Source organism: Furipterus horrens, unplaced genomic scaffold (genome assembly GCF_987537825.1).
Source record: "Furipterus horrens unplaced genomic scaffold, mFurHor1.1.pri manual_scaffold_3, whole genome shotgun sequence".
NCBI classification, from domain to species: Eukaryota; Metazoa; Chordata; class Mammalia; order Chiroptera; family Furipteridae; genus Furipterus; species Furipterus horrens.
The window spans coordinates 98,754,142-98,826,230 of NW_028327173.1; positions in this window are offsets into that span (position 1 = coordinate 98,754,142).

Here is a 72,089-nt window from a genome sequence, read left to right on the forward strand (position 1 = left end):
AGGTGATGTTGGCTAATAATATTATATAGGATTCAAGTGTATATTTTTATGTTATATGATTTGTATATTGCATTGTGTACCCATCACCCAAAGTCAAATCATCTTCCATCACCATATATTTGACCCCATTTACCTCTACTATCCCCTTCCCTCTGGTAACCACCATACTAATGTCTGTATCTGAGTTTTATTTGTTTGTTTTTCTTGTTTGTTCATTTGTTGGATTCAGTTTTATATTGCACATATGAGTGAAATCTTATGGTTCTTAACTTTTTATGTCTGATTTATTTTACAATAAATTAATGGGAATATATCAAACTGAAAAGCTCCTGCCCAGCAAAAGAAACCACCAATAAAACAAAAAGGCAATCAATTGAATGGGAGAACAACAGCTCCAACAAGGGGTTAGTATCTAAAATATATAAAAAATTCATACAAGTCAATACCAAAAAAACCCAAACAACCCAATTTTAAAAAGGGAAGAGGTCTTGAACAGACTATTCTCCCAAGAAAACATACAAATGGCCAACAGATATAAGAAAAGATGCTCAACCTCACTAGCTATTAGGGAAACCAAATCAAAACTACAATGAGATACCACTTCACACTTGGTAGAATGACTGGTATTAACAAGGTAAGTAATAACAAGTGTTGGAGAGGTTGTGGAGAAAAAGGAAACTTCATTCACTGTTGATGGGAATGAAACTGGTATAATCACTATAGAAAATGGTATGGAGGCTCCTCAAAAAATTAAGAACAGAGTTACCATATGACCCAGCAAGCCCTCTTCTGGGTATTTATCTGAAAAATTTGAAAACATTTATTCACAAAGATATAAGATATATGCACCCCTGTGTTCATTGCAGCCTTATTCACAGTGGCCAAGACATGGGAACAGATGAACAGTCCTTTGATAGATGATTGGATTAAGAAGATGTATATATATATATTACACACACAATGGAATACTTTTCAGCCACGTGAAAAGATGAAATACTGCCATTTGCAACAACATGGATCAACCTGAGAATAATGTTTCAGCTTTTAGTTCTTTTCAATCACCAGAAATTAAAGTTCTCATCAGCAATGAGTCAAATGAATTTATAGAGCTTTTAAAAAACTACATTGTTTTGTAAATAAAAGGTACTTGACTTAATGTGTTAAGTTTAGGATCAAGGAAAAAACTACTTAAATGACCTTAGATAAATTTGAGTTTATTTTATGGACAAAATTTATCTAACAAATCAGGACACCTACAGAAATCTCAGCTTCAACAGTTTATAGAATTTAGGTAATGAGGGACCCAACAAATGCATTTTATCTGTAAGTCTTTACTTAATAATTTCAACAGATTTCCAGGTTCAGAACCAACTGAGAGAGAGATACAGGCATAAAATGACTATTTTCATATCAACAAAAACTGGACAAGAGAATATTGCTTGCATGAGGAAACAATGGAATTGCTGTACCATAATCATTAATTTTAAGGCATTCACTTTTGCAATTATAAATATGAATTTATATTTAACTGACTATTACAATTTCAACCAATAAAGCACATAAAGATATTGTTTTACTGCAAGTTACAGCTTTGAATGGCACTTTTATCTGAAAGTGAACATTCAGATATTAACAATAAATATGAATACCTCATTTGTGATACAGACGTTGTCAAGCCTAATAGGTATGATGATCACCTACATCATTAAGTCACACAGAAGTTTGGGAATACCAGAGATAATACTATATGGGCATTTTCTATTTGGTCTTCTAAAGCCTGAGACTCGAGCCCAGCCTCAAGGCAAATTTTGATGTCCACTTTCAACCTCAGTGCCTCCCTAAGCAAAGAAAGATAGAATGATAGATCATAGATTGATGGGGAGACCAATAGATAGACACTTTAGTAATACAGAGACTCTAACTGATCTAGGAGCCTCTTCCTTCAGAACCCTAACATTTGGTCATTTCATCATATATCATAATACAAGGCATGCAGGTCAAAAAATATATTAAATTTATTTCAAGACAAGAAAAAGCCAAAGGAGTTCATCATTGCCATACTAGTATTACACGAAATGTCAAAGGGACTAGCTTAAGAAAGAGGGAAAAAAATAAAAAATATGAATAAGAAAATATTGCAAAAAAATCTCAAAAAGGCAAACATGTAATAAAAGCAGTGAATCAAACAACACTAAAGCTAGTACAAAAAGTAAAGAGGCAAAAGTAGAGAGATCATGTGTAATCACAACAGTAAATTAAGGGATACACACAATGCACAGATGCAAAGGAGGTAAAAAATAATAACAAAAAACATAAACATGGAAGAGGTGAGTAAAAAAATGCAGTGATTCTAGAATGTGTTTGAATTTAAGCCACAATCAAATTAAAATACACTGCTATAAACAAACTTGTAGCTTGGTATATATGAATCATATAGTAACCACAAACCAAAAATTTCAAGATATATACAATAAATAGAGAAGAGATCCAAACACAACACTACAAAAAGTCATCAATATACAAAGAAAAGAGCAAGAGAATAAGAAATGAACAGGGAACAATTACAAAAACAATCAGAAAACAATTAATACAATGGCAATAACTACATACTTATCTGTTGTGTTGGTTGTGGTTTCGGATGCTGAAATAAATCCGGCAGGCAGGATTATTGGCCAGTAACAAACGGAGGACTGTGGCTCGCTCAGACCATCAGCGGAGAGCGGGAAGCTTCATCCTCTTTTTATTAGGATTTCAAAAGTTACTAAAAATAGAACGGGGTGTGAGCTTTACAGCCAACAACAGGAGAATTTTACAAGTGATAGTATCATTGATATGTCTAGCACCTATCAGGGAAGCAAGGCAGACACTCTAATCTTCTAAGCCAGCTCCATTTCAAGACTTCATTAACAAGGAAGCAGATGGAGTACACAACAGAACCTGTTTTACCCAGGATTCCACGACTCAGTGGCCTCGACAGCCTAAAGCCGAAGGCGGAGACGAGAGTTGCTCATCGTCTCCTGAGTCATGGGATGCCACCTGGGTGGTGGGGCATGAGAATGCCCCTACCCAGAGATCTGTCTTCCTGCAACACTTATCAATAATCACTTTAAATGTAAATGGATTAAATGCTCCAATCAAAAGATGAATGGTTAACGAAGATGTGGTACATATATGCAATGGAATATTACTCAATTATAGAAAAGAATAAAGTCTTACTATTTGCAACAACATAGGTGGACCTAGAGAGTACTGAACTAGGTGAAATAGGATAGAGAGGAAATGATAAATACCATGATTTTACTTATATCTGGAATCTAAACAACAAAATAAATGAACAAGCAAGACAGAAGCAAACAAATAGAGACAAGGAATAAACTGATAGTTGCCAGATGGGAAGAGAGTTGAAGGGCTGCGTAAAAAATGTGAAGGGATTAAGAAATACAAATTGTCAGTTAAAAAATATTCAGGGGGTGGAAAGTACAGCTCAGGGAATATAGTCAATAACATTGTAATAATTATACATAGTGTCAGGTGGGTGCAAGACTTAATGGGAAATCACTTTGTAAGTTATATAAATGTCTAACCACTATTCTGTACACCTGAAACTAATATAATATTGAATGTCAATTTTAACTGAAAACTAAAAATGTTTTTAAAAAGAAAAATATAAAATGTATCAAGTTCTTGTGCACTGATATTGAACAGTTCTGGTAAAATAATTGTAAAAGCAAGGCAATTAAATAAACTAAAATTAGGAATTTTATAGTCAGCTATGGATTTCAATGATTCTTACTTCCTTTAATTGTAAAAAAAAATGTTATGTATAAGTGCACATCTGGGTTTGGTTATAAGATTTTTAGTCTTCCCCACTTGGAAGTACTTCACAACGATCTTTTTCAAAATATTACTTACATTCTTTGCTTGAAATTCTTGGCATACATTCCTGGAGGAAAAAATTTAACTCTTCTGCTTTATATGCTAAGAAGTAGCATAGTACATTGAGAGTGCTGTTCAGTAGTCTAGAGAACTGAATAAATGTGAACTGAAAATATCTTAATTCTCTGCATTTCAATGCTAGGTTTTGTCCAAGTTGCTACAAGTTTGGAGGAGGGAAGGATATAAATATATATAATTGTTTTGACCTAATTTACTTCAATTAACATTGGTAGGTGTTTTGAAATTTCTCCCCTATAATCAAATATGTTGTGCATTTTTATTCATTTCATTCATTAAATATCACAACCCCTTCTCTATTAAGAGGCTTGAATCTTAACCCTAATCCCCTGTATCCTCTATCAAGATCTGATCAAAGACAGGTTCCTCACACCAACCAGAGACTAAAACAAGAGCTCCCTTTCTCAAAAAAGGTCAATGTAGAATGAAGGAACACTTGGCAAGTTGTGTCCAATAGGCCAGCATGTGTTGTATACATGTTCATAATTCACAGACTTAAACTCCATGACAGGCTCCAAGAGGGTTTTATATTTAATGTTCATATTAACAATTCTAAGATATTCTGCATATGTTGTAACCAAAATTATATAATGATTGTCTTCCAAAACAACAGTGATATATCTTCAAACAAAACATTCCATGTGGAATTGCTTAAAGTAGTCATGAAATTTCTCTAACGGACACTTCCTTTATTTTAATATTTCAAGCTTATTTAGGGCATCATGGAGTTAATAGTGTGATTTGACTGGGAAAGTTGTAGAATATTTAGGAGAAATAACACAATACAATTTTATAGCCTCAGAATGTATAGAAAAAGACTCACAAATTAGACCAGTCCTTACTCTAAAATTTAAGGCCAAAGAGGTATTGATGAATTGCATTTTTCTAGAGACCTCAACAATGACTCACTAGGGAGAAAGGGCACACTGAAAACTGAGTAGGACTTGGAAGAATGTGATTATTGTTCTGCTTTGGGAATTGACACAAGTAAATTCTAAAGAAATTTAGTCTGTAAATAATAAATATTTTTTGTCTTATTTTTTCTTGGAAATTTGTTGTATTGAAATCATATAGTATTTTATGACACATTTTTAGAGAAACATTAGTTGATTTATTAATGAAAATAACATCAAACTATGATACTATTCACTCATTCATTGCAAAGACATGTTGCTTTATGACATAAACAAGTATAGGAAGAAAATTTGCTCCTTATTCAGATTCTGATCCTGGTTGTAAAAGGTAATATTGTGCAGTCACTTTGCAGTCTTAAAAGGAGTGATTATACTGATACACCCAATCATTTATTGTCTTCCTATTAAAGAATAACATCCCTGCTGATTGCCATGTAACTTGCAATGCAATGAATATTTTTTTCACCCTTGATGGTTAGGGATGGTCAATGGAACAGGGATTATGCCATATCCAATGTGATCTTTGTAAACCATTTCATGATTCAACTCTGCCTTTTTTTCCTTCTCTAATAAGAATAACATGTTCCAGATGGTAGCTGTTTCTCAAACTTATAATAAAATGAAAACCTAAGGACAACATAATGTGAGCGAGAGATAAACCTTTATTGTTTTAAGCCTCTGAAATGTGGACATTGTTATTAACTTCGGCATAAACTGAAAAGGTTGAATACACAAGGCAATAATGCTAAAGATGAGAAGCCCACACAGTAAGGATGGTAGTTCAGAAAAACAGCAGTGTGGGGCCCTAACGACATTGCTGAATTACTATTTCTTACCCTGAACTATCTACCCATATAACTTTCAATATATGAGACAATTAAATGTCATTAGTGTTCAAATCTTTGTTAGTGGAGCTTATCTTAATTGAGCCAAGAACTTTTCTAACTGATAAAATGTTCATTCTTTCCTCCTTCACTGCTGTCACAATGGAAAAAAGTATTGCCTTCTACTACATGTGCAACCACTTCCTTTTTACATTCTCAGAGCCCTTTCTCCATTTATTGCCAGGTCTCTTGGTACTGGATCTTTCCATTTTCACTTGAGTATTACAGGTACCACCTCTTTCTATACTGACCTGTCAACATCTGTTCAGTCATCAGTCTGCATATGGCTCCTGACCTCTAACGATCTCTAGTTGGCTAGACTTAACTCTGTTAATACTTAACATACTTTATCCTAATTGTCTGTTTTCTTGACTGTTTTTAACATTATATATAGGTTTTTAATGATTTTCTCATGATTATAAAATACATGTTAAAAAAATTTGGAATATTTGGGAAAGTATATATTTTGTATTTGTAATACCTACCAAATTATAAAAAATAGGAACTCAATAAATATTTATTGAAAAATGCATGAATGTACAAATCAATAAACAAATAAAGAAAATAAATATTTATTTCTAGTAGAGTGTTGAGTAATGAAGACTGGGTTGGAATTATAGTTTGTGGTCTAATTATAGGAAACCTTATAATTTATGTTAAGGTGTTTTTTCTTCCCTTTGTAGGTAATGGAATACTAAAAAAACATTTTGAGCAAGAAAATTTATGTTTAGGCCTGCATTTTAAGAAGAATGTTGGTGATATAAATGATATGGGTTGGGAAAGGATAGACTGCATATTGTAATTATATTAGGCCTATGAAATTTCAGGCCTAGACATTAATTACCCAAATTAAAGAAGCAATAGTAGAGATAAAAAGCTATGATATAATGTGTATCTAAGAAATAATATTGATATAAATTTAGAAATTGTCTAGCTCTGCAAAAGGAGAGCAAAGAATTGAAGATGATACAATAGTTTTTAGCTTTGCTGGTGGTAAGACTGACCTCAGGACAAGAGAGAGAAATTGTTCTTAATGATAATAAAATCAGCTGTGAATGCACTGAAGTTGAAGTTGAAAAACTGCAATACATCAATATTTAGGCTCAGAAAAATATTGGGGGTAGACATGGAGATCTGTGAGTTGCCTGCAGAGATGAAGTGAGTCTTCTCCATGGGGAATTTGGATTACAAAAGAAAGGGTCTAGTCAAAGACATAGTCTAGTTTGTATTTCAGAACAGGTTTGAAAGAGGTACCAATGAAATGGAGAAAAAAAAAAGAAAATATGATACCACAGAGTCCAAGGGCAGAGAGCTCAGGAAGAAAGCATGGCACCTTCAAATGCTTCAGAGAAAGAAAAACATGGACACTGAACAAAATAACTCTCTGACATACATTTTGAAAATTGAATTTCACCATATCAAGAATCAGGTAAATTAATAAGATAAAAGAATAAAACTTAGAAAGATGATATAAAGATAATAAGATATTTGTGAAGAGAAGAACTCAGTTTCTAGTGATGATATTTTCATTGACTACATAACCTTACAGAAGCCATCAAGCCCCTCCAGGGCCTCTGATTTTCATCTGTAAAGTGAAGTAATTAACTTTAATAATAATTTAACAATCAAATCTACTTCTTAGAGTTTACACACATTCTACAAACTAAAATTGTAAATAAATTTGCTCTCATGATTTTAAAATACAATATGCAACTATCTGCTCTGACTCATTCATAACTTCATTCTGTAGAACTAAAGAAGTCATTAAGTATTAGTCACTAATTTTTTAACAGTCCCAGATATCAAGCAATGCCCTAATCAAAGCTCAGAAAAGCTTACAAAGTTCAAATAACATGAGATACATATGTCATTTTAAAAATTGTTAGACGCATGTGAATGTCCCCTTAAAATCTCCTCCCTGGATCACAAAAGTATTTTTGCAATGAAGTCTGTGATGTGATATTTATTTACTATACTTAGGTATAATTTCTTGCAACAAGTAGCAGTAATGTATCCAAAAGGCTCAATAATAGTACTTAAATATTTCCATTTAAAAACTTTGGCTTTTTGCAAAAACTTAAGTCATTTCACTCATAGCTATTTCATTTCTCTAAGGTGTTTTGTGCTCTGATGGTAGAAATATACTCTTCTTGGGATGCTGAATGTTTTCCTTTTTTCCTAGAAAACTTCTTTTTTTACTATTTTTGCTCATTATTATCCTAGTTCTGCTCCAGCTTAATGGCAGTACTAGACTTGAGATGTAGATCTTCACTTTTTCTCTCATGTGGTTTCATCCATATATTTCCTTTATTCTCTAAATTTTATTTTGTGCATGAATAATCTAAGAGTATAAAATATCAGTTAACATCTATTATTTTTAAGCTATAGTTCTGTTCAGCCATTGTCTCATGACTCCCTATAGTTTATGTATACAAGGCTCATTCTTTGGGGTCAGGATGACAGAGTACATATTGTAATTTCCCTCCACCTCTGTGAACAGATAAAAATGCATGGTGGAACATAAAATATTTAGAGCCAATTTCTAAAGCATGAAATAAAGTGTTAAAGCAAACAAGAACACATAGCAAGAAGTGGGATTTGAAGCCACAGTGTCCCTAGGAATCATTAGAATTAGGATTTTTACATTTGCTCAAGTTAAAAAATCTCAAAAATAGGAGGTCCCAATCCTAGACAAAAGTCAGAATCTGGCTGTCTGCAAAATTCTCAATTCCCATAATGTGCTCACTGTCTGTGAACACAAATCTGAATATCTCTGTCTACTACCTGTGCTACTATATCTTTATCCATTGCATTGGTGGGCAGCTGGTTTCTGACTGATAAGTTAATGATATGAAATTACAGTGTAAAATTCCCAGATTCTAGTACCTAAACAAAAATTTACCTATAACTTAAATGCCCATCAACCAATGGATACAGAAAATGTTGTAGATGTATATGATGGAAGGTTATTCAGCCATTAAAAAATATTCTGTCATGTTCAACAACATGGATAAACCTTAAGGACATTATGCTAAATGAAATAAACCAGTTACAGAAGAATAAACTCTGTATGGTTCTACTTGTATAAAGAATCTAAAATAGTTAAACTCATAGAAGCAGCAAGTAGAGTGGTGATTTCCAATGGCTGAAGGAGGGGGAATGGAGAGTTGCTGTTCAACAAGTATAGACTTTCAGTTATACAAGATAAACAAATTCTAGAAATTGGTCATACACTTTTGTGCTTATAGCTAACAATACTATCATGTACACTTAAATTTTTATTAAGAGGGTAGATCTCATGTTATGTGTTCTTACCACAACAAAAAATTCACCCACAGAATTACTTAATCCTATAAATTTCAAAATCTGGCAACCAATGGAAGAAGCACACAATTCTGGAATTAAACTGCAAAGCTCAGAATTTAATTGTAACCTTATCTCTTTTCTCTCTCCTCAAAAAGTAGTCATAAGGTGAATCAAAAATTTTTAGAATGTTCAGTGCCACCTTAGAATCAGAAGACAAGTAAATCATGGGAGGAGTACTTGCCCTTTCCCCTTCTGAGCAAATACTGAAAATAATTTATACCTCCAGGAGCTAGAATTTAAAAATAAAAATAAAAAAACCAGCCTGAAGTTATTAGAAGAAAGAAAATAACAAAAATTGCAGCAGAAATAAAATAGAAAAACAATACAATTGGTTTTTGAAAAGATTTTTTAAAAATCTAAAAGTACTCTGTTAGCCTAAACAAATAAAATAAAGAAAGGACTCCCCACTGGATGCTGCAGCTCAGTGGATTGAGCATCAGCCTGTGAACCAAGTGTCACTTGTTTGATTCTCAGTCAGGGCACATGACTAGGCTGCGTCAGGTTCCCAGTTTGGGGTGCGAGTGAGAGGCAACCACATAGTGATGTTTCTCTCCCTCTCTCTAAAAATAAATATATAAATAAACAAACAAACAAATAAATAAATTATTTTTTTAAAAGAAAGGACTCAAATAAATAGAATCAGAAATGACAGAATTGACATTATAACTAATGTCACTGACATTTTTTTTAAAGATCATAAGAGACTCCTGTGAACAACATATAAACCAACAAGCTGGATAACTTAGAAAAAAATGAATAAATTTTTAGAAATATACAATCTACCAAGACTAAATTACGAAGAAATAAAAGTTCTAAACAGACCTATAACTAGTATAGAGATTGAATAAATAAACAAAAACCTTCCAACAGAAAAAAGCCCAGAACTAGATGCCTTCTCAGGTGAAATCTATCAAATACTTTCAAAAAGAATTAATGCCATTCTTCTCAAACTATCCAAAATATTGAAGAGGAGTGAATACTTCCATATTCATTTTATGATGCCAGCATAACTGATACTTAAATCAGCCAAAAACATTATAAGAAAAGAAAACTACAAGCCAATATTCCTAATGAACATTTATTTAAAAAACTTAGAATACTAGTAAAATGTGCTGAATTTAAGGGGACATTAAAAGGATCATACATCATGATCAAATGGGATCTATTTGTGGAGTGCAAAAATGGTTCAACATAAAAAAATCAATTAATGGGCTAAGGATTTGAATAGACACTTCTTCAAAGAAAATATACAGATGGCCAATAGATAGGTGAAAGGATGCCCAACATCACTAATAATCATAGAAATGCAAATTAAATCCACAATGAGATATCACCTCACGCTTTTCAGAATGGCTACCACTGATAAATCGACAAACAGCAAGTGTTGGTGAGAATGTAGAGAAAAGGGAACACTAGTGAATTATTAGTGGGAATGCAGACTGGTGGAGCCACTGTGGAAAGCAGTATGGAGTTTCCTCAAAAAATTGAAAATAGAATTGCCTTATGACCCAGCAATTCCACCTCTGGGAATGCATCCAAAAAACCCAAAACACTAATTAGAAAAAATATATGCACCCTTATGTTCATTGCCGTGTTATTTACATTTGCCAAGATATGGAAGCAGTCCCCATGTCCATCAGTAGATGAGTGGATAAAACAACTCTGGGATATTTACCCAATGGAGTACTACTCCACTGTAAAAAGAAGAAAATTTTACCCTTTGCGACAGTATGGATGGACCTGGAGAACATTATGCTAAGTGAAAGAAGCTACTCAGAGAAAGAAAAATACCATATGATTTAACTCATATGTGGAATATAATGAACAAACTGAACTAACAAGGAAAATGGGGACAGACTCATAGATGAAGAGGAGGATGACAGCTAGTGGTGGGGGAGGTTAGAGGTGAAGGGATAGAGCAAAAAAGAAAAAGGACTCAGGGACATGGACAACAGTGTGGTGATTGCTGGGGGACAGGGAGGGTAAGCGGACTAAAAGGTAATGTAAAAAAATAAAATAAAGATTAAATTAAAATGTTTTTAAAACAAAGTGAATTAAATTTTTAAAAGAGGGAGAAATAAATGTCTAGGACTTCAGAAGCCCTTCCTTTCACTCAGCCACAATTCCTTCTGGTTTCCACAGTCAAATATTATGAGAATTCCTTTTTTTTTTTTTTTTTTTTTTTTTTTTTTTTTTTTGTCACTGGAGCTCTGGACTGGGGAGCATGGTGTGGGGCTGGAACACCTTAATTTTCAGGGGGCTCCTCTATAACCAAGATATCCCTCCCATTTCTTAACCACCACATGATGGGTATGGCCTCATATATGCCCCTTCTAACAACTGTGATATGGCTTCTTTATATCTTTAGTTATAGGAATTCTGTTTAGCTAGTCTTCAGGTGGTTCATTCACGATGACGGTTGTTCTGTAATTTCATTGTAATCTTGATGTGGTCTTGGAAGAAAGTGAGCACAGCATTAACCTACTTCACCATCTTGACAAGAAGTCCCTAGTGTTAACTTTAAAAGCTACTACAAATATTTATGTTAAAGATAATTACAGAATTAAATTACCTCTACTTCTCAAAGGTACTCTTAATGCTGATTTTGAAATATCAGTTGTTTATTCTCTTTGTTCTCTCTGAGCAAAGATTCTATCTGTGCCAATTGGGATGTATAAATGTATAGTAGTAGAAAATTGAAACTCCAACATGTAGATGCTCACACTGAAACTTAAATATCATAGATAAACTTAAATTTCAAAATGCTTAGACTAATGCCTTGATCACTTTGTTTTCCCTAAGTTAATTTTCAACATTAGGTTCTACGTTTTGAGTATCTTTGCATATTTTAGAATCAAGAAAATGTGCCCTATGTAGGGGAACTCACTTTAGGTGCAACATGGCTCCAGCAGCAAAGGTATCTGAGAAATGTTGGACTCTGTTTATCTCCCTGTAGCCTCAAGCTTGGCTGAGCACCCAGAAAGCCAAAATGATACCCAAAGATAAACATTATGCCTCCAAGAAGGAGCTTAATGAACGTATAGTGTGATAACTGCCTGATGTTATCTGTTAACTTAGGAATGCATTGCTCTTTATGGTGGTCTATGTGACTACCCACAATTTGTTTTTATTGTTAACCCCCTATAAAAACGAATCCTGTCCTGGGAAGGACATGGATATTTTCTTGGTCAGCCAGCACTGGGAGCAGCTGCTTCAGCAGTGTATGTAAGCTTCTCCTATTAAAGCTCTTATGAACTTAAATAAGATTACATGTCAGTTTTTCAGAATCAGTCCTGATGTTAGATTTTGGGGGCTTCCCCCAACACCTCATAACTCACACTAGATGGGCTTCAAGAAAGAAGAAGTGTTTATGCATATCTGCCCACATATACGCATGTGCACAGTGTGCTTGCTATTCATTTATTGACATTGATTAATTCACTCTGTGACTTAGGCTCCATTCACTTTTTTAAAGCTGAAAGGCAGAAGAGGAGAGGATGCAATCACCATTTTTAACTGCTTTATAGAAATAAGATAATTGTTACATTAAGAGCTAAGACTTTTTATATAAGTATTTAACTAAAATTATCTTTACTAATTATCTTGTTAATCATACATTGTTTTAACATTTTTTTGCTGTCTCTGCATCATTCTAATATAATTCAAAGTCTCTTTGCTATATAAATTTTAAGCAAAGAGAGGATATAACTTAAATCTAAGCAATGTTCTTTGTTTTTAACCATTAACTTCTTAATACATGCTTTATAATTATGAAAAAAAGAAACTTCATAAATCAATTGTTCCTAATAAAACTATACTAAAGTTGCATGCAGCACAATGCATTTGTTTTTATAATACTGAAGTCAGACAATATATTTAACATGCCAGTAGGATAAGCCTTATAAATATTATATTATAATCTAAGTAAATAGAAGACCAATACTCAGATAAACATAGTTTTATATCTGGCTAGGGAGCAAAGATCCTTGGCAGTAACCTTCTTCTCCATTCTAAGATGATATTGTCTGGCTCTGAGATGGTGAGCTACTTCAGTAAGAGAGTTAGATGGCCTATGCACTGGGTGAGCAGCCTTGGACAACTAAAGAGGCACACCTGTGTTATAAGAGAAACCAAGGTATAAAAACATGAAAGCAGTTCATTACTCTAATGCAGTGTAGCGGCTACTTGTTTCAGAAAATATAGGATCATATCCTCAATGCAGAATGAGTTTCATGAAAGCAATGTTATTGTGTGAGAGATTGGCCAAATGGCCTCAAAGTATTTTGCCAGTTCTAAGATTCTAAGATTCTCCCTATAAATGTGAGATGCTCTACACATGCAGAGAGTTGAAATGTTTAACACCAAAGAAATAAACCTCCAGAGAGATGAGCATAATAGCCATTGCTGTCAGATTGTATCAACAAAAGACAAACAAACCAACACATATGTGAATACATGATCAAGGAAAGCTGATTCCTCAAGGCTTTGCAGTTTTTCTGTTTTGATACTTTGGAGTTTCAACTTTCTTTGTGCATATTTGGATACTGGTGGTAGGAAATAAAACAATGGAAGAAAAGGATTTGGGGAGCTGAGTTAAAACTGGCAACATAAAAAATGTCAAAGGAAACATCATCTGATTTACCATCACATCTCAAGCATCCTGTAAGGGCTAGAATTACTGTGACATTGTACAATATTTGGGAAAGCTGGAGAGATTATTGTTTGTTTCAATGTCTTTATTTTTTCTAAAGAGCAAAAGGAAACAAATAGGCTACTATATTCCAATTACTTACTGGTTGTATAAAGATTCAGTGAAATGAGAGAAAACAAGAGTGAACCACAAAAGATATTCATGAAAGAAATAGAGTATAAAGTCATCAACTTGCAATTTTTTGTGATTCAAAACATATTTCTCTGAAAACATTTCTATGTCTAAAAAAACACGTATCACTTCTCTAAATTTAAATATGCTAAGTTAAAAAGTCAAGTTAGACCATATACTTATTAAACATATACATGAATCTGACTGCCTGCTAAATCATTTATTACATATAAAATTCCAACTTTGGAAATTCTTATAAATTTAATTACTTTTAATAAGGAACTAATTTTATTAAAACTTTAAAGTATGAGTAATTTTTATTCAGACATCCAAACCCATATAACTCAACAAATGGTTCAAACATATGCTTCCAAAGCAGACTTAGCAATGTTAGACAATAAAATCATTTCTCCATCTTCACTCAGATAGTATGCAAATGTTGTATAGAGATTACTGGAAATTAACAGAAAGGTTTCTAAGTTTTCATTAAATCACAAATAAGCAAATACTTTGAGTAGATACTATGTGATTTGGAGAGCTAAAATGGCATCTGAGGGATAAAGCCAAGTTAATCATTTTATGAATAGAAAGTGAATCCAGAAAGGTGAGGCAAATGACCTAACAACACCCAGATACCCAATGAGTTCATGGTTAAATCAGGCTCAGAAATTGGAGTATTGCACTTATCTTTCCATGAAGTTTCTCCTGCAAACTTGTTCTTTCTCAGGACTCCTTACAAACTATTTTGGGTTCACTTGAAATAACATAAATCAATACATATTGACTTGAAATGAAATACCTGACAGAAACTTAAATATTCAAGGCATATTATAGGAGATCCAAGATGGTGGAGGATTAAGTGAGTGCTACACTAACCTCCTCCCAAAAGCAACCTAGAATTATAGCTAAATCTTAGAGATATCATCCAGAATAACCAACTGAACAATAGCTGGAGAGTCTTATAACCACAAACAGACAGAAGCAACCGCTTCACCACAAAATGACTGGTAGAGAGTGCGGAGGAAATGTTAAGAGGGCTGGCTGGGCTCCCATCAGTGACAGCTAAAGTGCTGGAGGGAAATCTCAGCAGCTGGGGGGTGGGGATTCCCTCTGAGATGTGTGTGTTCTTACCCCCCAAACCAGACTCCCCAGTCTATAGCACCAGAGCCAGAAAGGACCCCAGATAACATCCATCTGTGAAAATTGGTAGGGTTTGTTGTTGTATGTGATGACCGAGGACATAGAGCCAATTCCCGCAGGCAGAATGTAGTGATGGACGCGGGGCTGCTGCACACTCAGGCAAGTCAGCCACGAGCAGAGCAAGCACCATCCTTTTATTGGAAATCTGAGGATTACTAAAAATAGAATAGGTTGGGTAATGTTTACAGGAAGAGAATCCTGGAAACTACAGGATACACACCATATTGCTTAAAGAGAAAATAGGATACCAGGGTTCAAACATTAACTAGCTTAGATACAAAACTATTAATCCTCAAATATAAGCTTCAAAGAAGATGATAAGACAAGGGAGCAATGGAGTACTCAGCAAGGTCTCTTTTTTCTCAGGATACCATAGCTCAGTGGCCTGGAACAGCTTGGAGCTGCCGGCGTCAGCAAGTCCAGCTTGCTTATCTGAGTCACAGGACACCTGGATGGAGGGACATTGGAAATGCCCCTACCCAGAGACTTGATTTGCTCCAACAGGGTTTCTGTCTACCAGAGAGAGATGGCCAGAGACATAAAAAGCTTCTTAAAGGGCCAACACATAAATTTCGTTTGTAGCCACTTACCCTGGGCTCTGGCAAAGAGGGGGGAGCAGAGTTTAGAGACACTTGAGGAGAGTCTAGGGGAGGAGGTTTTGGGGAGAGAGCTGAAAGAGCAGTCACCAGAATCACTGTGCTGAGTCATTCTCCATACTACAGGAGCCATCTTACTCAGGCAGAGCAGGCCACTCCAAGTGGCATCAGCCTGAGGGAAGCAATAGCCCCACCCCCAGGGATCACTCTCCCCAGTGGTGTTTAAACATGGTTGCTAATTACAGATTGACTACATTAACAACTGAAGGAGACAGCCACAAACAGGATATCTCTGGGAGTCTTGAACAGACTACCTAAGGCCAGACTGGGGCACTATGTGACAGCATCAGGGGTGGAACCAGAAAGAAAAAATGGTGGTAAATACTGGATTCTATGACATGATTTCCACCATGGTCTTCTTAGCGATTTGTGTTATTTTCTCTCCTGCATAGCTTTTAAACGTTCATTTCTTGTCCTTCAAGTTTGTGCCTGTTAGGTCACTAGTTTTTATATTATAGCTTATTTCAAATCTAATATTTGGTTCCTCACTTCTATCACTACATTTTATCTTCTTTCCTCTTCTTATTTTTGTTTTGAATTATATTTTCTCTCTTGCTACAACTTGTTTCCATATTGCACTCTTACTACTTCTTCCCCCTCGAGCCTCTCAAAACCACATTTCTTGTATTAGCCATCGCACATTCTTTTTTCCACTCTTAAAATATTCTTAATACCATTATTCTCTTTCTGCTTTCATCAATCTTTAATCATTGGTTATGGATAGGGTCATTGTTGTTGCATTTCTTCAATTTTATTTCTAGATCTTTACTATTTTTTGTATTTCAAATCTCAAATTTTATCATTCCCCTCTCCTGCTCCATTGTGCCTTCCTCCTGTTCTTTCTTTTTTATCATAAATTTAAATTTTTCCCTGTCTTACCTGTACAACAGTATAAAAGACGAGGTGGGTGGAGGGACACTTAGCCAGCCAGAGGAAAGGACCCACTAAAGAATGACCCAACAACAACCAAAACCCAATTACAACAAGAGAGCTCACATAAATGGCATAGAGAATACCAGGGGCATCAAGTTCAGGAGATCAGGAGACTGTTCCAATGTATCGCTTGGGTTTACTACCACAGAGGGTTACACCACAAAGACAAGGATTCAAAACGGAACAATCTAAGAAGCAGAAACAAACAAGAAGATTCACCTTAAATGGAAAGATGAAGAAACAACCCCCAATCAAAAAGAATGGAGGAATCCCCAGAAAGAGTGCTAAATGAAATTGAGGCAAGCAATCTATCAGACACTGAGTTTAAAATAATGGTTAAAACAATGCTCAAGGAGCTCAGTGAGAACTACAAGGAAATCTATGGGAGCTACAAGAACATACTGGGAAATGCATCAGCATGAAAAGGACATAGAAACTACCAATAGGAGGCAGGATGAAATGAAGAATACAATATCTGAAATGAAGAAAATGAAGAATTCAATATCTGAAATGAAGAATACACTAGAAGGAAATTAAAAAAGGCTAAATGAAGAAAAGGATCAAATTGGTGAGCAAGATGACGAGGTAGAAAAAAATTTTCAGATAGAGCAACAAAATGAAAAAAGATTCAAAAAGCATAAAGAGGACTTAAGGGACATGCAGGACAACATTAAATGTAATAAAATCCATACAATAAGGATACCAAAAGAATAAGAGGAGCAAGGGAGAGAACACCTGTTTAAAAAAGTTATGACAGACTTCCAGCCAAGATGGAGGCATAGACAGACACACTGTGTCTCCCTTCACAACTAAGAGGAATACAACTACCTTAAAAGTAAAGACAACCAAAAGTTCCAGAAAATCGAGCTGTGTGGAAGTCCAACAAACAAAGATATAAAGAAGAAATACTCATCCAGACAGGTAGGAGGGGCGGAGCTGGGGTGGAGAGGACACAATGTGGTGGCAGCAGCATGTGCAGAAGTGGCAGGCCAGCAGAAAGCACAGTCAAACATTTTTAAAGGTTTGGGGAGAAACCTAGGGAGTGTTCTCAGCCACAGACAAGGCCACGCAGCTCAAGGCCCCAGCACTGGGGAAAATAGAGCCTCACTGCTTCTGACTGTGCAAACCAGTGGGGGTTGAGGTGGAGGAAGAAGCTGCCAGTCTCTCAGCAGAGCCCACTTGTATAAAGAGCCCCCACAATCCTAGAATGTCCTCAGACCCACTCACTCTGGGAACAATGGCCCAGGCAACAGATAAAGAGGTGCCAGTCCCATATGGAGGTGGGAGAAGTGCCTGGAAGAGGGACAAGTGCTGAGCAAGTGGCACTGTTCCCTCTCAGACCCCTCCCCGATACACAGCATCACAGCATGGTGAAACAGGTCGCCCTGTACTGACAAATACCTAAGACTCCACCCTTTAAAACATAACAGAAGTGACAGCTTACCTAAGACACAGAGACCAACAAACACAGGCGCCTGGCAAGATGATAAGACAGAGAAGTATGGCCCAAAAGAGGGAAGAGCTCAAGGTTCCAGTGGGAGAACTAAGCGATGAAGAGATAGCCAACCTAACAGACAAGGAGATAGCTAACCTAACATACACAAAGTTCAAAACACTGATGATAAAGGTGCTCACAGACTTGACAGATATGCTTGAGTACAGTAAATGCATAAGGGAAGAAGTGAAACAAAGGAAAATTCACACAAAATCAATAGTGAAGGGAAGAAAACTGGGGTTCAGATCAATGATTTGGAACATAAGGAAGAAAAAAGCAGTCAATCAGTACAGAATGAGGAAAACAAGAATTGAAAAAAGCGAGGAGAGGCTTAGGAACCTCTGGGACAACTTTAAATGTGCCAGCATCCAAATCAGGGCTGACAGAAGGAGAAGAGGAAGAGCAAGAAATTGAAAGTTTCTGTGAAAAAAATATGAATAAAAACTTCCCAAATTTGGTGAAGGAAATACATACAAGTCCAGGATGCACAGAGAGTCCCAAACAAGCTAGACCAAAAGAGAACCACACCAAGACACATCATAATTAAAATGCCAAAGTTTCAAGATAAAGAGAATCTTAAAAGAGACAAGAGAAAACAAGAGTTACCTACAAAGGGGTGTCTATAAGACTACCAACTGATTTCTCAAAAGAAACTTTGCAGGCAATAAGGGACTGGCAAGAAGTATTCAATGTGATGCAAAGCAAAGACATACAATCAAGACTACTCTATCCAACAAAGCTATCATTTAGAATGGAAGGGCAGATGAAGTGCTTCCCAGACAAGGTAAAGTTAAAAGAGTTCATCATCACCAAGCCATTCTTGTATGAAAAGTTGAAGGGATTTATTTAAGAAAAAGCTCAAACCTATGAACATTAAAATGACAACAAACTCATAACTATCAACAAGTGAATCTAAAATATAAAAATAAAATCCAACTAAGCAAACCAGAACAGGAACAGAATCATAGGTATGGGGATCATTTGGAGGGTTATCGCTGGGAGGAATGTGGGGGGGATGGGGAAATGGTGCAGGGATTAAGAAGCATAATTGGTTGGTACAAAATAGACAGGGGGAATTTAAGAATAATATAGGAAAGGCTGAAGTCAAACAACTTATATGCATGACCCATGGACATGAACTAAGGGGGGTGGGATTGCTGGAGGGAATGGGTGTACTAGGAAGAGAGAAGCAAAGGGAAAAGAAATTGGGACTATTATAACAATGTAATCAATAAAATATACTTAACAAAGGTAAAACAATGACCCTTCTGCCTTAGTAACCTATTGCTGTGTAAAAAATTACCCCAAAACATGTGGCTTAGAATGACACCATTTGGTACGTCAGTCCCTGTGAGTCAGGAGTCCAATATAGCTTAGCTAGGTCCTCTGCCTGGGGTCTCTCAAAGGCTGCAATCTAGGTGTTAGCCCAGGTCACAGGCACCTGCTATTCTTTGAGAGACCTCACGCTCACACTCATGCTGTTGCTTTCAAGATCTGGTTCACTCTGGACTGTTGGCCTAAGGCTACTCTCAGTTCTCGTCTACGTGGACCTCTCCCGCATGGCAGTTTGCTTCATCAAAGAGTTTGCTGGCAAGACAGAAATCACCATCTTTTGTAATCTAATCGGGGAAGTGCTATCACATGACTTTGGCCATATTCTATGTGTTATAAGTAAATCACAGGTCCCACCAGCTCAATGGGAATGGTCACTTCAGTCCAGGGAAACTAGTCTATGACTGAGGAATGAATGGAATGGGTTCAGTCAGAGATTGTGGCTATCAGGAGGTGGGGATCATTGTGAGTCATCTCACAGTGGCCTACTCAGCCTTCTTTTCAATATCTAAGAACTTTGGAAACTAATGAATAGTTCTGATGTTAAGTTCCTGTTTAGATGTATCATATAATCCATGGCTACATGATTATATTATGCTGTAGTTACATTAGTCTATCTTTTAGAGTTACTTTGGCTATAATATTTGACTTCTAAGGTTTAGATGCCATTTAAAGGCTGAGGTAGATAGTTTTTAAGTGGTTTATTTTACTTTTTTTCTTCTTAGCAATTTTTTAGAGTATGCAACTGAATGAGAAGCACTTGGAATATCTGTTCGTATTTGCTGTAACTCTTGAAAAATTAAAAATGCTTCAATTCACATGAAGAGCATAGGATAAATATAGAGTAGGGAAACAGATCTATAATATAACAGAAATTGCCATCTACACTGGGATTATTGAGAATACTTTTTAAAAATCTTTGGTAGAAATCAAAGGGGAAACAGTTTTCATGAAATGTGTACATCTGATCATTATTAACAGAAAAGTTAACTCTCGCCATACTCCCTACTCAGAAGACACAAAGTTGAAGTGTCTGCATGTTGGCACCTTTTGTTTTTCTCCCAAATGAAACAAGCTCAGCGCCGCCACCACCTCACTATCCCCTCGGTTTCTCTGCAGCAGCCATAACATCCTCTCCATACAGGTATGAAGCCTGAGGAGACACCTTATGAAAGGCACCTGGGAGTAACGGAGGATTATCCAGACACAAGGAAATGAAGCCCTTTGGAATGAAAAGAAGAGCAAATTTTCAATGCACCATCCTCCCTCAAGTATAATATATACACTATTGAAGTCCTCTCTGCCAGCTTCCTTTGGTCCTCTGCTTTTTTCTTGGAGCTGTTCAAGATTTGCGAAATCCCTGTTTGGTGCTGATCTCTGTTTGTCGGCTTCTGTTAAAAAACAAAAATAAAACAAAAAACAAAAATCCCTGAACTACAGATATTATTGGAATGCCCAGTCCAGGAACCGGTGACTCTGGGCAAACCACTGCACCTGAGCATACCTCCTCCTTTGGAGAATGGACTAAATGATCTCCAAGGTATTTTCTAACATTACAGCTGTATTTGTTTCCTAGGGCCGCCATGACAAAGGGCCGCACACTGGGTGGCTTGAAACAACAGAAGTTGATGGTCTCAGTTCTGGAGGCTGGAAGTCTGAACTCACAGTGTCTGCAGTGCTCCTAGCCCTCTGAAACGGGTTCGGGGAACCCATCTTTGCCTCTCTCGTCTCTGGTGGTGGCTGGCAGTCCTTGGTGGGCCTTGGCTTGTAGGTGCATCCCTGTGACCTCTGCTTTCATTTTCACATGGTTGTCTTCCCTCTATGTCCCTCTCTTCTTATAAGGACACCAGTCAGATTGGATTAAGGGTCCATTCTACTCCGGTATGACTTCATCTTAACGAATTTCATCTGCAACAAATAAGATCACATTGGAGGGTTAGAACTTCGACATAAAATTTGATGGACAGGTGCGGGGGGGAGGGGTAGCATGCGGTTCAACCCATCACAATAACTATGGCTTTTCCTCCTTAGAAATTACTCAGAATTCCATGAAAGTTAAAAAAGCCTTTGTGACTGGGAAAGTCATTTATGAGGATTGTATGAATAAAGGCAATTTTCCTCTCAGCTATTAATAAAACTGTGATATGGCCAGCAAAATAATAAAAAAAATTTTTTTAATTAAATATACTTAAAAAAATTTTAAAAATTATGACAGAAAACTTCTCTAATTTAATGAGAGAAAAAAATCATGCAAGTCCAGGAAGCACAGGGATTTCAGTCAAGATGACTCCTAAGAGACCCACTCGAAAACACATCATAATTAAAATGGGAAAATTTAAGGACAAAGAGAGAATTTTAAAGGCAGCAAGGGAGAAACAGCTAGTAACATACAAGGGAGCTTCCATAAAGCTATTATCTGATTACTTAACAGAAACACTACAAGCAAGAAGGGAATAGAAAAAATATTCCAAACAATGTAAAGCAAAAGCCTGCAACCAAGGTTACTCTACCCAGAAAGGCTTTCATTTAAGATGGAAGGTGAAATAAGGAATTTCCCATTTGAAAAGTAGGCTAAAAGAGTACATTTCTACCAAACCAGCATAACAATAGATGCTAAAGGGACTGACTAAAGAAGACGAAGAAAAAGAGAGAGAGACAGATACAAAGAGAAAAAATAGCAATGAATAACAACCTATCAATAATAACCTTAAATGTCAATAGATTAAATGCTCCAATCAAAAAATGTAAAGTAGCTGAATGAATAAGAAAACATGCCCTGCATACATGCAGTCTACAAGAGACCCACCTCAGAAAAAAAAAAGATCTACAAAGACTGAAAATGAAGGGATACAAAAAAATATTCCAAGCAAATGGATATTAAAAAACATCTGGGGTAGCAACACTTATCTCAGACAAAATGGATTTTAAAACAAAGATCATAAAAAGAGACAAAGAAGGACACTATATAATACTTAAGGGATTAATTCTTCAGAAGATATAAACCTTGTAAAGATATATGCACCAATCATAGGAACAGACAAATATACAAGGAAATTCTTGGAGGACTACATGAAAGATATCAACAGCAACACACTGATAGTAGGAGATTTTAACACACCACTGTCAACAATGGACAGATCTTCCAAGCAAAGAATCAGCAAGGATATTGAGGCAATGAACAACACTCTAGATCAAATGGACTTAGTTGATATATATAGAACTTTTCACCCCAAAGAAGCAAAATATACATTTTTTCAAATGGACATGGAATATTTTCAAAGATAGACTACATGATAGGACACAAAATAAGTCTCAGCATATTCAAGAAAATTGAAATCATATCAAGCATGGGCTCAGATCACAATACATTGAAACTGGAAACCAACCTCAAGGAAAAAACTCAAAAACATTCAAATTTATGGAGACTGAACAATCGTCGTCGGCAGCCGTCTGTCTCGAGAGACGATGGTGTAGCTTCTTAAGAATCCATCTGCACCGCCAAGAATGGCTGTGCAGTCCGACTCGGGAGTGACACGGTATCTGTCTCCTCCCGTGTTGAATCGACATCTTGCGATGACGCTGGAGTGTCCTCTCCAGCGAAGCTGAAGCTACAGAGCCTGGGCAGGGTGATATGGAGGGTCTGCTGTTGCCCATGCAGCAGACCCCCCCTCTCTTCGCAGCTGAAGGGTCCAAGGGAAAGACGGAGTCAATACAGCTTGGCTTCAGGTGCACCGCAGGAGTTGCCGGTGTTGACTACAACGTCAAACTGCCTTAGGGATTCCGGCTCCGGATTTTCTGTCGGGGTTTACTCCCTTAGCCTTTCCCCTGAAGAGGTATGCCGCAAGGCAGCGGAGGATTTTTGGAGTCAGAGTTTTCCTTCTCTGATGTGCCCTGACTGGAAGATCGAACCAGCGACACTTAGCTCGCCGGCCGATGCTCAATCCACTGAGCTAAACCAGCCAGGGCATAATATGCTATTAAATAATGAATGAGTTAATAATGAGATCAAGAGAAATCAAAAAGTACCTGGAAACAAGTGAAAATGCATACACAACATCCCAAAACATACAGGACACAGCAAATGCAATCCTGAGCAGGAAGTTAATAGCAATACAAGCCTATCTAAAAAATATTTTTAAAACCTCAAATAAACAACCTAACACTACATCAATAAGCTCTAGAGGAACCACAACAAAGTCCAGTGAGTACAAGTAAGGAAATCATCAAGATCAGAGCAGAATTAAATGACATAGAGACTAAAAGAACTATTCAAAGGATCAATATATCCAGGAGCTGGTTCTTTGAACAGATAAATAAAAACAACAAGTCTTTTACCAGATTCATCAAGAAAAAATGATAAAGAGCCCAAATAAATAAAATCAGAAACAAAAAAGAAATTACAGCCAATACCAAGAAATATAAAGAATTGTAAGAAATTACTATGAACAGCAATATGCCAAAAAATTTGATAACTTGGGTAAAATATACAAATTTATAGAAACATAAAATCTTTCAAAATGAAATCAATAAAAAGCAAAAAGCCTGAATAGATTGATAAGTAGTGAAACTGAACCAGTTATCAGAAAACTCTGGCACACAATACCCTGGACTGAATGGCTTCACAGGCAAATTTTACCAAACATTTAGGGAAGAGCTAAGGCATATTCATCTCAAACTTTCCCAAAAACGTCAAGAAGAGAAAAGACTCCCAAACTCCTTGGACGAGGTCAATATAATCTAAGCCCAAAACTAGGTAAGGACACAACAAAGAAAGAAAATTATAGGTCCATATCACTGATAAACATAGATGCTAAAACCCTCAACAAACTATTGGCAAATGGGATCCAGCAATACATTTAAAACATCACATACCAAGATCAAGTGGGATTCACGCCAGGGATGCAAAGAGGCATAATATTTGCAAATTAATAAATGTAACATACCACATAAACAAATAAAGTATGGCACCCATTTATTATAAAAGTACTCAGCAAAATAAGAATAGAGAGAGCATACCTCAACATAATACAGGCCACGTATGAGACTCCTACAGCCAAAATCATACTCAACAAGATAAAATTAAAGCTTTCCCCCTAAGATGAGAACAAGAGAAACATGACCACTTTCACCACTTTTAGTCAACATAGTATTGGAAGTTCTAGCCACAGTGATCAGATAACAAAAAGAAATAAAAGGCATATAAACTGGAAAAGAGTAAGTAAAACTGTCTATTGCAGATGACATGATAGTGTACATAGAAAACCCTATAGGTTCCACAAAAAAACTCTTCAACCTAATAAGTGAATTTGGTGAAATAGTGGGATACAAAGTCAATATTCAGAAATGGAAGAAATTTTTTTTTAAACGAGCAATGAAATATCAGAAACGGAAACTTGGAAAAAATCTCATAACTATAGTAATAAGAAAAATAAAGTGCCTAGGAATAAACTTAACCAAGGAGGTAAAAGACATGTACTCAGAAAACTACAGAACACTGAAGAAAGAAATTAAGGCGTCGGCGGCGGCAGCCGTCCGTCTCGAGACGATGGTGTAGCTTAAGAGTCCATCTGCACCACCGAGAATGGCTGTGCAGTCCAACTCGGGAGTGACATGGTATCTGTCTCCTCCCGTGTTGAATCGACATCTTGTGATGACGCTGGAGTGTCCTCTCCAGTGAAGCTGAAGCTACAGAGCCTGGGCAGGGTGATATGGAGGGTCTGCTGTTGCCCATGCAGCAGACCCCACCTCTCTTCGCAGCTGAAGGGTCCAAGGGAAAGACGGAGTCAATACAGCTTGGCTTCAGGTGCGCCGCAGGAGTTGCTGGTGTTGACTACAACGTCAAACCGCCTTAGGGACTCCGGCTCCGGATTTTCTGTCGGGGTTTACTCCCTTAGCCTTTCCCCTGAAGAGGTATGCCGCAAAGCAGCGGAGGTTTTTTGGAGTCAGAGTTAAGGAAGATACAAATAAATGGAAGCATATACTGTGTTCATGGATTAGAAGAATCAACATCATTAAAATGTCCACACTACTCAAAGCAATCTATAGATTCAACACAATCCCTATTAAAATACCAATGACATATTTCACAGATTTAAAACAAATACTTCAAAAATTTATTTATGTTTCAAAAATGACCATGAATTGCTTCAGTCATCTGGAGAAAGAAGAACAAAGTAGGACAGATCACAATACCTGATATCAAACTATATTACAAAGATACAGTATTAAGACAGTCTGACACTGGCCTAAGAACAGACACAACGATCAAGAGAACAGAATAGAGAGCCCAGAAATAAACCCTTATGTCTATGGTCAGTTAATATTTGACAAAGTGGCAGGAACATAAATGAAGTGAAAATGGCCTCTTCTACAAGTGGTGTTGAGACAACTGGAATGGTACATGTAAAAAACTGAAACTAAACCACCAAGTTAAACCACATGCCAGAATAAACTCAAGATGGATCAAAGACTTAAATGTAAGCCATGACACCATAAAAGTACTAAAGGAAAACATAGGCACAAAAATTTTAGATAACACACGCAGCAATTATTTCAAAGATATATCTCCTAAGGCAAGGGAAATACAGGAAAGAATAAACAAGTTGGACTACATAAAACTAAAAAGCTTCTGCTTGGCTAAAGAAAACATTAGCAAATGAAAAGAGAACTAATCCCGTGGGAACAATGATATCTCAAACAAATGTTTGATCTCTACATATATAAAGAACTCATATGACTCAACACCAGGAAGGAAAATAACCCAATTAAAAATGACTAAAGAACCTGAACAGACACTTCTCCAAGGAAGACATACAGAGGGCCCATACACATATGAAATTATGCTCAACATCACTAGCCATCAGAGATGAAAGTTAAAACCACAATGAGATACCACTTCACACCAATCAGAATGGCCATCATTAACAAATCAACAAACAAGTGCTCATGAGTGTCAGAACATGGAGGCGACTAGAATGCACACCTGGACTTTCAACATATGCAAATCAGTCATATGCAAATTAACCTGTTCCTTGCAAATTCCCAGAGGAAAAGTTAATGGACCTAGCCTGGTATGTTAACTAACCTGGTGGGGGGAAAGCAATAAGATGTAAATGACCTACTGAATATGAGTTGGACAAGTATAAAAAGGCACCTGCAGAAGTCCAGGCAGGCGATTTCAATGGGCCCACGAGGTGGACCATTCCTTTGCTCCTACAGGCCCTTGAGTCGATCCAGGAGTTGCCTTTCCCCACCACCCCCTCCCTCCTTTTTCCCTCAATAAACCTATTGCCTGATCCTGCAGTGGTCTCTGCATGATTTCTCAGAACAAGATTGCCCTGACAGTGAGGATGTGGAGAAAAGGGAACCCTAGTGCACTGTTGGTGTGAATGCAGGCTGGTACAGCCACTGTGGAAAACAGTATGGGATTTCCTTTAAAAACTGAAAATGGAACTGCCTTTTGATCCAGTGATTCCACTGCTTGGATTATACCCTAAGAATTCTGAAACACCAATTCAGAAGAACCTATGCACCCTTATGCTCATAGCAGTGTTATTTACAATAACCAAGTGCTGAAAACAGCCTAAGGCCCATCAGTAAATGAGTAGATCAAAAAACAGTGGTACATTTACACAATGGAATATTATACAGCAGGAAGAAAGAAGGAACTCCTACCTTTCATGACAGCATGGATGGAACTGGAGAGTATTATGCTAAATGAAATAAGCCAGGAGGTGAAAGACATATACCATATGATCTCATCTAAAGGAGGAACCTAATGAACAAAAGAAACAACAAGAATAATAGAACCAATGGCATGGAAACAATGAACGTACTGACTATGACAAAATGGGAGGGGGGAGGGGGAGAAAGAAGGGGAAGGGTCTAGTCAAGGGACAGGTATAAATGACCCATGGACATGGAAAACAGGGTGGGGATTAGCTCTGGGAGCTGGGGCGGTGGGAAGGGCAGGGGAGGGCAACAGGGGAAAATTGAGACAACTGTAATAGAACAATTAAAAATTTTAAATATTATATAACAACTAACATATTTCTTGTTCCCAGGGTTCAAGGGTTCTGCAACTTTTTCTGTGTGTTCAGGTTTTCCTGATGATGCTTAGAAAGGGAGATCAGGTGTTATCCCTTGAAGGCAACAAAATGAATTGAAGTTCAAGCAAATTAAAAGGTCTTTTAAAAAATAAGCAGGAATTAGGGACAAAAAAAGGCATATTATGATTGATTATCCAAAAGTTTATTAATACTCATTAGAAAATAAATTTCAGGATTTACACACTGAGATTTCTAAAGCACCACATGTTAAAAGTCAAGTTTTATAGAGGTAATTTTTTACCATATAATTCAATCATTGAAAGTGAATAATTCAATGGTTTTTAGTATATTCACAGAATTGTAAATGCATCACCACAATTTTAGAATTTTTCTTTTACTGCAAAGAACTGTTACTCCCCCTAGTCATCACTCCCACACGTCCATTCCATTACACCCCCAGCACTAGGCAACCATCTACTTTCTGTTTCTATAGGTTTGCTTATTTAGGATATTTCACATAAAATAGAAGCAAACAAAATATGGTTTTTTATAACTAAAGACATTTATTTAAGACCTAAAAATGAATCTGTATTCATAAATATTTCTTAAAATTTCTGCTTCTTTTTCTATTCAGGTAATCTGGATGACTTTGAAAAGTGAGTTCAAACTTTAATTTTTCCCTTCTCTGAAAACATGGTTTAACTTTTATCATCAGGAGCATGAGAAATGTTTTTGCCACACTGGCTTTCATTCCAGTCATTATTATTTTGTGACCCCTGGTGGGTGAATGTAATAACGTATTTCAAAATCAACCCCTTAGAACTCGTTTTAGATTGTAAAACAATGAGTAGAGCACGTGACTAAATTAGCATAAAATGTCATTTAAATTTGGTTGCTGAGTGTAAGTACTCTATTAAAGAAATTATAAAGCTTCCCATTAGTTCAAAAGCTGTTATCAAAACCCTGTCCAAAACTGTTGCCTTCTTAAAACTTTTCATTTTTCACAAGGAAAATGTTTAATTCTAAAAAATATCATTTGCATCTTAACAATAATAAAATCTGAAAGCTCTTTTCTTAATGTTCAAAAGAAAAATGTGCACAGAGATAAACAATGTGAGACTACTACAAGCAACGGAAAAAAACATAAAAATTCAAAACATATAAATAACAATTAAATTCCTCTAAGACATAGAACTGTAAAAATGATTTTTAGTAGTTATTTAACGTATCTACTGCTTTTTGAGTATTACTTAATTTTTAAGTGGCTTTAAAATTAAATCTTTAATATTTTCTTCTTTGCTTACCCTTGTTTCTTCTTTTATGTTATTTATTATTTACAGTTTTTGAAATTAAAACGGAGAGATAGTGAAAGAAAACAAAATTCATAAACAACTTTTTATGGTCTTCATAATATAATAGCTTAGTGCTCCCACTTAGGAAACATTAAAATTATTCCTGATTTGTTAACAAAACCCATAATCCTACAAATAGAGCTTCAAAATCTATGCTTAAAAGTCTCAGACATTTAGCCGTTTTTTAACAACCACTACCTCCAATAATGCAGAAAGCTTTAGAAATTTTGAGAAGCAAATGATTGATATAACATTCATTACTCTGAATTTCTCTCCTGGTTTAAAAAGAAGAAGAAGAACTGACATCAAAAACTCACTAGAGCAGATGAATGAGTATATTTTATGAGACTTTACTATTAATTCTATGTCCTGGGTAAATTTACAGGGAGTGCTTTATTCTATTTTATGGAAATTTTAAAACGTGTCCATGTACTGTCTAAGGCAGAGTTTTAAAAAATCAGTTTCTGTGTAAATGAATAAATGTTTTGAGTTAAAGGATGCAAATTATTTTACTGTACTTTTTTAAATAAATATTTTTAAATGATTTTTTAAATCAGTTTCGTCGGCAGCCGTCCGTCTTGAGAGACGATGGCGTAGCTTCTTGAGAGTCTATCTGCACCGCCGAGAATGGCTGTGCAGTCCGACTCGGGAGTGACAATCCCTGCCGCACTTGTTACAGGTGAAGGCAGATGGCTGTTGTTGCTGCTGCTGACGCTGCTTCCGCCTCGATCTTTTCTGGACCGCCTCCTTGTTGCGCGCAGCCTCTGCGCGTGATGTACCTTGCCTGACCGCGAGCCTCCAGGCTAGGCGGTCGTCTGCTTGAACTTCCCATGTGTTGAGATTGATGGAGCATTGTGTCATGTCCTTTTTGCAGATGTCTTTGAACCGCAGTTTTGGGCGCCCTCTCATCCTCTTGCCTTCTGCTAGCTCGCTGTAGAGGAGGTCTTTGGGGATACGGCCTGCATCCATTCTTTTGACATGACCGAGCCACCTGAGGCGTCTCTCGCTAAGAACTGCATGCAAACTGCTCATATTGGCTCGCTTCAGCACCTCGGTGTTGGGGACCTTATCCTGCCAGGCGACATGCAGGACGCGTCGCAGGCACCTCATGTGGAAGCTGTTGAGTTTCCTTTCGTGCCTTGCGTAGGTGGTCCATGTCTCGCTGCCATAGAGGAGAGAGCTGAGTACGCAGGCTTGGTAGATGCGCAGTCTGGTTTTCTCAGTGAGGCTGGAATTGTTCCACGCTCGCCGGTTCAGTCTGGCCATAACTGTGGCTGCCCTGGCGATTCTCCGGTTGACCTCCAAGTCGACTGACAGAGAGCTCGAGATGGTGGACCCGAGGTAAGTGAAGTCGTTGACAACCTCCAGGGTGTATCCGTCGATGGTGATGCATGGGGGAGTCCCCGTGCCTTGAGCCATAACATTCGTCTTCGTCAGGCTGATGGCTAGTCCGAACTCCTTGCATGCGTGGGAAAGGCAAGTGACTAGCTGCTGGAGTCCCTCTTCGGAGTGTGATGTCAAAGCTGCGTCGTCAGCGAAGAGCATCTCACGGATGAGCACCTCTTTGACTTTGTTCTTGGCTCGTAGACGGGCCAGGTTGTAGAGCTTGCCATCGGATCTGGTGTGAATGAAGACACCCTCGCTGCAGTCCTTAAAGGCGTATTGGAGGAGCATGGAGAAGAAGATTCCGAACAGCGTAGGCGCCAGGACGCAGCCCTGCTTTACTCCGCTGCTGACTGGGAAGGCCTCAGAGGTTGCGCCGTTGTAGGACACCGTGCTGTGCATGTTGTCGTGAAAGGACATGACCACAGCAAGCAGATGTGGTGGACAGCCAATCTTCCGTAGCAAGCTGAAGAGTCCGCTTCGACTGACCAGATCAAACGCCTTCGTGAGGTCGATAAAGGCGAGGTAGAGTGGTTTATGCTGCTCGTGACACTTCTCCTGCAGCTGGCGTAGGGAGAAGATCATGTCCACTGTTGAACGGCCAGCTCTGAAGCCACACTGGGACTCTGGGTAGACGCGGGAAGCAAGGGTCTGCAGGCGGGCAAGGGCGACCCGGGCGAATACTTTGCCGACGACGCTGAGGAGAGAGATGCCCCGGTAGTTGTTGCAGTCGCTGCGGTCTCCTTTGTTCTTGTACATGGTGATAATGTTGGCATCTCTCATATCCTGGGGGATGTAACCCTCCTTCCAGCAGCGACAGAGTAGATGGTGGAGCAGCTGTAGCAGGACTGGTTTCCCGCTCTTTAGGATTTCTGGAGGGATTCCGTCGCTTCCTGGTGCTTTCCCGCAAGCGAGGCGGTCGATGGCTTTGCTGAGCTCTGCCGCAGTAGGTGGGGTGTCTAGCTCCTCCATGACTGGTAGGTCTGGGATGGCGTTAAGAGCAGTGTCTGTTACGGTGTTCTTCGTTGCGTACAACTCGAGGTAGTGCTCGGTCCACCGCCGCATTTGCTGTTCCTGGTCAGTGATGACCTCACCTGTCTTGGACTTAAGGGGGGCGATCTTGGAGGGGATTGGGCCTGTTGCCTTCTTGATACCCTCATACATTCCTCGTGCGTTGCCTATATCAGCGGCTTCCTGAATGCTTCTGCACAGGTTTAGCCAATAGGTGTTGGCACAGTGGCGGGCGGTCTTCTGGACTTTGTTCCTGGCAGCCCGTAGAGCTTGAAGTGTACTGGGAGTGGGCGTGGCCTTGTAAGCCAGTAGGGCCTTCCTCTTAGCCTCGATCACGGGTTCCATTTCTTCCCAGTGAGCCTCGTACCAGTCAGCGTTCTTCCTCTCTTTCTTCCCGTAAGCAATAATGGCGGAGTTGTATATGGCGTCGCGGAGACGTGGCCAATTGGATTCGATAATGTCATCTGCCGCCACTCCCTCGCCGAGTGCATCTTCCATCTTGTTGATGAATTGCTGGGTCTTAACTGGGTTGCTGGCACAACTGGTGTTGATGCGTGGGCGACCCTTCATCTTGGAGTGGTGCAACCTCTTCGGCATTATGCGCACCTTGCTTACCACGAGGGCATGGTCCGTGTCGCAGTCTGCATTGTGGTAGCTGCGGGTGAGGAGGGTGCTGCCAATATCCGTTCTTCTGGTGATGACGAGGTCAAGCTGGTGCCAATGGCGGGAGCGGGGGTGCCTCCATGACACCTGGTGTATCTCTTTGCACTTGAAGAATGTGTTTGTCACGCACAGGCCGTGGTGACACGAAAGCTCAAGCAGTCGCTGACCATTCTCATTGATCTTTCCTCTCCCAAAGTTTCCGAGGCAGGTGGGCCAGGCCATGTGGTCGGCTCCTACTCTTGCATTGAAGTCTCCAAGGAGATAGAGAGCGTTACTTCTGGGGATCTTGGATAACACTTCGTCCAGTGCATGGTAGAACTGTTCTTTCTCTTCGATGGTGGCGCAGAGGGTTGGGGCGTACGCGCTAAGAATGCTGACTGGGCCGAAAGTTGTTGACAATCGGAGGGTAAGTAATCTCTCTGTGCCTCCTGTGGGTGGCTCTATGGAGTTAACAAGCGTGTTCTTCACAGCGAACCCAACACCGTGCTGTCTTGGTTGGTCCGGAGACTTCCCTTGCCAGTAGAAGGTGTAGTTGGTTTCTCTGATAGTTCCGTTGTCGGCCAACCGGGTCTCCTGTAGAGCCGCAATGTCGATGTTTAGTCGTGCCAGTTCCCTATCGATGACAGCGTTTTTCCTGGCACCATTGATCCACGGAAGGTCTGCAGTAAGTCCGGGGCACATGGTCCTGATGTTCCAGCTAGCGAGGCGAAGAGCTGGAGGCTTCTTTCTTGTTGTTTGCTTGGAATTAACTGGTGCGGGTGTTTTGTGGCCCACTTTAGCTTCAGTTTAAATCAGTTTATAAGTCTAATAAATTTCTAAATCAGTTTATGTGTAAATAACAAAATGAGTTAAAGGATACAAATTGGGTTACTCTACTTTTATTCATAAATATCTTTAACAAAATATGTTAAATGTATAAGTAAGATATAGATAATAAATTATGTTCTTTTTACATATATGCAAAGTAAAATGAAAAAAGAAATTTTGCATTAAATATGCAATTACACAAAGCATGAGAAGGCTCAGGAAACCCATCCGAGTGCTTTGAACACAGGGACCTCATCATTTGCTGGAGGTGAGAGGAAGGAGAAGGGAAGTTGGTCTTCATCCATGTTTGGAAAGAATATATTATCTTCAGGATTATCAGCAGGACTGATGTGTAAAAGAAAAACTGGATGAGGAGAGCATGATTACATTAATTATTATGTCATATGTAAAATATATTTCTATACTCACTATTACAGGTACCTCTTTGGAATGGTAAAATTTTAATAGAGAAAATAATGGTGGGTGGGTTTCCATCCCTTTCTTTATTATATGTCATTGCCTGCAAGATTGATTTAAGATACTGTTCCTTAAATAAAACAGTCTTACCTTCCCATGCATTTCAAACCTACAAAGAATATTAGCATCTCTCCTTTCCTGTGGTTTTATCGTTGGCAGCCGTCCGTCTCGAGAGACGATGGTGTAGCTTCTTAAGAGTCTATCTGCACCGCCGAGAATGGCTGTGCAGTCCGACTCGGGAGTGACACGGTATCTGTCTCCTCCCGTGTTGAATCGACATCTTGCGATGACGCTGGAGTGTCCTCTCCAGCGAAGCTGAAGCTACAGAGCCTGGGCAGGGTGATATGGAGGGTCTGCTGTTGCCCATGCAGCAGACCCCCCCTCTCTTCGCAGCTGAAGGGTCCAAGGGAAAGACGGAGTCAATACAGCTTGGCTTCAGGTGCGCCGCAGGAGTTGCCGGTGTTGACTACAATGTCAAACCGCCTTAGGGACTCCGGCTCCGGATTTTCTGTCGGGGTTTACTCCCTTTGTGGTTTTATATTTACTTAATAAATAGGTGATAATGTCTGTGCTATTGAATACTTTATTTTTACTTTGTCAAAAAGAAACTTAAAACATCGACAACACATTTTATAATTATTTTTATTTATTTTACATTTTGTAAAAAAGCTAGCTCAACCCATCTTTCCTATCAAAAGAATTTAAAAATTAGAGAATGACTTCTTTAGGCTGGTGTTGCTAGATGATGGCTTTAGCCACGAGGGGCTAAAGCAAATGAAAGGCTTTGTCTTTAAAAGAGCTCTACCTTTCCTTAGAAAGTAGCCAGTAACTGTATACAGCTCTTTGACACAAATCAGTGAATTCAGTCTCATGGCTCCCAGATATATTGGCACTTACTCTATTAAGCAAAGAAGCATGTGTTTAGCTGAAATCTGATCTTTCTGCTCATCAGTTTCCATCATGCAGAGGTTAAGGAGAAAAGACCAAAGACTGTTGGTGACAAAATCAGTTTCCAACTACATTTTCTTAGAGCAAAGGAGATATTAGAAATTGGTAGGATAGAAGTTTTGGTAAAGCAAGTTTATAGGAGACAGGCTTAGGCAGGCCAGGGATACCCTTGCTAAATATGCACACCCTTGTCTGTGGTTGGCATCCATGTGCTCTAGTAACAGCCCAGTATAATCTCACTGCAGCAGGAAACCTGGTATTGCATGCTGACACTGATGAGATAATGAGAACTGCCAGACACAGAGAGAGGCTGCACTGGGGGGGTTTATGGCTACAGCTTCCATTTCTTATCAGCCCAGATTTGCTGCCTGCTTCTATGTCTTGGACAGAAACCATCACTAGAATCATCAGAATGGGGACACTGAAGCAGGCAGCAGTAAAATGCAGGTCTGCACTCTGGGAGGCAGTGTTTCCCAGGGGGCAATTGTGGAGATTTCTAAAACAGTTACTAGTTATCATGATTCAACCTTTTATTTCATATAATAGGCATTTTTTAATTTTGTTGTGAACCAATGAAATGTGTATGATATTCTATGAAAACATTCTATGAACATTTTAAATGTGTTTATTTACATGAATAAAAAGCCCTATATGTCATTATATTTATTAAGAAAATTATGTTTTAATTTCTTGACCAACTCTCAAGGTATAACCTTAGCTTCATTTTCTTACAACTTACTATCTTTAGTACAATACCAGAGGACTCAGGCCCCACAATATTTAGGACAATAGGATTCTTTGGGAAGGGCTCCACTAGAAGAAGAATGGAAGACATTTCCTCCCCGTTTTCCCAGTAACAGATAAATAATATGGGAAGGAAGATAGAAAAGACCTTTGAGAAAGAACACTACTCAGGACTGGTGAATACAGTTTCCCCTTGCCAATTTAATCACCATCTCCTAAAATTAGACATGCTGTCTTCTAAACAAACTCACTAGACTATCAGGGTCATATCTTCATCCCCCAAACCCTACAGTGCTCTCCCACCCCTATTCAACAGAGCTGGCCAAGTCAAGGAACAGAAATGAAGCCATCATCATGAAAATCATGCTGCAACTTCCAACATTAAGTAAACATCTAACAAATCTGTTGCTAATTTGTGAAAAAGTCCAGTTTTGAATTTAAACTAGAAACTTATCATTACATTTTTGTTACATATTCTAGATCACTAGTACACATCACAATCTTGTGCTTATTTTGAACACACAAAGAATCACGTGTATATATGTATTTATATACATATATGAAAAACTACTCTAGTTAATTCATTTCAAATTTATTGAAAGAATCAAAATAGTTTATAATACCATTTTTAACAAAAAATAATTTTTAAGCAAAATATAACCAGATGCTAGGGTTTTGAGATACTCTAAATTCTATTAAAAATAAATAAATTCCTTCTATTAAAAAGCCTAAGTATATGAATGAAAAGTAAAATATGAATAATAAGTAAAATATTTTAGAAAATGTTACCCACGAGTCTTTCAAACTGCATTTTAATTCCTAGATTCTATGATCTTATGAAATCTCATTTTCAGTGGTATATCTTATAAATAAAATACCAAAAACCAAGGTGAGAAAGGAATTGCATTGGTTATATTTAATGCCATTTTAAAAGCTGAGTCGAAATTGAATGTCGAACTGTCAGCATTTATTATACACATGTTCAAACTCGTTAAAGCCTGCATGGAGTGCTAAAATGCCCCATAGGGATGCTCAAACAGTGATGGAGTGGTCAGAAAATGAAATGCATGTCTCTAATAGGCAACAGCCCTGTGATACATGGATCATGAAATACCTGGAGCGAATCATTATTTTCAGTTTTCAGTCACAGCATCATCTCTGTTTACATTACTTATTTGCATCTTAAAGTCTGTTTATTCTCCCTTCTTTCCTCTGAAGTTGAGGTTGGAATGTTCGAGAGAGGAGAATGAGAGCAGGCATTTCTGTTTGACTCGCTTCAGTCTTTACGAAGTTACCCTTTTTTGATTTGGCTGAGGGGCCAGGGTGTATCTGCACCAGGGCCAGACAGAGAAGCTGAACAGCTTCTGAGCTTCTATCCTTCTCCGGTTCTTCCTTAGCTTTATAGAGTAGGGGCTGGGGGGCGACTTCTTTTTTTCATAAAAAGAAAAATTTCAAGCAGGCCTTCAGGCACATATTAAAATGTGAGTGCAAAACAAATCTCAAGGCCAAATATAAATAATTTTTGGATTGTTATTATTTTGGATTGTTACTATGTTTCTTCTTTTTCCTTAGTTAAGAAATGAAGAGACAGATGCTACAGTAATTGAAAATGTACAAATTTTCTTATAATTTATTTTCCTATCCCAGAAAATAAGTGGGCATGTTACTCATTAACATAACAATCACTTCCTTCCCAAGATGAGGACAAATCATCTTCTCCTTGTCATACTGTTACTGAGTCTCTGTCCAGAGTTGTAAGAATTTGTCTTAGTTCCAAAGAAAGCCTGTTGACTAAATCAATGTTTCAAACACTTCAGTATTTCTAGTTGTTCTAAGTAAGGATGTGATTGATTTCCATCCTAAGCTCAGCTTTTTTGGTCATGACCAATTTGTTAAGAGAAGCTGCAAAGACCTGAAACTTTCTTTTAAAAAAAAATTCTACTCAGTTACAGTTTATTTTTAATATTATTTTGCTTTGATTTCAGGTGTACAACTTAGTGATTAAAGTGTTATATATTTTACATAATGTTCCCCTCGATATTTCCAGTACCAACTGGCATCATATGTAGTTATTACAATATTTTTTACTATATTCCCTGCCCTGCACTTTACATCCTCATGACTATTTTATAACTACTGATTTGTACTCCTTAATCCCTTTACCTCTTTCACCTAGCTCCCCAACCCCTCACTCCTCTAGCCACCATCAGTCCATTCTCTGTGTCTACGAAAAAGACCTGAAACTCTCATATCAGCCCTCAGTTAACACAAATCATTGTATCCACCAGAAGCTTCACAGAACAATAAAATGTGAAAAGATACAATAAGTTTCAAAGCAGCACTGCACTATTTTTGGCGGTAGTGTAATTCTCAAGGAAATAGCGCAAAACCCGAAGAGAAACAGATTTCATTAATAGGTTCAACTCATGAGGAAACTGGAGCAGAAAAAGGAGAGTTAGGGGAAAATACAATTTTGTGAAAAATTAGACCAAGACTTTCTGGATCTGGGGATTTATACAGTCTAAGCATGTGTTTCCACTACGTACAGAGCTGTACATCTTGCCATGCTTAATTTGTTTTGTTGCATGCATAATAACAATAACAGCTCCACTAATTTTTACAATAATCATCTGTCCCCATTTTACAGATAATTAATTATATCTTTAACTCAAGTCACCCAGCTTATATGTAATTGTGTCAGCTCTGTCTTATTCTGAGCTCATCTATTGTAAATACATCTTGTTGCCAAATGGTAATATTGGAAGGGTTATCCAAATTGCTCACTGGAATAATCTATTTTCAAATCTATAGCACAGAAACAAAAATTCTAGAGTATTAAATATGCGTGACTGACTATACAACCTACTGTGGTTAAGTACAAGTCATTTTTAATGTTGAAGGGAGTCTCTCTTTAGACTGCTGTCTGTAAAATGCTTATGCATCTACTAAATAATATATACTTTCAGGCTATTGTGAAGATCAAATGAACTAACATGACTCATGTGAACCTCCTGACACAGTGCCACACTTCTCCTCCTATAATGAGGACCAGTATTTAAGGCTGCATTGATGATAAGAAAAGTTGATGAAAAATGCATGAAGACACACATAGGATTCTCTTAGAAGGCCCACATAAAAGACTCCTCCATGGACATAAGGACATTCTAGAATTAGCAAATAGCACAAAATGTTTTTCTATCATTGGGTATTCAGCCAATGTTATTTTCATTCCCAGGAGCATTTTGAAGGCAATCCATGGTATCTGAGAAGTTTTGCTGTAAACGATTTAAGCACACAGCTCTCACTTGAAAAAAGATATTTTGTGTCTAAGAACTTCCTGCTGTTTTATGCAATTTCTCCTTTTAGAACTCAAGTTCTATTAGACAGCAGGCAGAATAAAGCATTTCTTCAATTATTTTCCATTCTAAATTTGGTTCGAGAAATGTGATCTTGAAATTTCCTGAATATTAAAATTGCTGGCTCTGGTTCATATTGATTAGAAAACAGCTGAATTAATAGGGAGATGGAAGAAAAGGGGACAGATGGAATTAGGCTTTGCTCATTTATGAATTAGGTGGGTATCCTGAAAACATTTCTTTTACTCTCAGGGCCTGTTTCCTCACAGTTAAGATAAATCTGGTTTTCTAGATAATCTCAAGACTTGAATTTCCAAATTCTTTGATTCAAACCCAGTGCCCTCTAACATCCACATGGGATTTTTGTTCCTGAATAAAATCTAAGAGGGAAGAGCTAGCAGCAAAATGGTCTGGGTCCAAATACTCAAACCAAAGTTGAAGCATCTCAGGGTTGTAGATTGTTCCATTCCTCACTTGCTCCTTTTTGGTTGTTGTTTTTTCAACAGTCTGCAAAGTTCAAGTGGAGAAGATGTGAGTGACAGTTGTTAGGTTAGTAGAGAAGAGACATGAGACTTTGACTTTACCTATATCCTTTACTTATTTTATATACAGAATAAATTAAAGTATATTTTAACACATTAACATTGTTTAATCTTGAACGATGAGGACTTGAATTTTTGTTATATTACTTTCTATATTTGTATATATATATGTTTTCTATATAAAAGTCATCAAGAAGTATTAAACAAAATATTTTTAGAAGAAATTTAAGGTTTCCTGAGATATCTTAACAAACTTAGAAAATTAAAAATCAGATATCTATTTTGTTTTTATATTCCTAAATTTGTTAATAAATTGAATATTTCTTCTTTGGTAAAAAGACAGAAAAATTCATAAATTACAAAGCAGAATTTGCTACTATATCCTGGCTGGTTTGGCTCAGTGGATTGAGCGTCGGCCTGCGAGCTAAGTGTCGCTGGTTCGATCTTCCAGTCAGGGCACATCAGAGAAGGAAAACTCTGACTCCAAAAAACCTCCGCTGCCTTGCGGCATACCTCTTCAGGGGAAAGGCTAAGGGAGTAAACCCCGACAGAAAATCCAAAGCCGGAGTCCCTAAGGTGGTTTGACGTTGTAGTCAACACCGGCAACTCCTGCGGCGCACCTGAAACCAAGCTGTATTGACTCCGTCTTTCCCTTGGACCCTTCAGCTGCGAAGAGAGGGGGGGTCTGCTGCATGGGCAACAGCAGACCCTCCATATCACCCTGCCCAGGCTCTGTAGCTTCAGCTTCACTGGAGAGGACACTCTGGCATCATCGCAAGATGTCGATTTAACACGGGAGGAGACAGATACCGTGTCACTCCCGAATCGGACTGCACAACCATTCTCAGCGGTGCAGATAGACTCTTAAGAAGCTACACCGGGAGAAACAAGATGGCGGAGGAGTAAGTGGAAGCTACACTAACTTCCTCCTAGAACTAGTCTGGATTTACAATGTAATTTTGGAGAAATCATCTGGAATAACGAACCGAACACCAGCTGGAGAGAAGTCTTATAACCACGGAGAGACAGAAAAGGCCGCTACATCACAACGTGACCGGTAGGGAGTGCGGAGACGTGGAAGGGCTGGCTGGGCTCCCACTGGTGGCAGCTGAAGGGGCTGAGAAACAGCTCAGCAGCCGGGGATTCCCCCTGAGAAGGGCAGGGTCTAAACCCCCAGCTGGGCTTCCCAGCCTACAGCGACAGAGTGGAAAGTAAAATAGTATCAGCTGTGAAAAGCGAAAAGCCACAGGCTTTCTTGCTAGCCGGAGAGAAACAGCAGGAGAAAAAGAGCTCTTAAGTGGATCACATACGAAAATATTTTGGCCACCACTTACCCTGGGCTCAAGCAGAGGGAAGGCAGAGAGGACTGGAGACACTTGGGGAGAATTTGGCACGGTGGCTTTGAGGGGAGAACTGGAGGAGCAGCTGACTGGGTCCCAGTGCTGACTCATCCCCAGTACTGCGGGTAGACCATTCCCCTCCAAGTGGCGTCAGCCTGAGGGGAAGCAAAAGCCCTGCCTACAGGAATTAAGCTGCCACACCCACAGTTCTTAAGCCTGACAGCTAATCACAGATTGAATAGATTAACAATCAAAGAAGACAGACAACAGCAGTAGATCCCTGGAAGTCTCCAACAGGCTGCCTAGGGCCAGACTGGTACATGATCTGACGCCACCAGAGGCAGATTCAGGAAGTGCAGATCATTCCAAGAAGCACCAACAAACAATAGGAGTCAAAAAAATGGGGAGACAGAGAAACAACCTCCCATCAAAAGGAAAGGTAGAATCCCCAGAAAGAGTGCTAAATGAAATAGAGGGGAGCGAACTATCAGATATGGAATTCAAAACAAGGATTATGGAGAAGCTGAATGAGCTCAGCGGAACCTTCAAAGAACTCCAGAAAAACTACAAGGAACTCACAGAAAATTACGTGAGCATGAAAAAGGACATAGAAGCTATCAATAAGAGCCAGGAGGAAATGAAAAATACGATCTCTGAATTGAAGAACACAGTAGAAGGAATTAAAAGCAGGCTAGAGGAAGCAGAAGATCGGATCAGCGAGCTGGAGGACAACCTACACAAAAACTCCCAGACAATGCAACAAAATGAAAAAAGACTGAACAAGACTGAAGAGGTTCTAAGACAGCTGCAGGACAACATGAAACGTAATAATATCCGTATCATAGGAATTCCAGAAGGAGAAGAAGAAGAGCAAGGGATAGAAAACCTCTTTGAAAAACTAATGACAGAAAACTTTCCTAACATGACGAGAGAAAGAGTCACGCAAGTCCAGGAAGCACAGAGGGTCCCAATGAAGATGAACCCCAACAGGCCCACTTCAAGACACATCATAATTAAAATGCCAACATTCAAAGACAAAGAGAGAATCCTAAAAGCAGCAAGAGAGAAACAACTAATAACATACAAGGGAGCTCCAATAAGGCTATCATCAGATTTCTCAGCAGAAACACTACAAGCCAGAAGGGAATGGCAAAAAATATTCCAAGCAATGAAAAACAAAGGCCTACAACCAAGAATACTCTACCCAGCAAGGCTTTCATTCAAAATGGAAGGTGAAATAAGGAGTTTCCAAGACAAAAGAAGGCTAAAAGAATACATCTCCACCAAACCAGCATTGCAAGAGATGCTAAAGGGTCTGCTTTAAGAAGATGAAGAAACAGAGAGACAGAGAGGAACACGAGTACAAAGGGGGAAAATGACAATGAATAAGTACTGAAAGAAAGAAGGAACTTCTACCATTTGCAACAACATGATTGGAACTAGAGAGAATTATGCTTAGCGAAATAAGCCAGGCAACAAAAGAAAAATACCTTATGCTGTCACCTGTTACAGGAAACTAATGAACAACACAAACAAATGAGCAAAATTGAACCAGAGGTATGTAAACAAGGAATAAACTAACAGTAACAAAGGGGGAGATGGGAGGGAGAGAAGGGGTAAGAAGGGGAAGGGTCTAGTCAAAGAACATGTATGAATGACCCATGGACATGGACAACTGGGTGGGGACTGACTGTGGGGGGGGGCAGGGTGCAGGGAAGCAAGAGGGGGAAAAAAAGTGAGACAACTGTAGTGGAAAAACAAACAAACAGAAAATTTTTTAGTGGGGGGGGAATAAAAATATAAAGAATAGAAATGCAAGTTCAGTGAATATTAGAAGGACAAGGATTTTCCTTCCGATAAGACAGTCCTACAGATTTAGAGACTTGTATGTGGGTTATGTTACATAAATTAACATGTGTTTTCTGTTTTCAAAGGGCATAAGCCTACAATCTCATTACCTGAGTGATTATCTGTATGCATAGGCCTCACTTAATCCTGTCTGCATTGCTGCCTCCTGAGACTCAATGGTTTGGCTGAACTAAGTGGCTGGGTTGGTGAAGAACGGGGTGGTCTGTGGGCTTCACTTTAAAACTGGTTTCTCTTTTCTATCCTAATGGCTTGGACAGAAAAAGCCCAGAGGCCTGAGATGGGGGAAACCTAAAATATTTCCCTCAGTCCAAAATAAGTATAATGGGCAAAAGGGTTTTGGACAGGTGAGATGTACCTGGCACACCTTCCTCCAAAGAAGCCCTTCTTTTCCCTAATGTGGGCCATTGAAAAATTAATACCTGTCTTTTGTCATCTAGTGGTTACGGATTAAATGATGTCCTTTAACCCTGTTGCCCCCAGAATACAACAAGGATGCCAGCCTGTCAAACCAAGCATGCCGTTGTCCAGAGACAGCCAACCAACCTGGAGTCTGCACGATCCTTCCCCTTGTGGGAAGGCCACCCTCCCCTCCACATCCCCACTCTTATTAGGGATTTCTTGACCCACGGGTAGGTAGGACGACGACCATGTCCAGCTTGAAGCAGCTAGAGGAGCTCGAGACCTTCGTCCATTGTCCTTTATAAGATTGTAAAGGGTCTCAAGTCTGAGAGGGAGGGATTGTTATTTTTTATTGTTAAAATATTTAACTAATTAATTAATTATTTTTAAAAAAAGAAGAAGAAGAATATATGAAAGGGTGAGGCGGGAGAGCTTGTATGTACGACCCATGGGCATGGACTTGGAGAGGGGATTGTTGGGGAAGGGGGGTGCTGGGCGGAGGGGAGCAAAGGGGAAAAAAAATTGGAACTATTGTAACAATATAATCAATAAAATATACTTAAAAAAAAAAAAAAAAAAAAAAAGAAGCTACACCATCGTCTCTCGAGACCGACGGCTGCCGCCACCGACGATTTGCTACTAAATTAATATTTTGGTTTGCTACATCAGCCACACTGGATACAAAATCTTCATAATCCCCCAAATTCTCTATTGCCAATTCTTTATTGTCAAACCAACTTCAGCAGGATTACAATTACATTAAGATAAATATAAGTCAATATATTTTTTTCTTGCATTAATTAGACAATTTCACATTATGAAGAAATTGGTACTCTTAGATTATCCTGAATATTAATGATTCATTGTAAACATATTTATTTTCACACAAAATGTTCAGGTATATAAAATGCACATCAATCTACAAGAAATTATTTTATAAAAATTTTAATCTGTATTAAAAGTGATTTTAAAATTTTAGATATGCAGTATAACCCACTAACTGGAAGAAATATGTCAAATCACAAAGCTAAAGAAAAAATATGGTAGTTAATATGGGCATATAGCAAATAACAAAACAGGTCATATTTGCTAGACACAGGAACTGTAAGAACAAATACTATTATTGTAGTCTAGTTACTATTAGAAACTAAAAAGCAAGTCACATTATAAAATAACTTTTACTGACTTATAAAAAGAAAATATAAAAGGCAAATACAGCAGTAAAAACTTATACAAATAAGCAACAATTTAAAACTTTGAATAAATTACTAAACAGGTAGTTATAGCATAGGTAGGCAAAAAAATTTAAGTTACAAAGAATATAGAAAAAATAATTTTGAAGGAAATATATAATGTCTCTGTATGACTGAAAGTATATCTAACCCTAATGTTAATATAAAAAAGAAAAGTGAATAAAAATATATTCCGATAGAAACTGTTATTTCAATAACCCTCATATGTGCATATGCAACAGGCAGAATAAATGTGAAGAAAAAAGTATCAAAAGTTTCAACCTTCATTCTCAAAGACTAGAAAACCCTCATCTTCAAAAGCAGTAAAACTGCCCTCCTGGAAATTCATTCTTATTGCTGGAATACAGATGATTCTCTTTCATTGTCACTGTATTCTCTCTACTGAATATTAAGCCATTACTATCTTCAAACAATAAATCATTTTCCATTGAGTTGGAGGCATTGCTAATTCCACATTCTTAGGAGATTTTACCACTTCTTTTTTTTTTTTTTTAAATTTTATAATTTATTTGTTTGTTTATTTATTTATTTATTTTATTTTTAGAGAGAGAGGAAAGGAGAAAGAGAGGGAGAGAAACATCACTGTGTGGTTGCCTCTCACTCGCGCCCCCAACTGGGGTCCTGACGTGCAACCTAGTCATGTGCCCTGACTGGGAATCGAACCAGCGACACTTGGCTTGCAGGCCGATGCTCAATCCACTGAGCCACAGCAGCCAGGGCTACCACTTCTTTTTGATATTCTGCATTTCATGAAGTCTTAAATCACACATTTGTCAAAGAGGACCACTTTTTTCTCCTTGTCAGGGCCACATTAGAAGCTCAGGCTTGCATCCACCTGTTCCACTTTGTCTTCCTGAACCCTTTGAATCACATATAAAGGGTCCCATCTGAAACTTACAACTGACCTTAGCCTGTCCAGAATTACACCTAAATAAGTGTATCCTCCAAACATTTGAAACAGACTAATAAAGCTGAGGTTGTCAGGAGCTCCCTGTATTAACAATTTCACTTCATCCTCATTTATTCACCATTTGCATGGAAACCAATATAAATTTTATTTGAGATTCTCCTGGTTCAATGTCTCTTTTTAATTAGTAGACATGGAGGCCTTTCATTGAATTGGCACAACATGCTAACACAACTCTGTAGTATGTTTTTTCATGTCCAAAAGTAGTAATAAGCACAAATTGGATCCATTAAAAGAAGCCAACCTCCTTTTTTTTTTCTTGGGATATATAATTATTATTTTTTAAAAAAGAAAGAAACTTTGGAGACTGGACAAGATGGAGGCCTAGGTAAACACACTGTGTCTCCCTCCACAACTAAGAAGGAATTACAACTACCTCAAAACTAAAAAAACAAACAAAAAAAAGTACCAGAAAATCTAACTGCATGGAAGTCCAACAAAAGAAAAAATAAAGAAGAAATACTCATCCAGACAGATAGGAGGGGTAGAGACAGGGTGGAGAAGACACAGTGTGGTGGCAGCAGTGGCAGTGGTGGCAGCAGGGAAGTGGCTGTGGCCAGCAGCAGAAAGCACAGTCATACATTGTAAAAGTAGGGAAAGAAACCTGGGAAGTGATCCCAGCCCAAATGAAACTGTGCAGCTCATAATTGCAGCACCTGGGAAAATAGAACCACATTGTTTCTGACTGTGAAAACTAGTGGGGGTTGGGGCGGAGAAAGAAACTGCCAGTCTCCCAGTAGAGTCCACTTCTTTAGAGTGCCCCCACAGTCCTAGAATGTATTCAAACACACCCACTCTGGGAACCATCACCAGGGCAACAGCTAGAGGGGCGCCAGTGCATACAGGAAGTGGGAGAGGTGACTGGAAAAGGGACAAGTGCTGAGCAAGCAGCATTGTTCCCTCTCAGACCCCTCCCCCACATACAACACCACAACATGGTGAAATGAGTCATCCAGTACTGATGAATATCTAAGGCTTCACCCCTTACAATATGACAGGCGAAACAGCTCTACCTAAGACACAGAGGCAAACACAGAAACCTGTCAAGATGAGGAGACAGAGAAGTATGGCCCAGAAGTGGGAGCAGATCAAGGTTACAGTGAGAGAACTGAGCAACAAGGAGATAGCCAACCTAAGAGATGCAGAGCTCAAAACACTGATGATAATGATGCTCACAGACTTGATAGACTTGCTTGAGTATGACAAACTCATAAGGGAAGATGCAAAGGCAATACTAAGTAAAATGAAGAAAACTCCACATGAAACAGACAAGATTAAGTATGACAAACGCATAAGGGAAGAAATGAAAGCGATATTAAGTGAAACAAAGGAAAACTCATATGAAACCAGTGGTGAAGGAAACCAGGGTTCAAGCCAATGATTTGGAACATAAGGAAGAAATAAACAGTCAACCACTACAGGAGGAGGTAAAAAGAACTGGAAAAAAAAAAAAAGCAGAGGCTTAGGAACTTGCGGGACAACTTTAACCACACAAACATCCAAACCATAGGGATGCTAGAAGAAGAGGAAGACCAAGAAAATGAAAATTTGGGCCAGCCCAGTGGGCGCTAGGCTGAAGTACCAGGCTGGAATCCGGAGTGCAGACCACTTGCCCAGGCTCTGCGCGTACCCGCTCAGGAGGTGCGGGAACGGTGGGCAGCAGGACTCACAGACACTCACTTCTACTGAGTACAAGTGTCTGCAGCCCTGCCCTAAGAGGCGGAAGATCAACGTCCAGAACACGGCGCTGCAGGCCTGAGGATAGCTCCCCAGCCGCTTGGGTGCACACCTGCACTCAAGCCAAAAAACACCTCAAGGGCTTTCCCAGAGCACAGCGCTGCCGGCTTCCTCGGAGAGCGGCCGCGGCCAGCTTTCTAGGAGCGCAGCGCGGCAGGCTGGAGCTTAGTTCCCCATACACCTTGGGCGCGCACTGGTGCTCTAGACAAAAAAACACCTGGAGGGTTTTCCTGGAGCTTGGCTCGGCCTGCTTTCTGGGAGCGCGGTGCGGCAGGCCTGAACTTAGTTCCCCAGACACCTTGGGCGCGCACCGGTGCTCGAGCCAAAAAAACACCTGGAGGGCTTTCCCGGAGCTTGGTGTGTCCTGCTTTCTAGGAGCGCGGCGCGGCAGGCCTGAGCTTAGTTCCCCAGCCGCACTGGGCGCTAAACCGGTGTTTGAGCCAAAAAAACACCTGGAGGGCTTTCCTGGAGCTTGGCACGGCCTGCTTTCTGGGAGCGCAGCGCGGCAGGCCTGAGCTTAGTTCCCCAGCTGCCATGGGCGGGCACTGATGCTTGAGTGAAAAAAAAAAAAACACCTTGCCAGCTTCCCCAAAGTGCGGCGTGGCCTGCTTTCCTGGAGCGCGGAGTGGCAGACCTGAAGTGGGCTCTTGGGTGCCTTGCATTGCGCCTTGCCGGCCACCTCGCGCACACCACTGCTACAAGGAATAGGAATCTCTGACCCATCACATTAAACCAGCTGTGGATGCAGAAAAAGAAGACGACACAAGAAGGCTGAACTGACATCTCCACAAAAGAATTCGAGATAAAGTGGATAGAGTGACTCCCATCAACAAGCCAGAAGGAATATCCTAACAACAACAACAACAACAACAAAAATCTGAAATATAACCAGACAGCATAAACAAATGGTGCCCCAAGAACATCAGGCTCAGGAGATCAGAGAATGCACCACTGAAACCCCCAGATCTAACATAAAAAATCTCATACCACAAAGGTGGGAAGGCAAAGAAGACAAATCCAAATAAAAAAAAAAACAAGAAGAATCCAACATGGTAAGATGCAGAAATAACCTCTCAATGAAAAGAAAAGAGGAATCCCCAGAAAGAGAGGTAGATGGAATAGACATAGCCCAAATGTCAGACATGGAATTCAAAACTATGGTGGTGAAGAAGCTCAATATGCTCGAAAACCTCAAAAACAACTATGACAACCTCCAAGGAAGTTACCAACAGCTCCAAGAAAATGACAGGGAACTTGCAGAGAACTACACCAGCATAAAAAAAGACATAGAAACTATCAGCAAGAACCAGGAAGAAATGAAGAATGCAATCTCTAAACTGAGAAACACAGTAGAATCAGTCAAAAGCAGACTAAACGAAGCAGAGGATCGGATTAGTGAGTTAGAGAATAATGTAGGTAATAATTCTCAAATGATACAGAAAAATGAAAAAAGATTGAAAAAATATGAACAAGATGTAAGGGAATTACAGGATAGCATTAGAAAAAATAATTTAAGGATCATCGGAATATGAGAGGGGGAAGAAAAGGAGCATGGAATTGAAAATCTGATAGGAGAAATAGTGACAGAAAATTTTCCAAACCTGATGAGAGAAAAATGTATGCAAGTCCAAGAAGCACTGAGAGTTCCAATCAAGAGGAACCCCAAAAAACCCACTCCAAGGCACATCATAGTTAAAATGGCAACATTCCAAGACAAAGAGAGAATCCTAAAAGCAGCAAAAGAAAAAGAGCAAATAACTTACAAGGGAGCTCCAATAAGGCTATCGACCGATTTCTCAACAGAAACATTACAAGTCAGAAGGGAATGGTCAAAAATATTTCAAGCAATGAAAAACAAAGACCTATAATCAAGAATACTCTACCCAGCAAGGCTCTCATTCAAAATAGAAAGTGAAATAAGGAGTTTCTCAGACAAAGGAAGACTAAAAGAATACATCTCCACCAAACCAGCATTGCAAGAGACGCTAAAGGGAATATTCTAAGAAAAAAGGAAGAGAAAAAACAAAAAAAGAGTAGAGGAACACAGGTACAAAGGGAAATGAATAAATACATGTCAATAATAACCTTAAATGTAAATGGATTAAATGCTCCCATTAAAAGACATAGGGTAACTGAATGGATAAGAAAACAGGACCCACATATTTGCTGTCTACAAGAAACACACCTCAAAACAAAGGATTTACATAGACTGAAAGTAAAGGGATATAAAAAAATATTCCAAGCAAATGGACCTGAACAAAAAGCTGGGGTACCAGTCCTCATATCAGACAAAACGGATTTCAAAGCAAGTGCAATAAAAAGAGACAAAGAAGGACATTTCATAATACTTAAAGGAACGATTCATCAAGAAGATATAACACTGATAAACATATATGCACCCAACATAGGAGCACCCAAATACATAAAGCAAATACTAGAAGACCACAAGAAGGATATTAACAACAACACACTCATAGTAGGGGACTTCAACACTCCATTATCAACAATAGACAGATCATCCAAGCAAAGAAACACCAAGGATATACAGGCATTGAACAACACACTAAACCACATGGACTTAACTGATATATATAGAACTTTTCACCCCAAAGAAGCAAAATATACATTCTTTTCAAAGGCACATGGGACATTTTCAAAGATAGACCACATAATAGGACACAAAACAAGCCTCAACAAATTCAAGAAAATTGAAATCATATCAAGCATCTTTTCAGACCTCAATGCCTTGAAACTAAAAATCAACCTCAGGGAAAAAAATCAAAGACACCCAAACTCATGGAGAATGAATAATATGCTCTTAAATAACGAATGGGTTAACAATGACATCAAAGAGGAAATCAAGAAATTTCTAGAAACTAATGACAATGAGCACACAACAGCCCAAAACCTATGGGACACAGCAAAAGCAGTCCTAAGAGGGAAGTTGATAGCAATACAGGCATATCTGAAAAGGCTAGAAGAATCTCAAATAAAAAACCTAACCATAAAGCTACAAGAACTAGAACAGCAACAACAAACAAAGCCTAGGGCAAAAAGAAGAAAGGAAATCAAGATCAAAGCAGAATTAAACGACATAGAAACGAAACGAACAATCCAAAAAATCAACAAAACTAGGAGCTGATTCTTTGAAAAAAGAAACAAAATTGACAAACCTCTAGCCAGGCTCATAAAGAAAAAAGAGAGAAGACCCAAATAAACAAAATCAGAAATGAAAGAGGAGAAATCACGACTGATACCTCAGAAATACAAACAATTATAAGAAATCACTACAAACAACTCTATGGCAAGAAATTTGACAACCTAGTAGAAATGGACAGATTTCTAGAAACATATAACCTTCCAAAACTGAATCAATAAGAAGTAGAAAGTCTCAACAGACCAATAACAAAGAAGGAAATTGAAACAGTAACCCAAAATCTCCCTGCACACAAAAGCCCTGGACCGGATGGCTTCACAGGCGAATTTTACAAAACACTTAGGGAAGAGCTAACTACTACCCTCCTCAAACTATTCCAGAAAATCCAAGAAGAGGGAAAATTTTCAAACTCTTTCTATGAAGCCAGTATTACCACAATCCCAAAACCAGGTCAGGACACAGCAAAGAAAGAAAACTACAGGACTTCCGGCCAAGATGGAGGCTTAGACGGACACGCTAGGTCTCCCTCTACAACTAGAGAGGAATACAACTACTTCAAAACAAAGGATAACTAGAAATTCCAGAAAATAAAACTACACGGAAGCCCAACATATGAAGTTATAAACCAGTGGTACCATTTGGGCAGGTAAGAGTTCAAGAGGGCAGCGCTGTTTGCGGTCGCACCTGGGACAGCGGCGGGGCGGCGAAAAATCCCGGCTGCAGTCAAGCCCCTGGCAGTGCGCGACCCCAGCGCTGGGGAAAGCAGCCACCGCATCGCCTTGAACAGTGAGGCCCAGGGGGGCGGGAGGACGGATCCCGGTCTCCTAGCTGAATAACTGTGTGAATCCATCTTGGACCCCCGCCCCCAAAGAAAGCACCACAGGGCTGCGAAATAGGTCGCGGACAGGCGCCGGTCGCTGAATTGTGACGCGTACACAGGCACTGCCCCCGACAGCCGGCCCAAGAAAACAAAACGCATCTGTCAAAATGAGGCAGACAACTATAGAAATACCGGTGACACAACTCACCAGGCAACAGATAGAGAACCTGACAGATGAACAGATAAGAAACCTGTCAGAGGTTCAGTTCTGGGCCATTGTTATCAGGTGGCTTACAGAAGTCACAAAAGAGCAGGAAAAAGATAAGAAAGAAGCGAAAAACATTCATAACGAAAGGAACAAAACCACATACGAGACAGATGGTGAGGAAAAAAAATCCAGAGTTCATTTCAACAAACTGGAATATGGAGAAGGAACAAGCAGTCAACCAATGCAGACAGAGGAAATGGGAAGCAACAATGAGAGGATCAGAAACCTCTGGGACAGCTATAAAAGGCCCAACATAAGAATCATTGGTTTGCCAGAGAGCGAGGAAGATGAAATAGAACTTGAAAAATTGAGTGAAAATATAATAAAGGAGAACTTCCCAGACTTGGGGAAGGGAATAGACTTGCAGGTCCAGGAAGCAAGGAGAGTTCCCAAGAGACTGGACCCAGGGAGAACCACTCCAAGACACATTATAATCAAAATGTCAAAAATTAAAGATAAAGAGAGAATCTTAAAAGCAGCAAGAGAGAAGAAAAGAATTATGTACAAAGGGGTCCCAATTAGACTATCAGCTGACTTCTCAAGGGAGACCCTACAGGCAAGAAGGGACTGGCAAGAAATATTCAAAGTAATGAAAATCCAAAACCTACAATCACGAATACTCTATCCAGCGAAATTGTCATTCAGAATAGAAGGACAGAGAAAGTGTTTCCAGGACAAAATAAAACTGAAAGAGTTCATTAGATCCAAACCACTGTTATATGAGATGTTAAAGGGACTGGTTTAAAAAACAGAAGCTAGGGAGATGAAACAAAGGCAAACTAAATAGGCAACGAGAGTGGAAAAGGAACTGTGGGTACGGGAAGCATATTGGGGGGAGGTCAACAGGGAGGGGGAGTGGGGAGAGGGAGGGAGATGATATAGGAATTGGGGATCATGGTAGGATGGAATGGAATAGACAGAGAGAGGTTGGAAGGAACTGTATGCACAACTAATGGACATAATCTAAAAGGGGGGGACAACTGGAGGGAGGGGGGCCACCGGGTGGAGGGGAGCAGAGGGAAGGGAAATTGGCACAAATGTAATATTTTAATCAATAAAACACATTAAATCTGAAAAAAAAAAAAAGAAAGAAAACTACAGGCCAATATCACTGATGAACATAGATGCTAATATCCTCAATAAAATTTTGGCAAACAGGATCCAACAATACATCAAAAAGATCATACATCATGATCAAGTGGGATTCATCCCAGGGATGCAAGGATGGTTTAATATTCGCAAATCAATAAATATAATACATCACCTAAACAAAATGAAAGACAAAAATCACATGATCATATCTATAGATGCAGAAAAAGCATTTGATAAAGTACAACACCCATTTATGTTGAAAACACTCAGCAAAATGGGAATAGAGGGAGCATACCTTAATATCATTAAGGCTATATATGAGAAGCCTAAAGCCAACATCATACTCAATGGACAAAAACTGAAAGCATTCCCCCTGAAATCAGGAACTAGACAAGGCTTTCCACTCTCCCCACTTCTATTCAACATAGTGTTGGAAGTCCTAGCCACAGCAATCAGACAAGACAAAGAAATAAAAGGCATCCAAATAGGGAAAGAAGAAGTAAAACTATCACTATTTGCAGACGACATGATAGTATACCTAGAAAATCCTATAAACTCCACTAAAAGACTACTTGATATAATAAGTGAATTTGGCAAAATAGCAGGGTACAAAATAAATATACAGAAATCTAAGGCATTTCTGTACATCAACAATAAAATATCAGAGATAGAAGCAAAAAAGAAAATACCATTTACTATAGCAACAAGAAAAATAAAGTACCTAGGAATAAACTTAACCAAAGAGATGAAAGACCTGTATACTGAAAATTATGCAACATTGAAGAAAGAAATTAAGGAAGATACAAATAAATGGAAGCAAATACTATGTTCTTGGATGGGAAGAACCAACATCATCAAAATGGCCATACTACCCAAAGCAATTTACAAATTCAATGCAATCCCTATTAAAATACCAATGACATATTTCACTGACCTAGAACAAATCCTCCAAAAATTCATATGGAACCAAAAAAGACCCCGAATAGCAAAAGCAATCTTGAAACAGAAGAACACAGCAGGAGGAATCACGATACCAGACATCAAACAATACTACAAAGCCACTGTGATCAAAACAGTCTGGTACTGGCATAAGAACAGACATATAGATCAGTGGAACAGAATTGAAAGCCCAGAAATAAACCCAGGCCTCTATGGTCAACTAATCTTTGATAAAGGAGGAAAGAACATAAAATGGAGTGAGAAGAGCCTCTTTAACAAATGGTGCTGGGAGAACTGGACAGGAACGTGCAAAAAAATGAAACTAGACCACCAACTTAAACCACACACAAGAATAAACTCAAGATGGATTAAAGACTTAAATGTAAGCCGTGATACCATAAAAGTCCTAGAGGAGAACATAGGCAGGAAAATTTCAGATATCACACATAACAATATCTTCCCGGATACATCTCCCAAGGCAAGAGAAATAAAGGAAAAAATAAATAAATGGGACTACATCAAACTAAAAAGTTTCTGCTCAGCAAAAGAAAACACTAGCAAGATGAAAGGAAACCAACCATATGGGAAAACATATTTGCCAATGATATCACAGACAGGGGACTGATCTCCAAAATATATAAAGAGCTTATACGACTCAACATCAAGAAAACAAACAACCCAATTAAAAAATGGGCAAAGGACCTGAACAAACACTTCTCCGAAGAGGACATACAGAAGGTCCATAGACACATGAAAAAATGCTCAACATCATTGGCCATCAGAGAGATGCAAGTAAAAACCACAATGAGATAGCACCTTACACCTGTCAGAATGGCCATCATCAACAAATCAACAAACAACAAATGCTGGCGAGGATGTGGAGAAACGGAAACCCTACTGCACTGTTGGTGGGAATGCAGACTGGTGCAGCCACTATGGAAAACAGTATGGAATTACCTCAAAAAACTAAAAATGGAACTGCCATTTGAACCAGTGATTCCACTGCTAGGATTATACCCGAAAAATCCTGAAACCCTAATTCAAGAGAACTTATGCACCCCTATGTTCATAGCAGCCCTGTTTACAATAGCTAAGTGCTGGGAACAGCCTAGGTGCCCGTCTGTGGATGAGTGGATCAAAAAACTGTGGTACATCTACACAATGGAATACTATGTAGCAGAAAGAAAGAAGGAACTCCTACCATTTGCAACAACATGGATGGAACTACAGAGAATTATGCTTAGTGAAATAAGCCAGGCAAAGAAAGCAAAATACCATATGATATCACCTAATACAGGAAACTAAAGAGCAACACAAACAAAGGAACTAAATAGGCAAAGACTAGAATAGTAGTCAGTAGGGGGGAGGGGGGAGGGAGAGAAGGGGGATAAGTAAGGGAAGGGTCAGGTCAAGGAACGTATATGAATGACTCGTGGACATGGACAACGGGGAGGGATATAATTGTGGGAGAAGGGATGGGCTGGGAGGTGGGAGCAATGGGGGAAAAATGGGACAACTGTAATTGAATAACAAAAAATAAAAATTAAAATTAAAAAAAAGAAAGAAAGCAATGATTCCTTTAAAAAAAAAAGAAATTGAAAATTTATGTGAAAAAAAATTAAAGGAAAACATTCCAAATTTGGCAAAAGAAATAGACATACAAGTAAGTCCAGGAAGCACAGAGAGCCCCAAACAAGCTAGATTCAAAAAGGACCACAACAAGACACATCATAATTAAAATGCCAAAGCTTAAAGATAAAGAGAGAATCTTTAAAGGAGCAAGAGAAAAGAAGAGTTACCTACAAAGGGATACCTATGACTATCAGCTGATTTCTCAAAAGAAACTTTGCAGGCAAGAAGGGACTGACAAGAAGTATTCAAAGTGACGAAAAGCAAGGACTTACAACCAAGATAACTTTATCTAGCAAAGCTATCATTTAGAATGCAAGGACAGATAAAGTGCTTCTCAGACAAGGTAAAGATAAAGGACTATATCATCACCAAGCCAATATTATATGAAATGTTAAAGAAATTTAAGAAAAAGAAGATCAACACTATGAACATTAAGATGACAACAGACTCACAACTATCAACAACAGAATCTAAAAAATAAAAACAAACTAAGCAGACAACCAGAATAGGAACAGAATCATAAGTATGGGGTCACTTGGAGGATTATCAGCTGGGAGGTAGAAGGGGGGAAGGGAAAATGGTTCAGGTATTCAAAAGAATAATTTGTAGGCACAAAATAGGCGGGGGTGGGGGGCTGTTAAGAATAGTATAGGAAAGGGTAAAGCCAAAGAACTTACATGCATGATCTGTGGACATGAACTAAGGAGAGTGAGATTGCTGGCAGGAACAGGGGTTCTGGGTGGAGAGGAGCAAAGGGAAAAGAAATTGGGACAATCATAACAGCATAATCAAGAAAATATACCTTTAAAAACTTTGGTCATATTTACCATCTGTAAAAGGCAAAAATTAGCCTTTTCTCTTAACATCATAATTCATTTGTTAAAGGAGATGGTTTCAACTTAATATACAGTTAGTATATTTTGTGCTCTATAAAACCAATTCTCCTTATTAACCTGTATCAACAAAAGAGTTGATCCACTTTTCTATTGTTGTCAATTATTTTCATCCATTTTTATTTTAATGGCCACTAAATTTTCTGTTTCCTTTATCTAATATTAATTTTATACAATGTTGTGGTCTGCGCTACCTTGGAAATTGTTATGTTTTTTCTTGTGCTGTTATATCTACCAGCTCCTTACTTCTGTTCTTCATTTCTAGAATCCTTATTATTTATTCAGGTTTCAGTGGACAAGATGCCACTCGACATCCTTATTCTTAACTTATTTTACTAAATCATTAATATATAGTAATGCTTCCATTATTTTTGAGCCATGGGTTAGGTTACCGATAAATATAAAACTAAAATGTGAAGGGAACTACCAAAATTCTAATTATGAACAAGTGGTTTATTATTTTTAAAACAAGGCAACAATAGAGGCAAACTTGGCTGTTACTGTGTGAAGTCCCCACACAACTAGGAGGCCACAGCATGGTCATTGTCCTGCAGCTCACTCTGCACATGGTAGACTTATGGACTTCGGATTCTATTAATATTTTCTTACCATTTCTAGATGCATTTTTTATTTATGTTGTGCATAAGTGTTTTTTAGAATTAACAGAGTAATTAAATAATTTAAGAAATTATATTGATGTTAGTTGTATATACTGTTAGGTAGTAAAGTAGGGGTGATATGAAACTTTCTTCTGCCTTTAAGTCAGTTTGTTTTTTTATGTCTTCAATTTTCTATTTTTTTTTCTTTTCTCTTTTTTTCTTTTTTCAGATTTAATGTGTTTTATTGATTAAAATATTACATTTGTGCCAATTTCCCTTCCCTCTGCTCCTCTCCACCCGGTGGCCCCCCTCCCTCCAGTTGTCCCCCCCTTTTAGATTATGTCCATTAGTTGTGCATACAGTTCCTTCCAACCTCTCTCCGTCTATTCCATTCCATCCTACCTTGATCCCCAATTCCTATATCATCTCCCTCCCTTTCCCCATTCCCCCTCCTTGTTGACCTCCCCCCAATTTGCTTCCCGTACCCACAGTTCCTTTTCCACTCTCGTTGCCTATTTAGTTTGCCTTTGTTTCATCTCCCTAGCTTCTGTTTTTTTTTTAAACCAGTCCCTTTAACATCTCATATAACAGTGGTTTGGATCTAATGAACTCTTTCAGTTTTATTTTGTCCTGGAAACACTTTCTCTGTCCTTCTATTCTGAATGACAATTTCGCTGGATAGAGTATTCGTGGTTGTAGGTTTTGGATTTTCATTACTTTGAATATTTCTTGCCAGTCTCTTCTTGCCTGTAGGGTTTCCCTTGAGAAGTCAGCTGATAGTCTAATTGGGACCCCTTTGTACATAATTCTTTTCTTCTCTCTTGCTGCTTTTAAGATTCTCTCTTTATCTTTAATTTTTGACATTTTGATTATAATGTGTCTTGGAGTGGTTCTCCCTGGGTCCAGTCTCTTGGGAACTCTCCTTGCTTCCTGGACCTGCAAGTCTATTCCCTTCCCCAAGACTGGGAAGTTCTCCTTTATTATATTTTCACTCAATTTTTCAAGTTCTAGTTCATCTTCCTCATTCTCTGGCAAACCAATGATTCTTATGTTGGGCCTTTTATAGCTGTCCCAGAGGTTTCTGATCCTTTCATTGTTGCTTCCCATTTCCTCTTGCTGCATTGGTTGACTGCTTGTTCCTTCTCCATATTCCAGTTTGTTGAAATGAACTCTGGATTTTATTTCCTTTCCTTCTGTCTCGTATGCGGTTTTGTTCCTTTCGTTATGAAAGTTTTTCGCTTCTTTCATATCTTTTTCCTGCTCTTTTGTGAATTCTGTAAGCCATCTGTTAACAATGGCCCAGAACTGAACCTCTGACAGGTTTCTTATCTGTTCATCTGTCAGGTTCTCTATCTGCTGTCTGGTGAGTTGTGTCACCAGTATTTCTATAGTTGTCTGCCTCATTTTGACAGATGCGTTTTGTTTTCTTGGGCCGGCTGTCGGGGGCAGTGCTTGTGTACGCGTCACAAATCAGCGACCGGCCGGCGCCTGCCTGTCCGCGACCTATTTAGCAGCCCTGCGGTGCTTTCTTTGGGGGCGGGGGTCCAAGATGGATTCACACAGTTATTCAGCTAGGAGACCGGGGTCCGTCCTCCCGCCCCCCTGGGCCTCACTGTTCAAGGCGATGTGGCGGCCGCTCTCCCCAGCGCTGGAGTCACGCACCGGCAGGGGCTTGGCCGCAGCCAGGATTCCTCGCCGGGGTCGCGCACCGCCAGGGGCTCGACGGATCCGGGATTCCTCGCAGCCCGCCGTTGTCCAGGTGCGACCGCAAACAGCACTGCCCTCTTTAACTCTTACCTGTCCAAATGGCACCGCTGGTTTATAACTTCATATGTTGGACTTCCGTGTAGTTTTATTTTCTGGAATTTCTAGTTATCCTTTGTTTTGAAGTAGTTGTATTCCTCTCTAGTTGTAGAGGGAGACCTAGCGTGTCCGTCTAAGCCTCCATCTTGGCCGGAAGTCCTCGTCTTCAATTTTCAACATCCCATCTATAATATAGGCATTGGATATAAGGTCATTTCCTATTACAATTCTTTGAGGAGAAAATAATGCATCTTTTATATTATCAAGTACAGTATATATAAAAAAGTAAAAGAGATAGGAAGAAATCTCAGAAGTCAGAAACTGCAATGTCATTTAAAGTATAGCACTGCTATGTGGTCTTACAGCAGTTTCCCTGACTCCCCAATGTGTCTAGAAGTCTCCCTCACCAAAATGCAAGGATTTTTCCTCCTATATTCATTTGCCATTCAGGGGACACAGCTGCTCCCTGTCTAGATTCCTGGTCCTTCTGCCACAATTAACTCTTCTCCCTCTATCCAACTCCTTGCTCCCAGTCATGGAATCTGCTGTCTTAATTACCACAAAGCTTTTGCTTACAATCTCATCTCTGCTAATCTCTTTATTTAAACACAAATCTATGGTTAATTCAATTACTTGAGAATTATTTTTTTGAGCACCTGATATGTAGTGGGCACTCTTGTAGGCACTGGACATACAGTACTAACAAAACTATAGTTTACATTTGAGTGAGGGCAATAAACATAATGAATAAGTACAAAAAGAATAGTAAGAGATTTAAATTGTTATGGGACAAAGGAAAGTCAGTAAGGAAGATAGGAAGTTCTAGGGTAGGAAGACTGCAATTTTAGAAAGTGTGGTCAGACAAGTGACATTTGAGCAAAGATTTGGTGTAGATAAAAAGTGAGGGCACACCCAGTGGACAGCTACAGGCCACATAGAAACACCACCGCCCTGCCCCTGCACAGCTGATCCTACACAGAGGGCAGAGGTAGGCAGTCAGTGGTCACAGCCAGTCCTTACAGCTGATGGCATGGATAAATATTTCCCATTGATCTGCCAACAACAACCAATGCTCAACTATAAGAGGAGGGTGTACTCAACCCAAAAGAAGGACACACCTCAAGTACCCAGCTTGGAGGATAGGGGGGGCTGTGCCACTGGACCTTATAGGACATCTACAACATTGGGCCATGCTACCAGGACAGGGAGTCATAGAAACTCTACCTAATACATAGAAACAAAAACAAGGAGGCTGACAAAAATCAGGAGACAAAGAAACATGGTGCAAATAAAAGAACAGATCAAAACTCCAGAAAAAGAACTAAACAAAATGGAGAAAAGCAATCTGTCAGATGCAGACTTCAAAACTAGTAATAGGGATGCTCAATGAACTTAGTGATATCATCAACAGCATAAAAAAGACTCAATCAGGCCCTGGCTGGTATGACTCAGTGGGTTGAGTGCCAGCCTGTGGACCAAAAGGTTGCTGGTTTGATTCCTAGTCAAGGCACATGCGTGAGTTGCCAATCAGGTCCCCAGCTGGAGGGCATACAAGAGACAACTGATTGGTGATTGGTGTTTGTCTCACACACCCATGTTTCTCTCCTCTCTTTTTCCCTCTTTTACTCTCTCTCTAAAAATATATAAATAAAATCTTTTTAAAGAAACATTATTTCCTTACTTTATCCCCATTTAAAAAAAAGACCCAGTCAGAAATGAAGGATACACTAATTAAAATAAAGAACAATTTACAGGGAAACAACAGTAAAGTGAATGAAGTTGAGAATCAAATCAATGATTTGGAACATATGTAAGCAAAAAACAACCAATAACACAACAAGAAGAAAAAAGAATCCAAAAATATGAGGAGAGTATAATCAACCTCTGAGACAACTTCCGGCATCCCAACATTTGCATCATAGAGGTGTCAGAGTAGAAAAGAAAGAGCAAGAAATTGGAAATCTATTTGAAAAAATAATAAAAGGAAACTTCCTTAATCTGGTGAAGGAAATAGACATGCAAGTCCAGGAAGTACAGAAAGTCCAAAACAAGATGGATGCCAGGAGGCCCATTCCAAGACACATCATAATTAAAATGCCAAAGTTAAAGATTAAGAGAGAATGCTAAAAGCAGCAAGAGAAAATAAGATAGTTACCTCCCGGGGAGTTCCAGTAAGACTATCAGCTGATTTCTCAAAAGAAACTTTGCAGGCTAGAAGGGGCTGGCAAGAAATATTCAAAGTTGTGAAAAGCAGGGACCTAGAGTCAAGATTGCTCTATGCAATGAAGATGTCATTTAGAATTGAATGGCAGATGAGAGCTTCCCAGATAAGAAACAAAATAAAGTAGTCCATCATCACCAAACCATTATTATTTGAAATGTTAAAGGGACTTATTAAAGGAAAAGAAAAAGATCAATACTATGAACAATTAAATGGCACTAAATACATACTTGTCAAAAGTTGAATCCAAAAACCAAACTAAGAAAACAAGAACAGCGACAGAATTATGGATATGGGGAGCAATTTGGTGGTTACCAGATAGGATGAGGGTGTAGCAGAATGGGTGAAGAGGTGAGGGGATTAAGAAGTACAAATAGGTAGTTTCAGAATAGCCACAGGGATGTAAAGTACAGTATAAGAAATGGAGTAGCCAAACAACTTATACGCATGAGCCAAGGACATGAACAATGGTGTAGGGATTACATGAGGGAGTATATTGTGTGTTAGAGGGAGGCAAAAGGGGAAAACTTGGGACAACTGTGAGAGTATAATCAATAAAATGTAATTTAAGAAAAGAAGTGAGATAAGGCTGTCTGAGGGAAGACAGTTCCAGCCAGAGGCAACGCAATTGCAAAGACCCCAAGGCAGGGTTGTACCTGGAATGTTGGGAGAACAAGGCAGCTTAGCTGGAGCCATGTGAGTGTGTGGTGGACTTGTACAAGAAGGTGGGAGAGTCAATGGGATGCAACCTCTGTAGGTCAATGCCAGACACATGGATTTTTCTTTGGAGAGTGGGACGCCTTGGAAGGTTTTGCGTCAAAGGAAAACATAGTCAGATTTAGATATTGAAGGACTAACTCTGGCTTCTCTGTAGAGGAAACCCTGTGGTAAGAAATACAAGGTGGAAGAACAGGGGTTAGAGGGACAGAAGCAAGAAAATAAGTTAGGAGGCTACTCTAAATCCTTAAATGAAAGAGCATGGTGGAGAGGTTACAGCTATGATTCAATATATATTTTTAAGGTAAAGCCAATATGATTGGCTCATGGATTTGATGTGGGGTATGAGATAAAGAGAAGAATTAAAAAATGACTCTAGGGAGACTTCCGGCCAAGATGGAGGCTTAGACGGACACGCTAGGTCTCCCTCTACAACTATAGAGGAATACAACTACTTCAAAACAAAGGATAACTAGAAATTCCAGAAAATAAAACTACACGGAAGTCCAACATATGAAGTTATAAACCAGCGGTGCCATTTGGGCAGGTAAGAGTTAAAGTGGGCAGTGCTGTTTGCGGTAGCACCCGGAGCGGCAGGCGGCGAGGAATCCGGGCTGCGCAAGCCCCTGGCGGTGCGCGACCCCGGCGAGGAGTCCCTGCGGCCAAGCCCCTGGCGGTGCGCGACTCCGGAGCTGGGGAGAGCGGCCGCTGCATCGCCTTGAACAGTGAGGCCCAGGGGGGCGGGAGGACGGATCCCGGTCTCCTAGCTGAATAACTGTGTGAATCCATCTTGGACCCCCGCCCCCAAAGAAAGCACCACAGAGCTGCGAAATAGGTCGCGGACAGGCAGGCGCCGGCCGGTCGCTGATTTGTGACGCGTACACAGGCACTGCCCCCAACAGCCAGCCCAAGAAAACAAAACGCATCTGTCAAAATGAGGCAGGCAACTTTAGAAATACCGGTAACACAACTCACCAGGCAGCAGATAGAGAACCTGACAGATGAACAGATAAGAAACCTGTCAGAGGCTCAGTTCTGGGCCATGGTTATCAGGTGGCTTACAGAATTCACAAAAGAGCAGGAAAAAGATATGAAAGAAGCGAAAAACTTTCATAACGAAAGGAACAAAACAGCATATGAGACAGAAGGAAAGGAAATAAAATCCAGAGTTCATTTCAACAAACTGGAATATGGAGAAGGAACAAGCAGTCAACCAATGCAGCGAGAGGAAATGGGAAGCAACAATGAAAGGATCAGAAACCTCTGGGACAGCTATAAAAGGCCCAACATAAGAATCATTGGTTTGCCAGAGAATGAGGAAGATGAACTAGAACTTGAAAAATTGAGTGAAAATATAATAAAGGAGAACTTCCCAGACTTGGGGAAGGGAATAGACCAGCAGGTCCAGGAAGCAAGGAGAGTTCCCAAGAGACTGGACCCAGGGAGAACCACTCCAAGACACATTATAATCAAAATGTCAAAAATTAAAGATAAAGAGAGAATCTTAAAAGCAGCAAGAGAGAAGAAAAGAATTATGTACAAAGGGGTCCCAATTAGACTATCAGCTGACTTCTCAAGAGAGACCCTACAGGCAAGAAGGGACTGGCAAGAAATATTCAAAGTAATGAAAATCCAAAACCTACAACCACGAATACTCTATCCAGCGAAATTGTCATTCAGAATAGAAGGACAGAGAAAGTGTTTCCAGGACAAAATAAAACTGAAAGAGTTCATTAGATCCAAACCACTGTTATATGAGATGTTAAAGGGACTGGTTTAAAAAAAAAAACAGAAGCTAGGGAGATGAAACAAAGGCAAACTAAATAGGCAATGAGAGTGGAAGAGGAACTGTGGGTACGGGAAGCATATTGGGGGGAGGTCAACAGGGAGGCGGAATGGGGAAAGGGAGGGAGATGATATAGGAATTGGGGATCAAGGTAGGAGGGAATGGAATAGACGGAGAGAGGTTGGAAGGAACTGTATGCACAACTAATGGACATAATCTAAAAGGGGGGGACAACTGGAGGGAGGGGGGCCACCGGGTGGAGGGGAGCAGAGGGAAGGGAAATTGGCACAAATGTAATAATTTAATCAATAAAACACATTAAATCTGAAAAAAAAAATGACTCTAAACATACTGCTATGAAAACCTTAGAATGATGAAATTGCAACTTATTGACATGACCAGGATTTCTTTCTAGAGGTGGTATATTTTAAGTGCTTATTAGACATCGAAGTGGAGATGTCAAAGAGATGGCAAGATATATGAATTTTGATTTCAAAAGAAAGATATATTTTGGAGAGATAAATATGGGGAGCTTTTAAGATATCAAATGATATTTAAAATCAGACTACTTAGGCCCTGGCTGCTTTGGCTCAGTAGGCCCTGGCTGCTGTGGCTCCGTGGATTGAGCATCGGCCTGCGAGCCAAGTGTCGCTGGTTCGATTCCCAGTCAGGGCACATGACTAGGTTGCATGTCAGGTCCCCAGTTGGGGGCGCAAGTGAGAGGCAACCACACAGTGATGTTTCTCTCCCTTTCTTTCTCCTTTCCCCTCTCTTCAAAAATAAGTATATAAGCAAACAAATAAATAAGTAAATTATAATAAAAAAATTAAAAAAAATAAAATCAGACTACTTGATGAGATCTCCAATATGTGAGTATATTTAGACAAGAGATGTGCAAGCTTTTAGCTCAGGAGCAAGGTGAATTTAGAGGTCAGAGAGATAAGAAAAACCAGAACAGGAGAATGAGAAGGAGAAGCATGTTAGGTTGGAGGAAATGAAGGCAATGCCATCTTCTGGAAACTTAGCAAAGCAGGAAAAATAGTGTCAAATTTTAAAAAAACTGACCATAAAAGTAGGACAAAAATTTAGATTTGACCATTGTATTAGCAACATTGGCCTTTGGTGACTTTGATAAAGACAATTTTAAAAGATCTGACTGAAATAGATTCAAGAACAAGTTAGAGGAGACGAATTAGATAGAACAAATATGTACAGTCATTGAGGAGATTTTTCTAAAGCAGAGAATAGAGATGTGAAGTGAGATCTGGAGTCTGGAGAAGGGGCTTTTAGGGTAAAAAATATAAATGCATGTCTGTACACTACCAATAATGATCTAGGACAGAGAAGTGATCAAAAATACAGAGAGAAAGTAGAGATTGCTGGAGGTATAGCTGCTTCTAAATAAGAAAGGACAGAATTCTGTGCTTTTTATTAGTGAAGGGAAATGTCACCATGGCCACGAAAAGAAAGAAGTGAGAAAGGAGCATATGCAGGAAAGTAGATAAACTTGCTGGTAGAAGTGTGTAGGAGGTATTTCCCATGTGTTCTTATGTTCTTTGAAAAGTAAAAATCAGCTGAGAAAAATTGGAAGCTGAGGCATGTTGAGAAGAAGAGTTGTGGAAAGTGAGTGGGGGAACCAGGTGAATGTAGATCAACAACTTAACAACATAATGGCCCACTGCAAACCAGTAGTCATAAATTTAAATGAGAGCCATCAACATGGTTGAATATTCTCCAGCTAACATGATGTTACATGTTAGACTGGAGTTGGCTTTAACTAGATGATTTTGATAAGGAAAAAAAGGAGAGGGGAGCTGAGGGTGTGTGTAAGAGATTGATTGCAATGGTGGGGTGCCAGTTATATACTGAGTAAAAAACAACAGGTAGATGAGGTGGTGAGAGGCAGTGAGAGAGTACTGCATCAATGGGATGTGTGTAAGGTCCAAGATCTTGGACATAAAGCAAATGCTCCATAAAGATGAGAGGTCAAAGTCAGAGTAAGGGATGCATAAACTGAAATGAAGAAGGAGTTGCCCCTATCAATAATGACATAATTTGAAAGGGTCATCAAGGGGATGAGTAACTAAGGTAGAGTGGAGCAAACAGTGTTAAAGAAAGAGGATGGTAAGGAAGTGAGAGGCCAGGATATTTGGAAAATTATATCCATGGATATTAAACTCAAACTTAAGGTAAGAGTATAGTTAAAGAAAATACAAAGGCAAAAGCTGAAATCTTCAATAAGTACTTAAATAAATTCAGGTTATTTCATGATAAAGCCATATATGTTTGGAGAACCCTCTTTCATAAAATAAATAAAAAATTACAAGTCAAAGAGGAGATGGTGGAGGAGTAAGGGGAGGCTGCACTTGCTTGCTTCCGAGACCAGTCCACAGTTTTGGCTAATTGTGGACACAACATGTGTATCCTTGATTGTTGTTTGCAGATCAGGGAGGAAAGATTAGGAGTGGGGCGAGATTCTTGAGGAGTGCACATGCAGGAACACACTTTCACACTTGGCCCCCCTACCCATTGCCTCAGGCCAGCATGCAGGAGTACCCCTAGAGCACCCACCCTGGGGCCGCTGGTGTGATGGAGTGCACTCACCCCACTCCACCTAGGCTGCAACCAAAGGAGGGTGAAGTGAACTAGAGGCACTTTGGAAATGTTTTGGGCTCTGGTTTTGGAGAAAGAGCTAGGGGAGCAGTAGACCAGATCCCAGTGCAGACTCATCCCCAGTGCTATGGGAGAAACCTCTTAAGCAGACTATTAGCCTCTGAATGGCATCAGCCAGAAGCAGCTCAACAACTGTCTAAAGATGAGGTGGGTGGAGTGATGCTCAGTCAGCTAGTTGGAGGGAAGGACCCACCAAAGGGCAACACAACAACCAAAAACAAAATACTATCAAGGAGTCCGAATACAAAGCATAAAGGGAATCCAAAGAGCATCAAGTTCAGTAAATTAAGGAGAATGCACCACTGAATTGCACAAGATTCCTCCCACATAAAGTCCATTACAAAGGCAGGAAATAAAAGCAGATCAACCTCAGAAGCAGAAACCAAAAACAAGAGCCACTTAAAATGGGGAGAGGAAGGAAGAACACCCCACCAGAAGAAAAGGAGGAATTCCCAGGAGAGAGAGATGAAATAGAGGCAAGCAAACTATCAGACATGGAATTCAAAACAATGGTAATGAGGAAACTCAATGAACTCAACAAACTCAGAAAAAACTACAAAAACTCCAGGGAAACTACAAAGAACGCCAGGGAAACTACAAGGAGCTTACTGAGAACTACACCAATATTGAAAAGGACATAGAAACTATCAATAAGAGCTGGGAGTAAATAAAGAATACAATTTCCGAACTGAAGAACACAGTAGAAGGAATCAAAAGTAGGCTAAATGAAGCAGAGGATAGGATCAATGAGCTAGAGGACAGTGAGAAAAAAATTCGTAAAAAATGCAACAAAATGAAAAAAGATTGAAAAAGAATGAAGAGGGTTTAGAGCTGCAGGACAACATGAAACGTAATAATACCTATATTATAGTACCAGAAGGAAAATAAGAGAAGCAAGGGATAGAAAACCTGATTGAAAAAGTAATGACAGAAAACTTTCTGAACATGAGGAGAGAAAGACTCAGAAGACAGGAAGCACAGAGGGTCCCAATGAAGAGGAACCCAAGGAGGCCCACTCAGAGGCTCATCATAATTAAAATGGCAATATTCAAAGACCAAGGGAGAATCCTAATGGGAGCAAGAGAAAAACACCAAATAACATACAAGGGAGCACCAATAAGGCTATCAGCTGATTTTCAACAAAAACACTACAAGCCAGAAGGAAATGGCAAAGAATATTTCAAGCGATGAAAAACAAAAGCTTACAGCAAAGACTATTCTACCCAACAAGGCTCTCTTTCAAAATATAAGGTGAAATAAGAAGTTTCCCAGACAAAGGAAGAAAAAAAGAATACACATTCATCAAACCAGCATTACAAGAGTTGCTAAAGGGAATGCTTAAAGAATAAAAAGAGGAGGAGGGAAGATGGCGGCGGAGTAGGGGAAGTGTTCTCTGCTTGCTCCTGTTACAAAGAGACTTCAGGAGTAAATGCGGAGAGGAGTGACTGAGTGAGTGTGGATCTCTGATAGCGTTAACAGAGAGGGGAGCGTAGAAGCAGCATGGAGAGGGGTGGGGGGGTTTACCACACACTGCAGGCTGAGTCATTCCGGGATCCCGTGCGTCTGCAATACCAAGCCGGAGAGCTCACTAGCCGAGAGCTTCTTGGAGGCTCTCCCTGCTAGGGGCACACCGACAAGTGAAGTCTTGTAGGGAGTTAGGGAGAGGATTCGGCTGAAAAATCCAAAGGTGTGGGAGAACAGTGAACAACCAGGACTGGGAGAAACTGTGTGATCTGAGTATATAGGGAAACCTCCTCAGCTGCACCCTCCAACCGAAAGCTGGGCATTTGGGGCGTGCACAGCACTCGCGCTAGGGCCCTACAGAACAAAGGGACAGTTTGGGGACAAGGAGACGGCCCATGCAGAAAAGCCGCTGCGGAACTCCGGACCAGGGGACCAGGGGAGAGCTCCTGAGCAGGAGAGCACTGCATGCCCCCAGCGCACTTTGAGCGATCTCGCTAGAATCCCACAGAACAAAGTGTCGGGTTTGGGGCTAGGAGAGAGGTAGGGCACACAGGGCGTGTAAGCAGGGAAGCGAGCAGAGGCTGTGGCTCGGGAGTGGAGACAGTTTTGGGGCAGGGAGAAGGGCCCGCAGGGAAAGGCTACTGTGGAGCTCCAGACTGGTGGAGAGCTCCTGGGTAGGAGAGCGCCTCCTTGACTGACCACACTAGAGTCCTGCAGAACAAAGGGACGGTGCTGGGGTGGAGAGGGAGGTAACACGCACAGGCCTATAAATGGGGAAGCGAGCAGAAGCTGTAGCCCAGGAATAGAGACACGACTGGGGGCAGGGCGGGGATTGCTGGCAGGCACAGGCTGCTCCAATAGTGGGAAGGAGTAGCTGGACAAGCCTGAGGAGGGCTGAGGCTGCCTCAGGAGGGGACAACTAAACGCAGCTCGCAGCAGAGCAGCGGCAGGCCCACGAATAAAAGACTAGCAACCCCAGAATCAAGCAGGATCTGCCCACAGCCAGCCAACCAACCAGAAAAGATTTGAAACCCATGGAATTTTGACTAGGGGTGGACCCAGGAAGGAAGGAAAGAAAAAAAAAAAATAGACTGTGCCTAAAAGTCGAATTGAGTTAAAATCCTATCATTCTTTTATTTTTTACTCTCCCTCTTACTGCCCCTTCCGTCCTTTCTTATTCCCTCTTCTTTTCTCCCCGCCTCCTTCCTCCTTTCTCTCTCTTTAGAATGTCTCTCCTTCATCCTATTCTTTCTTAATTTTTTAATTTTAAGTTCTCTCCCTTTCCTTCATATTCCCTTCTTATTTCCTTCCCTCCCCTTTATCCTCATCCTCCTTCCGTTTCCTGTCTCTTTCCTTCTTCCATGCTAAGTACTTTCAATTTTATTAAATTTTTTCTTTATTTCGTCTCTCTTCCCACTCCATTCGTTTTTTTCTTCCCTCACCCTTATTTTCCTTCTCTCCCTATATATATCCTCTCTTTCTATCTTTCTCCCTATTCCACTTTATTTTCTAATCTTTTAATTTTTAAATTTTAATTTCAATCTATTTCCCTCCCTCTTCTCCCTCCCCTTCTTACCCTTTTTCTCTTTCTTTTACATCCCTTCTCTCCCTTCCCTCTCTCTTGTACTTCTTTCCTTCATCCTATGCTTTGTCAACTCTTCGATTTCAATTTTTTCCTTCCCTAATCTCTCCTCCTCCTTTCTATTCCCTTCCCTCCTCCTTATTCTTTCCCTCCCTCATCTTCTTTTTTCTCTTCTTTCTTAGTAGTTTTAATTATATTAATACTTTTCTTTATTTTGCCCCCCTCTCACTCTCCATTCAATTATTTTTCTTCCACTTCCAATCTCTTATTTATATGAGATTTATAATCTCTATTATATTAATAATATATATATTATATATATTCTTTCTTTCTTTCTATCTCACTAATTTATAACATGTTTTAATATTTTTATTTTTTTTAATTTTAATTCATTCCCCCTCTTCTTCCTCCCCTTCTTCTATATTCCTCTTTCCTACCTTCCTCTTCTCTACTTTCTCTCTCTCTTTCCTCTCTCCCTTCCTGTCTTGTTATTTTCTACTCTGTATTTTTATTCTTGAAATTTTTTTCCTCTAATTTGTTTCCTATCTTCCAACCCCCTCAGCCCTCTGCTTCAATATTTGGCTGTCTGTCTGTCTGGATGTCTGTTGAGTCTATCCTCACTTCCACATTAAACATATAGCATATACTTATTATCCGTCGTCGGCAGCCGTCCGTCTCGAGAGACGATGGTGTAGCTTCTTAAGAGTCTATCTGCACCGCCGAGAATGGCTGTGCAGTCTGACTCGGGAGTGACACGGTATCTGTCTCCTCCTGTGTTGAATCGACATCTTGCGATGACGCTGGAGTGTCCTCTCCAGTGAAGCTGAAGCTACAGAGCCTGGGCAGGGTGATATGGAGGGTCTGCTGTTGCCCATGCAGCAGACCCCCCCTCTCTTCGCAGCTGAAGGGTCCAAGGGAAAGACGGAGTCAATACAGCTTGGCTTCAGGTGCGCCGCAGGAGTTGCCGGTGTTGACTACAACGTCAAACCGCCTTAGGGACTCCGGCTCCGGATTTTCTGTCGGGGTTTACTCCCCTAGCCTTTCCTCTGAAGAGGTATGCCGCAAGGCAGCGGAGGTTTTTTGGAATCAGAGTTTTCCTTCTCTGATGTGCCCTGACTGGAAGATCGAACCAGCGACACTTAGCTCGCAGGCTGACGCTCAATCCACTGAGCCAAACCAGCCAGGGTAATATACTTATTATATAATCCTAATATTATGCACTTGCACTTTCTCAATTCATACTGCAACCCTCCCCTTCTTTTCAAACATACAGTGTAAATGTTAATTGCTGTCTTGCATAGCCTTGATCCTAATTGCTAATATTATTACTCTATCACAATCCCTTTTAAAAATTACCCTTCCTTCATTTAAAACAACTCCTATCTGTTTCTCCTATGAAATAAGAGTCTCAATATCTCCACAAGTATATTAATACGGGCTCATTGGCAACATATAGTGAGATTGTAGTTGGGGGAGATCTTATAGGGTGTGGGTTTCTTGCCTGGGTTGTGTAATTACATTTTAACAAAACCTCCACAAAAGATCTCAAGGCAAGGTGGGCAGAGTGACTCTCAATCAATTAACCAGAGGAAAAGACCTACCAAACAGTAGCTGAAATACAACAAGACAGATTAAACAAACAACATAAAGGGCAACACAGACGGAGATCCAAGATGACGGAAAAGTAAATGGAAGCTACACTAACCTCCTCACAGGATCAGTATAGATCTACAACTTAATTTTGGAAAAAGCATCTGGAATAACCAAATGAACACTAGCTGGAAAGAAGTCTTATAGCCACGGAGAGACAGAAAAGGCCGCAACATTACGATGTGACCAGTAGGGAGTACGGAGATGCGGAACGGCTGCCTGGGCTCACAGGGGTGGCAGCTGAAGGGACTGAGCAACAGCTCAGCAGCCGAAGTTCCCACTGAGAAGGGCAGGGTCTAAACATACAGCTGGGCTTCCCAGCCTACAGCAACAGAGTGGAAAGTAAAATAGTATCCAGCTGTGAAAAGTGAAGAGCCACAGGGTTTCTCGCTAGCCGGAAAGAAACAGAGGGAGAAAAAGAGCTCTTAAGTGGATCACATATGAAAATATTTTGGCCCCCACTTACACTGAGCTCAATCAGAGGGAAGGCAAAGAGGACTGAAGACACTTGGGGAGAGTTCGGCGCGGTGGCTTTGAAGGGAGAACTGGGGGAGCAGCCGACCGGGTCCCAGTGCTAACTCTTCTCCAGTATGGCAGGCAGACCATTCCCCTCCAAGTGGCATCAGCCTGAGGGGAAGCAAAAGCCCTGCCTACAGGAATTAAGTTGTCACATTCACAGTCCTTAAGCCTGATGGCTACTCACAGTTTGAATAGATTACAACTAAAGAAGACAGACAAAGGCAGTAGATCCCTGGAAGTCTCCAACAGGCTGCCTAACGCCAGACAGATACATGACCTGACGCTACCAGAGGCAGATCCAGGAAGTGCAGATCATTCAAAGAAGCACCAACAAACAATAGGAGTAAAAAATGGGGAGACAGAGAAACAACCCCCCATAGAAAGGAAAGATAGAATCCCCAGAAAGAGTGCTCAATGAAATGGAGGGGAGCAAAATATCAGATATGGAATTCAAAACATGGATTATGGAGAGGCTGAATGAGCTCAGCGAAAATTACAAAGAACTCCAGAAAAATTGAAGGAACTTACTGAGAATTACACCAGCATGAAAAAGGACAGAGAAGCTATCAATAGGAGCCAGGAGGAAATGAAGAATACAATCTCTGAATTGAAGAACACAGTAGAAAAAAAATAAAAGCAGGCTAGAGAAAGCAGTAGATCGGATCAGCGAGCTGGAGGACAACGTTGACAAAAACCCCAAGACAGTGCAATGAAATGAAAAAAGACTGAATAAGACTGAAGAGGTTCTAAGACAGCTGCAGGACAACATGAAACGTAATAATATCCGTATCATAGGAATTCCAGAAGGAGAAGAAGAAGAGCAAGGGATAGAAAACCTCTTTGAAAAACTAATGACAGAAAACTTCCCTCAGATGAGAAGAGAAAGAGTCACGCAAGTCCAGGAAACACAGAGGATCTGAATGAAGATGAACCCCAACAGACCAACTTCAAGAAACATCATAATTAAAATGGCAACATTCAAAGACAAAGAGAGAATCCTAAAAGCAGCAAGAGAGAAACAACTAATAACATACAAGGGAGCTCCAATAAGGCTATCATCAGATTTCTCAGCAGAAATACTACAAGCCAGAAGGGAATGGCAAAAAATATTCCGAGCATTGGAAAACGAAGGCCTACAACCAAGAATACTCTACCCAGCAAAGCTCTCATTCAAAATAGGAGGTGAAATAAGAAGTTTCCAAGACAAAAGAAGGATAAAAGTATACATCTCCACCAAACCAGCAGTGCCAGAGATGCCAAAGGGTCTGCTTTAAGAAGATGAAGAAACAGAGAGAGACAGAGAGGAACACTTGTACAAAGGGAGAAAATGACAATGAATAAGTACTTATCGGTAATAACATTAAATGTAAATGGACTAAATACTCCAATCAAAAAACATAGGGTAGCTGAATGGATTAGAAAGAATGACCCACATATATGCTGTCTACAAGAGACCCACCTTAGAACAAAAGATCTACACAGACTGAAAGTAAAGGGATGGAAAAAAGTATTTCAAGCAAATTGACGTAAAAAAAAGCTGTGGTAGCAATACTTATATCAGACAAAACAGATTTCAGAGCAAAGGCCATAAAAAAAGACAAAGAAGGACATTTCATAATACTTAAGGGAAAAGTCCATAAAGAAGATATAACCCTTATCAATATATATGCACCCAACTTAGGACCACCCAAATACATAAGGAAAATTTTGAAAGACTACAAGGAAGATATAGACAGCAACACACTCATACTAGGGCACTTTAACACACCATTGTAAACAATGGACAGATCTTCAAAGCAAAGAAACACCAAAGATGTTGAGG